The sequence below is a fragment of the Salarias fasciatus genome, chromosome 1 (assembly GCF_902148845.1).
Source record: "Salarias fasciatus chromosome 1, fSalaFa1.1, whole genome shotgun sequence".
NCBI lineage: Eukaryota > Metazoa > Chordata > Actinopteri > Blenniiformes > Blenniidae > Salarias > Salarias fasciatus.
In genome coordinates this window covers 10,358,672-10,421,353 of record NC_043745.1, presented here as the reverse complement: position 1 = coordinate 10,421,353, position 62,682 = coordinate 10,358,672, and the positions used below count along the sequence as shown (strand labels likewise).

General features: G+C 42.1%; 1 protein-coding gene and 1 pseudogene across 1 annotated transcript; both read right to left on the bottom strand.

The window, feature by feature from the left end:
* Nucleotides 1-2,936: 2,936 nt before the first annotated feature.
* Nucleotides 2,937-26,236, bottom strand: LOC115392089 (enhancer of mRNA-decapping protein 3-like; annotated as a pseudogene).
* A 515-nt stretch (nucleotides 26,237-26,751) lies between these two features.
* Nucleotides 26,752-30,365, bottom strand: cyp1a (cytochrome P450, family 1, subfamily A). Its single transcript, XM_030090783.1, has 7 exons — nucleotides 30,217-30,365; nucleotides 28,971-29,843; nucleotides 28,748-28,874; nucleotides 28,560-28,649; nucleotides 28,343-28,466; nucleotides 28,105-28,191; nucleotides 26,752-27,917 (listed from the first exon to the last, which is right to left on the bottom strand). Exons 2-7 carry the CDS (start codon nucleotides 29,808-29,810, stop codon nucleotides 27,620-27,622), a joined length of 1,566 nt encoding a protein of 521 aa, XP_029946643.1. The 5' UTR covers nucleotides 29,811-29,843; nucleotides 30,217-30,365; the 3' UTR covers nucleotides 26,752-27,619.
* Between the last annotated feature and the right edge of the window lie 32,317 nt (nucleotides 30,366-62,682).

Sequence of the window (62,682 nt, the reverse complement as noted above, 5' to 3'; positions counted from 1 at the left end):
GCCATTCTCCAAAAATGTTCAAGATGCATGAAAATCAGCATCAAATTAGTGATATTTTCATTGTATCTTCTTTGAAGTGAGTACCATACTTCCAGCAAGTCTGATTACTTTTGCCTCTTCTATTAATGGCTAATGATCTTCATTCTTATCCATATCAGTTTACACCTCAATTTGGCCAACGTGGTTATTTTTTTATGGCATTTTGTGTCCACTTTTTGATATTATTGGTATCTGATTATCATGTTAGATTATATTTGTTTTTATTACATTGCAGAACTTTGTATTTCTTTGTTGTATTTATGAGTCAGTTTGTGTCCTCTCGCAACCCTGCTCTCTTTTTATGTGTCTTAGTTTTCTCACCTCTTGATCGTCATCTCGCACTCCATTGTGGTCATTTGTTTTGTCTTTGAAGGTCAGTGTTTCAGCAGATTTTTGTCTCTGTGACATTCAGCATTTGCTCATATCTGTGTCTCTTTGAGCTCATTCTGACTGTCTTTCTTCTTGGTCTGTTGGCACGATGTGATTTTATTGGAGCTCTAGTTTATCATTTTTTTTCCTGTCTTTTTGGTAACTGTGTGTCCATTTGCAGCCTCTTTGGGTTTTGTTCTTTCATCGTGACATTTTACTTTGGTGTGCCTCTTTCTGGTGATTTTCACTATCTTTGCTCACACTGCGTGTCTCTGGTCATTTTGTTACTTTTGCTCATCATACTGTAGAATTTGTAGCTCATTTGTACCATATTGTGTTACTATTGTGGGTCTCTTTTAAAGAAGTTATTTGCACCTTCTGTGGTATTTTTACAACCTTATGGCCCTGTGTGTCTGTGTTGTGTTGTTTGAGGCCCTAAAACTAATGTGTCTGGTAGTCCCTGTTTGATAATTGGTGTTAGTAGTACTTAGCATGGAAAGCAGTAACGACGGTGTTAATTCCGCTCCAGGTATTTTTGAATAATAACTACAGATCAAGGAAAAATGAAGGTGAAAAAGATCCATGAGGCACTATTTATCTTCTCATGGCATGAACACCTGTTCTGAATATAAATAGTGTTGCTGTGACACATTAACTGCGCTGTCACACTGTGTGAGCCTGTCTAAATCTGGACAGTTAAGTTTCTATATAATGAGGTTCTCTTCCTCATGAAAAAAGAGGGGGAAATCAAAGCAAAAGCTAATAATATTTCCAAGGAGAAGGACAGAAAAATGGCCTTTTACCCAAATAAAAGTAACAAGTACTGGGCTCCAACAAATTACAGTAATTGTAATTATGTTATTATTTCACAGTGATATTGTCAAGCTTCATTCTCATCTCATTTGATTCCGGACATTTGATCATTTCCTCCAGACACAGCAGCAGCAGGTGAGCGAGCTGCACTCTGACCTTGCAGACATTGGCCAAACAGAAGAGTAAATCACATGAAGTGGGGCTGGGAGAGTTCTAAGAGAAAGGTGTTGTAATGGATCTTTACTTTAATAATTGAATTCACTACACTGACTGCTTAGGCAAAGTTTTTAACTCCGGCAGCTCATGAAGATTCCCTCTATAAAACAATTTGCTTTTATTAGCACTGTGAGGATCCTAATGATGGTGTACAAGTACAAAAACATCACAGCCATCCTCCATCGACTTCACTGACTCCTCAAGAAGTCATTACCAGTTGAAGGAGCGACCCACTTACACACTCTGCTGCCCCATCTTTTGGAAAACAAAATCCTGCACGGTATGGGATTGGGATTTCTGATATGCAGCCTCTGGAATATGACACACTCTCCCTGACCACCTAAGAACACCTTGAGAAACTAAATCTTTTTTGAAATGGACAATTCTTTCCTATGTTTGCGTTCATGTCTTTCTATTACGCTCTCATGCATCATTAACCACTAGCCGATGTAAGGAGCTCAGCGTATTGACGATGAAGATGAACTTAATGTTTAAACTGAACACTAGAATGGTGAGGAGATGCAACTTTAATGACCGTGATTGTGGCCTGGTATGAGTGTTTCACAAACTACAGGGGAGGTTCTACAGGAGATTCAAGAGGTCCAGTGCCTCCTCTGTGGACCAAGCTATGGGATTTTTTTTTTTTTTTTTTGGGGGGGGGGGGGGGTGAATATTTATGTGACCAGAGATGTACAACTAAAGTTTGACTCAGTCTTACAGCATATTTTCCAGTGATGCATCACACATTACTGAAGTGAAGGAAGAGGAACCGCCTGAAATGGAGAGAGGAAAGACGTAAGCAAACTACTGAGGGAACTTTTCTGTAATGTGACTAAGAGTAACAGAGTTCGGACATGACTTAAGAGGTAAACAACATGCATGCAGAGATCCGCAGTTTCGTTGAATTATTGCAGAAAGCAATTAAAACCTCATGCAACTTGTTAACTAGCACATCAGACTTGAAGCTGATGGTCTGGAGCAGAAGAATGTACAGTATCTACACTCCAGGCTGCCAGACGTATGATGGCATTTGAGAGATTTTGTTGCCACACTTTGGTCCCCTTAGGCTCAATAGAGTATTTTTTTAGACACCACAGCCTATCAGAGTATCATTTCTGACCATGTCCATCAACTTATAACAAAAGTACGACATCTTCTGTTAAAACATCCTACTCAAAAAACCTCCATACTCAGCAGAATTCATTTCACCTCAATTCAACACATTCCACAGCAGAAGAAGAAGAAGAAGAGACTCACATCATGGAAATTCAACCAGCAAGCCTGCAGAGAACGTGTGATGCTGAACATCCATATGGAATAAATGTGTTTGTAAATGTCACTGTTCTCCTTTCTGTATCTTAACCAGAGGGTCCAGTCGTAATGTTCAACTGTGAAAAATACACATCTTTCTACCAGAATTCAAAGTTAAAAACTGTTTTTTTAGTAAAATGTTTTTATGTTCATGTCGTCTTTGTAAGAAATGACCAGAGGAAGCAAACTATCAATTCATCTTTATTATCCAATGACACATTTTCCATGTTTCCTGCTGACACCAGGCGATCAGAGGACAGTTGTCACAATCATTGTGATTTCAACACATCTGAAATGTTTTCGTCTTCTTTTTTTCTTCTGCAAAAGAGAAGACAGCCAAAAAAAGCTCCGAGAGATGCACAGGGAGACATTGTGATTGCTTTCACCTGTGTGAAGGAGTTCAAAATATTTAACATTTTCAAATCTCAAAGCCCTGGCTTATTAAATTGAATCTGTCTGCTTCAGTCTGCCAGCTTCTGCCAACGGGTTAACAACAGTTTCTGGTTTGGCTGAAATCTTTTCTAACATTTCCAAGAGTCTGACAATTGAAAATATCTCCTCTTTTCCCACCACAAACTCTCTGATTCTGTCTTCCTTTTGTTGGCAAAATAGCCACTGAATGAAACCTCACTGTTCTGTCAGACGCGAGCAAAAAAGGAAAGCAAATCCAGGAAAAAATATCCAATAGAAACAGAAACAAGGGAGGTCTCATCGTTTTCCTGTGGCTATCTTGAAACAAAATGAAGGTCATGACAAAAACTCAGGTGCTCTCATAGGCATGTCTTGTACAATACCAAAGGTTCACAGCTTTTGGCCTAAAAATGAAGCTTATATAAAGACATTTTAGTGGCTGTAACTGATTCAGGCATCGCAACATCCAACTGTAACTGTAATGCCTGAAGATGAAGCTTGAATGTCTGTTATATACACACACACAGAGATACTAATCCACCGATATCAGTGTCAGTGGTGAGAAACCCCTCTAAATAAATGCAAAAATAGAGATTTTTTAGTTATTCCTGAGATAATCCCAAAAAAATAAATACAAATATAGATTTTGTCTCATGACAACATGAAAAAATACTGACTTTAACAACATGTGTTTGGGGAATGGAGGGTCTTAGATTGGCTGTAGTCTGAGTGGCGACGTCCTGAGGGGGTCACAGCGTTCAGGAGCGGACACGACATGTGACTCACAAAAGGAAACAGGAAGTGTCTCTCTGCTGCTGTGACTGATCACTGGGTCAGAGGTCAAAGGTACACTCACAGCGGTCAGCATTTTGTAAACATGTTCACAATGTCGTGGCGCCCTTATCAAAACATGACAAAGCACAGGAAGCCTTTCCCTTTCAAAAAAAAAAAAAGACACAAGGTGTCGCACGCAACGGTCGCTAATGACTGCAGGCGACGCGCTGCTCCGGCGTTTCCGACGAGGCTCCTGAGAGTGATAAAAAGGTGTGTGTGCACTCCAGCTCAGTTTGCTTTGGCCATAAGGCTGCTACTCCACAGGCATGCGCTGCCGGATTCTGGGAAAAACCCAGCGGCTCACGTCACGCCGAGTGCAGAGGGATGACAAATTTGCACCCAAAGGGCGACTGGTAGCCGATGCCGACCTCTTGGTAGACCTGCTTCGGGATCCCGAGGTCACACAGGTACACTCGGCTGTCCCTCTCTGCCAGAGGCAGCGGGAGTCCTAGAGAGAGCGTCCACTTTGCCTCCACAGTCTGCTGCTCCTGGCCCGCCGGAGGATCGATGCTGAGGACTGGGGCCCGGTTCTGGTTGGCCCACTCGGCGGCCGACTGGTGCCAGGACTGATCCCGCAGCAGTGGGCTCTCGTGGCAGTCCAGACAGTTGATGACCAGGTCGACGGGGCTGGTGGGCAGGTCTGCAACACAAGTACAAATGAATCAAATTTACTGGTTCCCCTGATGAAGAAAAAGCTTCTGATGTATTGTTCTGTGGGGTTATTGTTATTGGATGTTGGTCATTTTTAGGCTAAACGCTAATAAAAGAGCTTAGGCGGCATCACTCCCATTAAAAAGCAGTCAGTCTCAGATGAAGCTCCACAGTGTGATACAGTGGCTCCTTCCTCCTGAACCCTCTCCGATCCTCATCACAGGACAAAGCAGCCTAATGTCTGTATACTTTTTCATCATGGGTGGAGGGGGTGGTGGGGGTCTGTTAGAGGGAAGGCTAGCCCACCTATTCTTCTAATGGATGTGCTGAAGTTTAGAAGTTTCCTTCCTTTGTTTACTGATTTCTTTCACACGGGTTTTGTTTCTGACAAGAAAGTGTTTCGTGTTGTTATAGAAAAGACAGTCCATCCACTGTCGGGTCATGGAGGGAGGGGGGAGGAGATGGAAGCTGACTCTGGGTGAAGGCGAGCTACACCTCGGACTAACATTGTCTTTATTTGACACAATATCTAAATTCAAAGTACATTTTGAAATGATCATAAAACACATGAAAATTGCACTACGGAATATTTAAGAAAGTTACTGTTCCAAAAATGCAGCTTTTTATTTGAACATTACTTTACATTGTGGATATATTCATTCGCGACTGACAAGTCTACCTTATCTGATTACAACACTGAAAAGACATTCTTTCCCATGTTTAATTTAAAAAGCTAAACCTACATACATTACACATTCAATACATGTTTTTCTTCAAACTTTTAGCATGATATAATGGTGACATTAGACATGAAATGTAAAGCATCTCAACATTAGTGTAAACTGGCAATCATGCAGTTTCTGACAATATTCATTATTTTTAAAGATGCACCTGCAGATGACATGGAAATACTCGTAACTGACTGAATAAAGCTACATTTTTAAAAGTAATCAAACAATACCTCAACATCAGCATTATAGTAATCATAGTATTTATAATTGTAACAACTTATCATTAAAACTAAAGCTAAAGACTTAAGAGCTCAAAAAGGAACAAGTACTTAATAAAAGTAAGTGTGTGTATTTCCAAGGCAGAAAACGGGGTGTACAAAGAGGGATAGACAATTTTGATATATGCAGCTTCTCTCATGTTTAATAAGATTTCAGCATTTTACAGTGATCAAACTGTGAGGAGGGCTTTAAACGATAATCTTCCACTAGAGGGCAGCATCTGCCTGTTTTGATCCATCTCAGATGGAGACCATGAGCTCATATTTGCACAGATCCTCAGTCTCACTCAGATATTCCTCTCAGTTTAAACTCCTCATAACTCTGCAGCTCGGGATTTCGCCTGAGTGTGTCGGTGTGTTTTACCTTTGACCCCGGCCGCCTGCTTGCCGCCCGTCCTGCAGTAGAGGCCGACCTCGCTGCTGACAGACGGGTGCATCCTGACGAAGTTGGGCAGGTAGAGGATGACCTCCACCTCGTGGTTGGCCAGGTGCCGGCCGCAGCTGATGCCCTGGGCTCCCTGGAGGTGAGGCCCACACAGGAGCACCACCGTGGGCCTCTGGTGCACGTTTTTCGGGGTGAGCCTGAGCACAGTGGAGACATTTCACATGTTCTAAAAGCAATACATGAGGACTGATCCTCACATGCAACAGACCGGGTTCAATCCCAATCTGAGTTAGCAGCCTCTTCAGTGGCGACTGTTCATGCAAAACTCTCCACATAGTACAGTCATTTGGATTTAAAGACTGGATGCATTTAGCAACTAAAGGAAAAAAAATCAAACAGCTAAAATCTGCTCAAAAAGATTGATCATTATCAAAAGCACAATTCTGACTTTAAAAAAAACAGGTTTGATGCCTTCTGTGATAAAATTTAATTCATCTATTGTGGCTTAATGTCGAATTAATTTGTATGGCCTAATATCTATTTATACCAACCTCAGCTGACCATAACGTAACAAATTCCCAGACTCTCCTGTCGTACACACATTGTGTTACACCAAGCGGTCTTTGTTGATTAAATGTCAGACTTCCTCATGTTGTTCACATTATGAGATATCAATGTTCACAGCTGTTGAATCCATTTGAAGTGAAAAGCATAACTATTTTGTGGCAAGTGGAAAAAAAAATGTACTTTATTAAAATAGTATTTTTTTCTCACCGCCTTTTTTGTCAATATAATTATTTGGTAACACTTTACTGGAAGCACCCGGTATAACACATTATAAGCAGTTATAAACACTCATAAATGATCACAATGCTTTATAACCCACTATACAGCATAGGGTTAGGGTTAGGGTTAGGTCGTGATGTTATAAAGCATTGTGATAATTTATGAGTGTTTATAACTACAGTTATACAGTGCTATAATGTACTTATAATGTGTTATACAGGGGGGGTTCAAATAAAGTGTTACCAATTATTTCTTCTTGAGAATTAAAATGACCACCTCCACTGATCTCGAGCGACTCAATAGCCTAGTGATATTATGTAGTCAATGTACGACCCCAAATCCAAAAAACCTGCTGAAAGAATAAAAAAATGGGTTAGATTTAATAGTGACATAAACAGCATTTAGCTAGTTTGTGCAAAAACCTAACTGATATCTGTGTTGAATCTTGTTAAGTCAGCGGTTTGTCCCTCGATTTTACCTGTGATTTCCAACATATTGATTACAATTAATGCACGAAACCTCAATATAACTGCTTGAATTTTGTTGTTATGATAAAAGGAAGAGTGTTGATTCATATGAAACCTGCAGCGTGATGAATTCCTTTATGTTGGATGTCATATGATGATTTATTGTGTAAATTGTGTCTTCTACATGCTTTAATGTGACCCGACTGACTGAAGGCTGACTGAGTGTTACTGTCAGTTGTTCGCTGTTTCAAGCGTCTGACATCCTGGCACTACAATAAGAAACTGAACCTGACCTGAGCTCACAGTGGTTCCAGTGTAAATCTGAGCCGCGCAAGAATTACTCTGCTAAATTGATAAAAGGACCGGAGACAATAAACTTGGCTGTTATATGAGCCGCCGGAACGCTTGTGCGTCTTTGATCTGGAGTGAGACTCTGCCGCTCGTGAAGAAGCGGGTACCCCAACGGCGCTGCCACCGCTCAATGTAACGCTGTCCTGAGAAAGAAAAACCCTGAGGTGGGAGTCAAGTTTAACGCCATCTCTCTCATGCAGAAGCACGGTAGTAAAGATGATCGCCAAGGAAACCGCAAAACACAACATGACAACAATAAGTTGGACGGACCAGCTCTAATGACTGCAGCTACTCAGACGGAGATGTTTGGCACACGGTTGAACATTCTTCCTATTATCATACCAATGACTAACTTCATTCCTGGTGCATGCTCACCGCCAGCAAGGCTGCTAATGCTGTCAGGGGCTCCGACTGCTCTGGAGGCGGCAATCCTCACCTGTTCGGCCCCCCCCAGGAGCGTGAGAGCCATCTGGCTGGCACAAACGCCGACGGTCTCCAGCCTGCGCTCCAGGGACAGGCCCCAGCGCTCCGCGGCCGCCAGCAGGCGCTGATGAAGCTCGTAAGGCACGCTGGGAACCACCAGGCCCGAGTCTGCAGAGGGGAAACACACATGGCAATTTCAAGAAAGTACCGATTCTTAATTCAGCTTAACATCAGCTTGTGTGCAGATGTGCTCAGTTGGATGAGAGGCCACTCTGCGAGCATGCTCCGAAGAGAGTCAACCACAATCTAAAGACCTAGAATACTAGAACTGCTGTGGCGGGCTGAGCCGTACGTTCAACTCGATTCTGCTGAAAATGAATATATAAAAGCAGTGTGTCTGTTTCTGACTCTGTCCTGCATGAGTAGCCTTCCTGTATTCCTCTGCGTGGTACCACAGGTCTGATAAGGGTGATTCAGATTAGAATCCCTGAACATTGTGATCTCATGTCCACAAACGCAACTTCTGGTAATTTTGATAAGATTCTGCTTTAATCTTCGTCTGATTACCGTGCAATGAAAATGGGGAGGGATTTCTGACGGGCCTGTCAGGGACAATCTGAGAGCTGCATGTGGCCGGCGGACAACACAGCCAACTACAGCTGATCGATATATCAGCTTTAAAAAGGCACATTTTGCTGTGGAGAAGTTTTCTCAGACCGCACAAGCAGACCAAATGAGATGGCTAGTGAGAGGACTCCTGCAATATTGAGGGTTTAATTTTTTTTTTTTTTTGTTTAGGAAAGACAGATAAAGGATTTTTATAGAGTAAAGATCTATTAAAGAATAATACAGGACCTATGTAAGTGTCCTTTGCTATTCTTGTTTTGAATTAATGCTGAAAAGCCAAAACAAATTCCTCGCCTGCTGAACATGCCTCCAAATAAAAATCTTTCTGGACTCATGACAGTCGTAATTTAGACCTTCAGACACCTTGAGCAAGGATTCGGCTTCCTGTAGGACTGAAGGCGACAAGATCAAGCCTGAACTCTGTAGAGGATCCTCCATAATTCAGTCAGACTGACTGCACATTCTTTTCTGTAAAAACAGGAGGAATATTTTGGGCGTTGAGTGTTCATTGTGATATAACATGAAAAACACATCGTGTTCCATCTTACTGCGCATTAATATTTTGCAAAAACTGAAAAGATATAAAAGATATTGTAAATTGGTCTGCTATTCAACTACTACACCTCCAGAAAAAGATAGGAAATAAAATAAATTGCAATTATACAAGTCTTAAAAAATAACGTATTTTATTTTATCAGTTTAACGAAGAAACTGATTAAAATTACACTTAAAACTCTCAGAGCAGAACTGATAGCATGACACCGCTATTCCCCCTCAGGCGTGTTCTTCAGTTTGACATATTGCACCTTCAGACTGGACCTGACGCACCAGACACCTCCATGTTTGTAAATTCAACCGGAACAGCAACTCATCTGTATCACCTTTCCATCATCTTGTAATTCATCTTCATCAGCGAACACTAGAAACCCCTGGAGTTCCAGTGTATGTCAACGCCAGAAACCTGACCTCAAATTTAAAGATAAATATTGGCCTAGAGATAAACATGCGGCCCGGCTCCCCGGAGACGCGAGGCATGTGCGAGCAACACAGATCCTTCATGTGAGTAAATCCCATTCCTGTGGGAAAAGCCCTTCCTCCTCCTGACCTGATCCTGTTCCCATCACCGATTCTCCATTTCCTCTCCTGTTTGTCACCGCTGTCTCGGCCAACAAAGGCGAGATTGACGGCCTTTCACAAAACATGACAAACACGGGGCAGGCCGAGTGAGACGCCCATTCCCCAAAGGCTCCCGGTTCGCACGCACCTCCGGGCGGCTCCTGACCGGGCCCCGGCGTCGGAGGGGTTTGAGCCGGGCCGGACCCCCCGCGTCGGCAGCCGCCTCAGTCAAAACATGCAGCGGGTTGGCGTGACACAGCGGGGACAAACATCGTATGAACATGAACACCTGCACCGCCATTCCGACAGCTCACTGTGAGACCGAGGAGGGTGAAACGGTGCGGAGGCATGCTGGTGACGGGGAGCACGGAGAGCTACCGCAGCTCGCAACAGATGGTTCACGAGCTGAACTACTTTACCAAGCTCCTACTTTCAGTGATAGTCTGTATGGACACGTGGATGATTAACATTGATACTTCATATTGAATAAAAGAATTTATAATGGCAGAACTAGCTGCTCTTGCACATTCGGTTGAATGAAACTTGCCAAGTCTAACTCAGTTAAAAGACATGAAGGTGAGGAAAGACCTGCTACAGGTGTTCTTTTTCTTTTCTTCTTCTTTTGTTGAACTCATACCGGCTCTTTACATCCACGGTGGCTTGCATCCAGAAGTGTGCAGTCATTCAAGAAAGAGTGCTCAGCCACTTCAAACTGACTGCATGTTTTGAACAAGAGTGTGTGTATGTGTGTGTTTGTCTGGTATTCTGCTCGCCCACAGTTAGTTGGAATTCCCAAATAAAATTTGAGCAAACATAAGAGAAATCAGTATCTTTATATTGTATTGTTTTATTGTCTTTATGCCAGCTTTATGTCGATAGCTTGAAGGGACTGTGAAGGCAGGTTCTTAAAAGACTTGAGTGTTACTGTGCTCCAACTGTACTGGGAACTTGGATTCCTTCTACTTTTTCAGAGGCTCAGACTGGAGGTTTCAAAAGGCTGCCCACCCAAGCTCAGATTTCTCAGTGTGAGCTTTGAAGACGCCAAGTTGAGATTGAGCTCCATGCAGTGTGACATGTTTGTACAAACAGTGTTTTAATGTTTTAAAAGCCTCGTACTTACAGCTCTGCCTGAGAGTCGCCTGTGGGTACAAAGTCAGTAAAGTTTTCCAGGATTCACTCATGCTGTTTCCTGAGGTAGTGCTGTCATTCCGAGTTCAAAAAAATTCCAAATCCTGATACAAGCGAAACCACAAGCCCAGATCCTGGGTGGATCTATTCCGGCTCCAAGCCTACTGTATCTTCGTGTGATCACAGACTGCTTGATGATGTTCAGATCAAGGCTCTGAGGGCGCGATACCATCGTGTCCATGTCTAATGTGTTCTTTACACTGAAGATGGTTTCTAATGAGAATGTGACTGTATGAGTATGTTGGCAGCTCATATTCAGTGTGAATACAGTGATCAAGCCCAGTGATACTGCTCCACGTACAAAAAATACTTAAATCTCAATATTCTTCTTCATCCTTCATGCCAAGTCTCCAATGTCAGTCAAAATTGTTCTCACCGGGGCTTTTCTTGAATGACTGTATTACACGATTACAGTTTGACCTTTTATCAGCGTAGAGACTGAAGTGTGTGGAAACTCTTTAAAGAGCCAGAGCTAATCCTTCGCTGTCTATTTGCCTGTGACACATTAGAAGGGTAATGAAAGTCAAGCTGGGGGAACTGCGCCGCTCTGGATCCCTTTGATAAATAAAGCAGTTAAGTCCTTAATGGCCTCCTACAGATCTCCGGCCTGGCAGCTGAGAATGGGGTGGCCTCACTGGCGTGCACCCACATACACACACATGCAAACAGACTCCAATGCATGCACAGAAACACAGACACACACACCCTCCCTGAGAAACAAATTCACACACAACTTCTCACCCAGGCACAGGCGGTGACACACACACTCTGCCATGCACTGCACCGCACACACACCTACATGCACAAGATAATTACACATAAACACAGCGGTTCACGCCATGCCCTGCTGAGAGTCTTGCTTATCTTGAGGTCCTGGCTGCTCCCTCCCAATATTCTTTTATTGGTATGGCACAAAAGGCCGCTGATGTTTGGGTGGACAACAGAAACGCGCCGGTCCTCACGCGAGCGATAAGTGCAGGGAAGTCAACTGCTTCTTGTCATGCGAAGTGCAGCGTCGAGGAAGCGGGAGCAGCGCCAGCATGCACTAACTGCTTCTCAGTCATCCCACCAGGCGCATGCTGTAATGACTCTACTGCTGAAGTTACCACTACTCAAATACCACCGCCACCCTCCTCCTCCTCTTCCTCACCTTCCCCGGACGCTCTCACACGCTCGCAGCGTTTCGCGCACACACCCACTTTCGTTTCGGTGTGAACTAAATAGTCAACTAGCTAAACCGGGGCAGTCAAGAGCATGCATCAGTGCTAAAATAAACTGAGCTGGAAGCAATCCTTCAAGCATGATGAGGAAACTGACGGGACTGAAAGTAATACACGCCGGCTGGAAGCGGGCCATGTGTGACTCAGGCTTCGCACTGGGACAGCGAGGGTCAGACGAGGCCGGCAGCGTCCCGCCGCGCTCCTCCACGGAGGCTGCAGGGGTGGAGAGAGGGGTCAGACAACAGGCTGGACGCTGGAATCCGAAAGATCAGCCCGGCACCAGCTTCCATTATTGAGAGACTGTCAACTTTAATGTTCCTAACCTGTTGCTGCAGACAGGATTCGGCGTGGATATTTCTCAAAAGTGTAGCATGCTTGTAACATGAGCTTCTCAATACCATTAAAAAAACGACTAACATTAAAGAAGTGACAGTTATCTTGGGTAAAAAGGCAGAAGCAATCACTCAATTCTACATATAAAACGTGAACATACTCACAGTTGCAAGAGCATTTATATGAATTGCGGGTGTTTTTTTTTTTTTTTATTGATAAGTAGGATCATTAAAATTTAGCAATGAACAGGATTAAAATGACAGATATGAAAACAGAACACCTGTGGAAACTTTGGGATTCAGGAACTTTCTGGAGATGACTGATCAAATCTGCATGTATATATATTTGAAAAAAATATGCAAATTCATAATCAATCCAACTTTTTAACTACATCACCGTTTGCCCTGCCCCCTTTGGACTGACCTTCTGATTACATTACAGCATGAAAGTTTAAAGCTAGTGAAGATCTGGCAGGTTTAAACATGTTTTATGTGTCAGGGAATGCACAAGTACATAAAACTGGTAAACCAGCTGCCATTAGCTTTATCTGCAGTGTGTTGCATTCTGTCGGTTTTCACTCCTTGAAAGCAGGTAAATAAAAGGGACTAATCTTTGACAATCCGCAACTTCTCACCATAAACAATAGCCTATAGAAACAGGCCTGTTATATCACAATATCCGAGCATTATCTCAACCAAACTTCCAGTCTGGGGACTTTGTTTTGCATTCTGTATTCTGCCATTGTTGATTTATCTCTTTACTGGCAAAGATTCCAGGTCAAGAGCGCCGCGGTTTGTTCCTGCTTCGGAGGTGCTGTTTATGTAAGGCCGTGCGGCGGCGCGCTAATTACAGAGTGCAGAGGATGGGGATTATGATGACAGCCCTGGGAAGTAGATCTGCCTGCACGGTAAGGAAAGGCGAGGCTCTGCTGCACAGCTGTCTGCTACACGGCTCACAGCTGCTCCAGTCTGTCACCACAGCCAGGCAGACGGGAGCAAGAAATCACAAAAGTACCATCAAAACCGTCTCCTACTGAATCAGGAGCTAAATGCTAAGTTACTGTCGTTAGTTTCTCTCAGTAGTCCCACCGGAGTCAGGTCTCCAAATACAATCTTTCTTCCATCTATCAGAACAAAACACCAAAAGCCATCTTGGAGCAAATTAATCAAATCAAACATAATCTTTTATACTCTCTCATCACTACACATGCAGTGTTTTTACACGATTTCATGTAATATTTGACAAGAAGCCCGGTGACAAAGACTGAGCCACAAGAGAGGAAAATCCATGTTGTTATGAATAGCACTGGTTATTAGTTTGTGAAAACACTTTGTCTAAAAGTTACAGAAATACTTTGTTCTGATCAGTGACAGGTTTTGGGGATTCAGAGTTCAGATTGAACTAGATAATAATGCATTTTATTAAATAAATAAATAAAAGAAATGCATTAAATGTGAATCTTTTTTAATTTTGGAGTTGTTGGCTATTTTACCTTGTTTTTACTTTACTGGTGACATTAAAGTCCAGGACCAATTGAGAGTGAAGTATAGCATGAGGCTAATAACTTACACTGAGCTTGACATCCCTGGTCTACAACATTAAATACATGATCAATTGCAGTGAAACAGCTGTTATTAGAAAAAATAATCTCAAACACAGTGATACTAAGGTTAAATGACTGTGGTGTAGCATGATATATTCTTTATATTAGCTGTTACCTTAGCTTTTTATTTTTAACGATTATAGTGAGGCTTAGAAAAGAGCCCATCTTATGTTTAAAGTGAGAGTAACATACATGAAGAAAGCATTTTCTACATTTATAGTTTGGAATTCTGTTTTATGAAATATTTTGAAATCCCTGGGGGGAAAAACATTGGATTTTAATCTAAGGAATTTGATGAAGTTTCACTGTTGACCAACAAAAGTAAGTCCTGCAGGCCTTTTTTACCCTAATATCCTAGGGCTTTATGAGTGTTGAGTGTAATTTAACACCTGCCTCATCCTATTATTAGGGAATCGGTTAAAATCTGTAGAGCACAGAAAATAGAAGTTTGATTTTCCTTTGGCTCTGGTCCCTCAGCTTTGTCTTTTGAACACAGAAAGGGGGTCTTTGATGGAGCGGCTCTGGTGAAACACCCACACAGAGTGATCCTCCTGCACCAGTCAGTCACACCGTGGACTCCGAGACCTGCATTCGTCTACTGTTTGCTTATCTTGTGTCTTTATTAACCAGTTATGTCATGCTCTGAAAGTGAGCTGGCGTGAGAAAGAGCGGAGTCATCATTTCTGCACGGTTATATCAGAGGGGGGGCAAGTCAAAGGTTTCACCCATGATAAACAGTAACCAGGGCTATGTGCTGCCAATCGGACCGCCCCGGGCAGAACTCACTCCCACCGCTGGGAGAAATAACTACCACGTTTTCTGTGAGGCCCCCTTTTTTTTAACACAAAGTTGATTTGAGAGACAAACAGAGACACTGCAGAACTTTTTTCTTTTTTTAATATTGCAAAAAACTAACAGTTCTGAGTAACCGGCAGCATTACATAACCTACTCTTGGGCAAAGTTGAATCACAGTGGGGGGGTGGGGAAATGACGTTCCAAAACAAACTGGGCTCAAAGCCGACATGTTCACTGATAAAAAGTCCTGAAAGGCACACTTTGTACGCTTATCTTCCCTATCTTCTCTCAGATGAAATTAATAAGGCTGTAGGCAAAACTCCTGGAAAGCATTGATACCGTCCATGTGAGAGGAGGCTCTCGCAGCTTTAATCACGCTGTAGGTCTATTCCATAACACAACCATTACACAAAGCCTCATATCACCATGCATTATCTGCAATCTAACACTGTGTAAAACCATCTATCAATATTTAATAAATAGTAATATAATAAAGGCCAAATACTTTGTAATACCGCGATATAAACAGGTCAGCAGTGTTCAAATGTAACTGCTTAACTTTAGAAATGGCTCATGACGCTAAGATTTTGCTTCAACGCAATCCCACCAGAAACCTGGAGTGAGAAGGGTCCGTGTAACAAAAAGCTTAGAAATCGAGGGAGGAACTAAATTTTAAACATCCACGTACCTGAATAACCTTACAAACCTTCAGTATTTCCATTTCTTTGGTGGAACGGACTGCCATGGAGCTGAGACAGTTCAAACACAGGCTACCTGGTACTCAGGTTTTCTCTCACAGTTCAAAAACAAGCATGTGAGGTTAACAGGTGACCCTAAATGACCTCCAGGTGTGAATGTGTGTGTGTGTGTGTGTGTGTGTGTGAGTGTGTGTGTGTGTTTGCTCTGTGAGGGCCCGTCGACCGGTTCAGTGTGTGGTCTCCTTACCTGTGCAGAACTCTCTGCCCCCGCTCTGTGGCACGGTGATCTGTCTGTAAGTGACCGGCTTCCCTTCCAGGATGTTCTCGTCGTGTCGGTAGGAGAGGGTCTTCTGCTCGGCCTGTGCGTTGGGACGCTGAGCCCTGTTGCCATGGTTTCCACTGATCTGGGAGAACACGGCGGCCTTGTCGAAAAGGGCCAGGTTTCCCTCGAAGTCGAAGTCCGTGTCGAGGTCGTCGTCGGTCCCGTCACCAAAGCACTCGGTATCTTTGGACCTTGCCGACCCTGCGCCACCTCCGTTCTTCACGGCGCTCTTTCTCTGCGAGGCCTGTGTCGCCCCTCTGTTATTAGAAGAACCTGCAGGAGCTGGAAAACACAGAGAATGCAAGATGTAGGTGAGTTTAGCAGAATAAAATAATAAACAGTTCAATTCCACGGGGAAATTCTGGTCAATGTTGCTAAGAGGTACAGCACTCGAAATATTATTAGTTTTTATAGTGTTTCCTAAATATGAGGACAGCAATGTGTTGACTGCAGGCTTCTGAAAACCATTTTCCCTGATTTTACAGGTAAAAATACCAAATATATCTCTAATTGTTAACACAATAAAAAAAAATATGCCAGCGTGAAACCATAACAGAGTGTTTCCAGCAGGATGTAATCTGTTTCCAAAGTCAAAAAGCTGAAGAAATCCTGGCTTAAGTTTAGAGACTGTGGGCTAAACCACCTCAAAGGCAGAGAAAGAATCAGGTGTATAAACAATAAGCTAGTAACACCAAACTTTTCAGAAAAAGTTTCCAAACCCTATATTAAATTCAGTGTACTGACAGATGAATGCGGTTGGTGAGAGGCTCTGCTCTGAGCTGCCACATGGATCCACTTTGGTTTTAAAACATACATTAGTGTCAGAGCCTCACGCCTGAAAGAAGCTACAAGCTGTCACACTATACAGTAAGTCATTGTGTTGTAAATGGTATAATCCAGCCACAATATGTTCCTGCACGCAGCAGTCTCACATTCTGACTTGCTGCTTCCAGCTCCTTTCATCTGGCGCGGCTCCGGCTCCAAACTCTTCTTAAACGCTCTCACGGTTAGTTGCGATTACCGACCGAGAACAAAACACTGGCTGACACACAAAACATACAATGGCCGACTGAACGGTGTTCAATAAAGTTTACATACATGTAAGCACGCAAAAAAAACAAAAAAACAAAATGAACCAAGAACAAAAAAGAAAAAAAAAAAAAGCAAAACTGGAAAAACCTGGCCTTCAACCCCAACCACGCACAGCTCTCACGCTAACCAGGAGACGGAGAGGCACAGTCGCACGCTACTGTCAGTGTGACAGCTAAGGTACTTTGGCCTCTCTCACGCAAGACACTGGGAGGCTCACTCATAGTTGTGTTACTGGTGTCATTACAGTACTGCCGACAAACTCCAAGTTAATTCAATCGATACAAAGATGTGGACTTATTCCGCAGTGAAGCAGTGTTTCAGCGTGTTACCAGAGCTTAGGCGGGGAAAATCATAAATATCAAACAGCTTCATTCAGCCTGGGCACACGTGCCGACCCTACATGCCCTCTTCGCTCTTTATCACCAGTTAGAAGAGTGTGAGGGAGCTCTAGTGCGTTGGGGTGAATGTGGCGGCTGAGCGTCTTCACCTGTGTGAACGGAGATGAAAGCGAGCGTCCTTATTACGACAAGCCAACAATGTCTTTATTTACAAGGAAGTGTTCTGTCATGCTATGAATCAAAGCTCTCAATGAACCGGGCAAAGCTCCAAGTCAAACAGGATAATGAATAACAAGCAGACACACAGTCAACCTCAGTGATTGAGTTTAAACAGAAGTATCACCTCAGCGACAGAGGACCAGCATTTCTATTGAAAGGCATTTATTGGTTTTCTCCTCATTGATGCTACTAATGAAGTAAAACTGAAAGAGATGCTGTGGAGTTGCATCACTGTATGCCTTAAATCGAGATGCACCAGTAGCAATACCAGTATCAGGTATCGGTCCAGCACTGCATGGAGAACTCGTAAAAGATCTCCAATATAATACAACAAAACATGTTATGCTAAAACATCAAGAGGAGGAGTTAAATCCAATCCATAAAACACCAGCAACTTCTTCACTGATGGTATTTGGGCCATGAAGCCACTCATCTGGACTTCTGAGTGTCAAGACAAGATATGGTTAGTAGATAAATATCTTTAAAGACTGCAAGTAAATAAACTGAGTCAGAACTTTTAAAAAAACGTTTCCCTCAGTGAAAAATCGAAATGAAGATCATCATCTCTGTTTATTCAGGACCTGTGGTTTCCAGTTCAGAAGAAGGAAGCTTGAAATAACTGGAGCAAAGTTTAGACTGATGCCATGCAACTGCAAAGAGAATCGGCTTTTGTCTGATGCTCTGTGTCTTTATGAGAAGAAAGCTCAAACTGTGACCCAGAACACATTGGTTTATGGCAGGGGTGGGGAATCCTGGTCCTGGAGGGCCGCAGACCTGCATGTTTTCCATGTCTCCCTGCTTCAACACACCTGAATCGAATCAAGATTCATGGCCAAGTCCAGCAGAAAGCCAGATAACGAGCCTCATTGCAATCAGCTGTGTTGAAGCAGGGAGACATGGAAAACATGCAGGTCTGCGGCCCTCCAGGACCAGGATTCCCCACCCCTGGTTTATGGTTACAATTTGGGGAACACATTTGTGTGTATTTATGGGAACATCTTCAACTACACAGTATGTATGTGATCTGCCTCTTCACAAAGGACATTGCAATATCTACTTAAAGCGATACTTCAACATTTTGGCAAATTGGTCCATTTAGCGCAATTCCTTAGTCATTTCGAACAGCATACCTACTTTTCTTTGTGAGGGCGAGCTGTTGTTTATTCAGAGGTGAGTCGGGGAAGGTTTTCGGGACAGACACAATGGAAGTGAATGGTATTTTTGGTTCCCCCTCGTCAAACTCATGAAATACACAATCCATCAACCCCAAAACACTTTGGTGGACACGTTATAATCCGCACATGCTGTGGAACACCAACAAATAATATTGTAGCATTACGACACTGAAGCAAATACTGGGAACTACTTTTTCTTTTGAAATCACTACGCCCAGACGCCATGTTCAGTAAGTAGCTCCGTCTTAGCAATCTTCGCATAAACAACTAATCTCGTAATTTTGCATTAATATTTCACAGCGTAGTGAATGTGCGGATTATAACGTGTCCACCAAAGTGTTTTGGGGTTGTTGGATTGTATCCCTTTAACATATGGTCAAGGTGGTGAACCCAGCAATAACTGTTGCTTAGAGAAAGTAGAGCACAAACTAACGCACCGGCTTGAGAGTGAACACACCGAATAGAACTTTAGAAGGATTTTCTATGTAAGTCTGCAACAGACCTGGCTACATTTTACAAAGGATGCCAAGGTCCCCCATACCTGGGCGTGAAGGCCTAGCCTCAACTGTCACACTGAGCACATTTGCAATTGAACATATAAACTGGACAGAAAAAAAATGAAACTGCATTGGTGTCCAACTGGCAGAGATTCTACAAAACACTAACACTGCACTGAAAAACAAAGGTGTTTTTGTGTGCTTAATGGTCTGGGAGTCTCTTCAAATTTATACACTTTAATTTTAGGTAAACAAGCCTTGAGACGTTTCCATAAAGCAGCAATGTATGGGAAAGTACTGGCCTGTGAATGATTTTAATCCACAGATATACAGCAGATAGTATGTAGGCAGACAAATTCTTGTTACAGGAATGGCGTGTGTAGTTCTGAACAAGCTCCTCCAAAAATAATCTGTTTTGGCCCAAAAGACTTTAACCGTGCTTGTTGTGGGCAACACATACTTCACATAACAAACTCTCTGACTAAACTCCCATTCTATTCTCCCAGAAAGATCAGTGGCAGATAGTTTGAAAACAGTTCCTGGGATTCGCAATCTTGTACAAGGAAAAAGCCCACCCTGCTGTCCCCGCCGAGGCCGAGGGCCGGGGGTGGGGTGGGGGGGGGGTCTTTGGGAGCATGGCATTGCGTGTGAAAGGAGCAGCCCTGCCCAAGCCACTCAGCACGCCGACCCTTTGCAATTTGGGCACGAGGTCCCTGGCCACCAGCCTGTGAGCGAGAGATTAAAATAAAAACTCAGAAGGTAAACACTGCTTCCACAATTGATATCGCTCTGGCCTTCCGAGCACACTGGGATAACATGGCTTCCTGTCGGGGGGGGGTGTCGGTTTCCTGTCCCGGGCGGGAGCGAGAGAGGGTAAAGGAGACGTGGAGAGGGAGGACAGGAGGGCATGAAAGCCGGGCTGGGCGTTACGTAACCTCCTCTTTAGGAGCAGACACAAAGAGGGAGGGGGGATGTTTATTGATTTTGGTCACACACATATTGTAAAGAGGAACTTTGGTACAAGCGTTTAGCACGCTATGAGAATCTCTGCTTGGGTCAATGGAGAGCAGAGTAATGGCAGGACACGGTTCAGGCTGGAGTTCAAATTTCTTCAATAACTGGTAGGAACAAAATCACGTTAACAAGAAAGACACATTAAATCAAATTAAAAAGAAAGAGTTGAAACTTTTAAAAAATGCGCCTCCTATTGTACAGCTTTCATATTTCCCTGCACAACAGGCCAGTCCTACAGACAGGCCGAGGAATACTACGCAGGGTCCCTCAGCCAATTCTTTGACCTCTGACCTCCCCATTGTTTGGCCGTCCCGAGTGTGAAAGTGAGCCGACTTTAACTGATTGCGGCCGAGGCCACCGAGCTGTCCCTGCAGACTTCCTGCTGACTGGATGGTAATGAGAGGAAATGCTGTTTGTACCCTTTATCTAATCAGGAAGACGCGTTCAGAGTTTTCTCGGGCCAGGAGAAAGCCCCCAGTGCGCTTCAGTGTCATCGCGTGAGGAACTGTGCGTGTTTTACTTCCATCGAAGCGCATTTCAAATAGGAAGCGATTCATCGGAGTCAAAGACTTGATGCAGTTGCTGGAGCAGTCGCACAAAACAGAGACATTTACACAACAAATGCATGAATGTTGTGTTTTTCTCTGACGTCTGGAAAACAACATCTGGCATTCCTGGACACTGAGGTGTGAACTGACTTTAACAATGAGCTGTGAAATGCTGGATTCTGCTTACTAACAAGATAAAGATATCACAAACAGCTGCCGAACTCAAGCACAGAGCTGGACCGACACCTTTTCTACACACTCTCAGCTGCAACATAAACAATCAGAAAAAGTTTCACAATGGTGGAATATTTTACATGAGGCCTCTATGTTGGACAGCATTCCTATTAGTTTGCAATCCATTTCATTACATTTAGTTAGGAAGAGGAAAGTGCAAACAGCATTGCAAAACTTGCATTCTCCTGAAAGGTATTACACTACTTAATTACAAATTATCCCTTCAAAACTATTTCACACCACACCCAAACAGCCAGCAGAACATATTCAGCTCCAGTCAGAAACATGGCTACAATGGATACGACTGTAGTTTCCGAATAAGATCATTATGAAAATAAACCTGCACTTCACACCTGTTCCAAAAATACAGTGAGCAAAAGCTCACAGCTTTTCAAAGCGTATCTCTTTCTCAGGGATTTATTGATAATAAAGCAAAAATGTTACAAATCTTGAAGAAAAATGTCCATAATGCAAAGACAAAGATAGACATTCACATTTCAGGTTACTTAAGCTGAAACTGTCCATAGTGTGCACGTGTGTGTGTGTGTGTGTGTGTGTGTGTGTGTGTGTGTGTGTGTGTGTGTGTGTGTGTGTGTGTGTCTCTCTCATCTGGACTGGCGACCTGTCCAGAGTGTAACCTGTCTTCATTTACAGGCAGCTCGGTGGATTGATCCTGGAACACTGCAAGTTTGATTAAGAGGTACAGAAGATAAATGAAAGCAAAAAAAAAATATTCACAAACTTAGTTTCTGTCTGTTGTCAAGTTGTGTGTTTCTCTGATGCTATCCTATGTCAGACCGGTACAGGCAGCAGGCTGCCACCTCCGAGCCTCGGCTCTGTTGAAATCGGTGTTATATAAATAAAACTGAACATGTCTTCATTCAAAAATCTGTAACAGGTGCTTTTTTTTTTTTAATTCAAAACATATATAAGTCTATGCTTAGTGTCTCTGAAAGGACTGTTTAGATGGAGGTAATTTGAAAATAACTTCAATGTCTGAACTACGGCTACCTGTTTCAAACTCAAGGTTCAAAAACACTGAGTGAGGGACACTGATGTGAAGGACGACATTAAAGAAAAACCTTTTGTTCCACTGGACAGCCTGATTCGGCACATGTTCATGTTCCTAACGACATCTATTGTGGAGGAGCCTGTTGATTGTCCAGAAAGTTGTTTAGCCACCTGTAACTGTGGCTAAACGGGATGTAGCAGGATGTAGCATCTGCTGAGCTTCATTTGTTCTGCATCGTTTCCCCACCGTTCCCTGAACAGAGAGTCTTGAAGACAGGAGCAGGTACGAGTAGGGCAGGTTACCGCTCCATCACAGGTAAGCACAGAGAAACGGACAATCATTTACATAGGGCAATTTAGAGCCAAAAAATTAAAAATAATAAGAAAAATCATCCAGCTGTTTGCCATATATGGAATCCCACATTGTTTATCTTGGCCTAACAACTGTCGACTTTTTACCGACTGAATCGATGGTTGCCTTAAGGTTCGACCAGGGGAAGAAAAAGCCAAGAACTGAACAATTAACCATCTGACGTCTGACATTATTTCGTTACACAAGCGTCTTTTGATCTGCCGTGAAGACGCACTTCCTTTTAATTGTGGCCTGAAAACATTTCTATTGTAAATCCAAAAGCGGGGGATGTTGAGTGACTCTTAGCTCATCTTCACTGCTGACATCTCCAATAGAAACACAGCAGTGATTGAGCAACACACGTGTGTCACATTTCACTCAAGTCGCCAAACAATATCCATCCTCTCTCGCTTAACAGAGGAGCACTGTGCCGCCATTGCTGCGGTGAATTCCTGTCATGTAGCACATCCCTCGACGTGCGCTTGGCAACAACAGTCGCCTTCTGTGACTGAGGAAATCAGAAATGCAACCTCACGGTGAATAAGCAAAGGCCTCAAATAAACCGGGATTTCCGAACGTATGCAAGCTCCTGTCACAGAACTGTGACCACTTAGAACATCGTACACCAACTCGTCACTCCACCTGAGTTATCGTACACTGCCGCGCTATTTTTAGGCACTGCCACATTGTTTTAGGAATTAATTAGCTCATACTTTGTTGTGTGTGGGCGAGTATGTGTGTGAAGGTTACATGTCTTTTCATGATTCTGTCAACTTGTGTCATTACACGACTAAATTCCTTCCTGGAGAGCGTTGTTTAGTCAGTGATGCTCTGATGATCAATGCAACAGCTCCACAGTTTATTTAAGCAACATGACATTCAGAATTTATGAGACTGTCGAGTATGACAATGGACCATGTTCGTTGATCCACAGGCTGAAGAACGATGGAAAACCCTTTAATTTGTATCAGTGCATAAAATAAAATATATTCCACAAGTGTAACTCACTGTTAACTAGCAGCATGTTTTTACCTTGGAGAATTCAGGGCATACAAAAAGGCCCAATTTCAAACAACTTAAGCTTCAGTACCTTCAAAAAATTCCCTCTGGGTAAAGAACGGGTGGAAACAGGGATGAAACTGTAGTTTAGAATCTTTTTTCTTTTTGACCAGTTCTCCTCTGAAACGGTTCGAACCCCTTCACTCATCTCTCATTGTCAAAACATTACAGTGAAACCACACACTGACTATAAAAATCATCCAATAAAAGAGCTTCTCAATAAAAGCAGAAGGTGGTTCCTCAGTTCAGTACTAGATATCTATTATCCTGTCAAGTCTTCCCAGTGATCTACTCCAGTGTTTACTTGCTGCAGTCTCCACATGAGGCCTGAGGCCTGCGTCATATCAGCACCTACCCCTGCGCAGGATGGTGATGGGAGCGCTGCTGGCCTGAGAGCTGCCACTGGCTGCATGAGAGAGAGAACTCCTCTCGCCGGGGTCGTGGCGTCCTGCTGGCGTGAGGCCGGGCTGTGTTGCTGCAGCCCCCTGCACAGAGCTGAGCTTGCTGGCGGTCTTCTGGAAATCTAAGAACTTCAGATCTTTGATATCCATGGCACTGGTAAAAGAAAGAATAAGAGAAAGTGACCTTACTCGGAGGTCAAACTGTACTTTTGGTTCCCACAGGTTCAAGATTTAATACAGGTTCATGCACACATCACATCCTGTACATGAGGCTATTTTAAACAAACTTGCACATGTGTATTGACAACGGAGCCAAAAGAATCCACCCAGGGGAAGGATTATGAAACCCTTTGCTTTTCCCTTGCATCTCACCTGAAAGTGACCTCAGGCACGGGACACCTGACCCCGTTGTGATACGGCTGTTTGAGTGAGATGGTTTGGCTGGTGCGATCAACAGACGACACCTCTCCTTGGTAAACCCCCAGCGTCTCGCCGCAGAATATGGACACAACGCTCCCCACCCAGTCAGCGGCCATCCTGCTCACTGCGGGTCAAAAACACAAACAAGGGCGAGTACGATGGGTTAAAGGAGTTTGCATGTTTTCCCTTGGCTTCCTTCCACAGTTCAAAACACAGACATGAATGCTCCACAAAAACAAATACAGATTAGTTCTACTTTAATTGTGCCCACTGTGTTCTGCATTGAGTTTACAAGAGTTACAACATCACATTGTTAAACTCGGCCAAGCAGCCGATTCTCATTAATGTTTACTGAGACTCATAAAACTGCATGATGAAAACTGTGAAGCAATGTCATAAATGGTATTTACAGCTTTACTGAGATATTACATTCACAAAAGAGCAGGTATAAAAGACAGATGGATCGATATTTACGACCTCGGAGGTTTTCAAAGCATGCATGTGTTGTTGCTAGATTATTTGAGTGGGTTAGACAGATCCTAAATATTATCATTGAAGTGCTATCATACTAAAATATGTATGTTTGAACTGAAACCTTCCAACAATAAAAACCAAACAACAGTATAGTTGTTTCTCAGGATCTCATTAAGAACCGTGTTACATAAACCTTCCTATAAACACTTGTTCCATAAATTTTGTTTACAAGAAAATGTTGTCAATGTAAATATAAAATGTTTTACAATATTTATTTCAATCATCAAAATCCATCAAGATGAAGGAACCGACACTCTGGACAAGTTATCCTTAACCCCCCCTTTAGTGGGAGAAAACCGGGCAAGAGTAAAAACACTGCTATTCAACACAGAAATCAGCTTGACACCAGACTCAGTCCTTAGATATTCTGATATTCAGATATGAAGTGAAACAAACAAAGTGAAGACAAAACAAGCCACAACACAGTAGTCTGAGGCAGAGGAAGGACACCAATCTAATGCAGTGCCTGTATTGGTGCTCCAATATTAACAAGGAAGAAAATTATTAAGAGAACATTGATCACGGATCAGCAAACTGGACTGATCGTATAGAGGATGGATGGATGGATGGATGGATGTTCAGTGGTGGTGCTCGCCTTTCCATTTTTGTTTCTATGCCACAGAGATGCAATTTAAAGTCCATTACATTTTGTTGTAATTATTAGCATTTGAAAGTGTTTACTTGGTTACTTTAACTGGGCTACAGAGGCTGAACCAGTATTTTTGATTTGTGATAAACGTCTCTGTTGATTTTCGAATCTTCTATATTTACTGACTTTGGTTTCAGACTTGACACATTAAAGCCCAAATGCTGCAAAAGATGCAAAATAATCAATGATTTTTCCACAATAACTGTATTTAGGACAGCTTGCTAGGGACTGTGGGCAAGAATAATGACTCCAGAGGAAATTAGTGACATTTGGGACATTTTTTGCTGAGCACTCCTAATCTCAGTGTTGTTTCTAAGATCTCCATCTGTCAATCTGTTCACGGGGCTGTGTTGACACAGCATGTTGCTCTGGTTTGGTGTTAATGTTTTACATCTATGAAACAGTCCGCGATAGAAAAACAGTATAGTCTTTCAGTGAAACAAAATTATGATTGCGCTTATAAGAAGATTGTATTTAAAACGAATCGTGACATTTATTAACGTACACCGCAGAGCTGCATCAGTTAGCTAGCATTCCAGCTAACGCTGTTAGCTTCGCTCCGACACGGTGTTTTAACAAAACGGAGACATGCAACAGATAGGTTTCTCCGAAATCACAACCGAGAGTAAAGAGCAGAGAAGTGATTTATTTACCCAGAGGAGAAATCTGAAGCCTGAAGTGAGATGTCAAAGCAGACCGAAGCCAGGGCTGTTGTTCGTGCTGGTTTCCGGGATGATATGCGACGTCACTTCCTGTATCCCCCACGTGGGTTTGTTATTGTTTTGATGCCTACAGAGTGGGTGTGTCGTTTAAATCTGCAGAGAGTCAAGTTGTTTCATGATACTCTAATCAAAATCTGTGTGTGCGCGTGTGAGCGTGCACGCGTCTGTTTGTCATAGGGGTGAAGAAAGTTCTCACTGTTATTGTTACTCCTCTTCAACTTGTTACTGCAAATATGTTCTCCTTCAACAACAGGGCAGCCTCCAAACTTACTGAGACTAGCACACATGTTCATAACAACTTGGCATTACACAAACAGAGCATCAGAATGGGAAATAACATTGATTCAAGTCACTTTAAATAAGGCTTCGTAGTGCTATCACCCTTAATCAGGTCAGCACTTCTGAATAAACACCTTAATTATTCCATGAAAACAAGAATGAACTCAATTCTGCAGGTAAAACGGTGTTCAGCCATGCGTGTTATGATTTCAAGACAAGTAAATGATCACATCTCATTGTAATAGTTCATGTTTTTATTTATTTTGTTTCAGCTTAAAGGATGCTCTCTCATGGCATTACAATGCATACATACACCCATTGAGACAATAGTAAACTTAATACAATTTGGACAGCAATATATCACACACACGCAATAATAATAATAATTATTCCAACTCTTTTGGTGTTCTGATCGATCAATGCAAAAAAAAAAAAAAAAAAAAGAAAAGAAAAGAAATCTATTTCACCTCTAATAGATCCTTACAAATGCTATGATCATAAAAAGGCTTTTATAAAATACAAAAATGTCCATATTCACAACAAAATCACATTTGGGGATACAAATATAGCTTCAGTGTCTTACAGCATAGTAGAATACAAATAATTAGCTTGCAAATGGTATCATAACGTATTAACCGATTACTTCAGTGTCCCGTGTCAGAGAAAAACAAAAGATAGGCAGCAGGGTCCCACGTAGTAATGTCCTTCCTGTACGACAAGTTGTACGTCCCAAAACGGAACAAGGCAAAGTCTTTCTGTGTTTTAGAATATCTGAAAGGGAGGAGTCTGAATGAATGCACAACACAGCAGTATAAAGTAACTGTCTCCCTGTGCTCTACTGAGAAGCACCAACCATGTGCAGGAGCATCTCTTGGAACTCCAAAACAGAAATAGACACAAGCCCAGACATCTCTGACAATCTGCGACGAGCAGACTTCATCAATTGGCTTCAGCGTCATTGGTGCTAAAGATCCAATCTGACATCCAGTGCCTTTACATTCTGAGAAAGATGTTTCTCTCACTGACTCTAAACATTACTGTGAATTTTACAGTGAATAGGTCAACTGATACACTCTCAGGGTGATAGATTGCACATTACAAATAGCTTCACAGCTTCTCCCTCTGTCGCATTGAGGCTTTCAGGTGCTGGCGCTTGAACTTCATGGTGAGACCGTACTTGGGGGTGAAGTCGAGCGGCTCTCCAGGCAAGGCGTGGAAGTGTAGCCTTTGGATGAGGGTTGCTAAAAAGAGGAAGACCTCATTTCGTGCAATGACCTCCCCAATGCAGCGCCGCTTCCCAATGCTGAACGCCATCACCTTCTCTCCCTCCACCTTATTGACCTCTTTGCCATCAGCACTGAGGAAACGCTCCGGGATGAAGGCTGAAGGGTCTTTCCACAGTTCACTGAAAAGTGCATAGAAAAAAGACATAAAACGGACTGTACAAATATCCTGAAAACAGTGAATTAAGGATAAAAATCTAAATTCAAGTGTAACAAAAAGAGGGATTACAACTGAATAGCTTGCTTTGAAACAGAGAATGATGTGCCTTGATGTTACTATTAAATGTGAAAAACAAAATCATAACTTACGGGTCATGGTTGACTTGCCACTGATTGATGAACACACACGTGTCTTTGGGAATAAAGTAGCCGTTTAGAGACGTGTCTTTTGATGTGCTGAAGAGAGAAAAAAAATGTACAGGTTTTTAAATGCTGAGAAACATTCTCATGCTAATAACATCGAAGTTTCTGTATCCATCTCTGTGTTTTTGAGATTCTTATATTCAGAATAATGCACTCATGATTCTGTGCAAGACATGAACCTCACCAGTGAGGGATTGTGAAGGGGACGAATGAAGAATGGCGGAACATCTCCAGTATGAAGGACTCCATATAGGGTAAATTTCCTCTGTCAGCGAGAAGTGGGCTGCGATCCAGACCCACGTTGTCCTCTGCAAGCGAAAAATTACAACTAATCAATCTGGCAAAGCTTTACATCTGGAGAAGGAGAAATTAAGTATGTGAGGTGGTGAAAGATTGCTTACTCAGTTCTTTAAAGAGCTTCTTCTCAATCTCAGGGTAAGCCACCAAATACATCAAAGACCAGGACAGGGCGGTGGTGACGGTGTCAAAACCTTGAAGAGGAACACGAGAACTGTCAGGAACCTTGTCTTTTTCCGGGTTAGAGTAACTCAAAGATACATCATTTAACTTGAAGAGGAATTAAACCTACCGGCTCCAAACAGGTCATTGACAATTCCAACGATCTTCTCATCTGACATCTGTACGTTGGCGTTCTCATCGAGCTTCCTGTCCTCACAGTGATCAATCAGCGAGTCTGTGATGTCACGGATGTTATCCTGAAAGAAGATTGTGATACAATTTTAATGAATCTCATTGATTCGTCTGAGGAAAATAACCTAAATGGCTGAAGAACGATCTGCCGAGTACTGTACCTTGTTGTAGGTGGCGTAGTGCTCGCTGACAATCTTCGACACAAACTCGTTGAAGCGAATAGTGATGGCAACAAACGTCTTCATAGTTTTATCAGGAAGGTATCGGAGGAAAGGGATGAAGTCTGCCAGGTTGCCACTTCCCGTCACCTTGGTGAACTCGTCGCTGAGGTTCACCAAATTCAGCAGCTCCTCGTCATCGTGGTTGTAACGCCGGCCGAAGCACATGCCACAGATCACGTTGGCGACAGAGACGACGATGTAGCGGAAGGGGTCGAAGCTGCCCTCTGTCTTCATGACTGTGTTGATCTCACTGATCAGCGTCTCGGCCTCTTTGCAGATGTGCTCCTCCAACATGCAGGAGTACTCTGGGGTCGTGCCTTTCAGGTTGGAGAAAGAGCGAAGGGCACTGTAGGCCAGCTTTCTTCTGGCACGCCAGACACCAACCTGGTCCGTACTGAAGGCCAGACTCTTGCCGTCAGTAATGTAGCTGAAGCTGTGCAGATCAGGTCGACTGGAAAACTCATCACCTTGTTTGAGGAGTGCCTGTCGGATGGTTTCAGACCCACTCAGAATGACCACGGGACGCATGCCAATCCGGATTTGGAAGACATCCCCATAGCGCTTGCCCATAGAGGTGAGACTTAGGTGGGGATCGTTGCCCAACTCCAGCGCATTCCCAATGACAGGCAGGGGGTTTGGACCAGGGAGTCGCTGCAGACCCTCAGGAATCTTCTTGGAGAAACGCTTGAGGATCATGTAGCCCAGACACAACACCAGCAAAACCAAAATGCCCTCAGATACTGACAGTGATCCAATCAACGGCAGAATCATTAGCGCCATGATGACACCTTTTCTTTCTAGCCTCTGCACAACCTGTGAATTGAATAGGAGGGGCATTAGAGTAGTGAAGGCAGTGAGAGGGAGAGGTGTTGTGCAACATGTTGACTACATGCACCGTAAAAGTTTGCAGTAGCAGGGAGCTGGGAAAGTGGCATGCAATGTTCAGACTTTGTACAATAAAGGACTGCAAACTATCTTTACAAGCAATAGTTTCTGCAACTTTGCCAAAAAGCGTCTCCGTTCATGAAAAAGTTGATCATAGCAGAGATTTAAAACTGCAGCAACTTAACACCAGTTTCAAACTTGTAATAATTGTTCAGTTGAAGCAGTCACCACTTTGCATTTAGTTTAAAAATCAGTTACAAATCAGTGCGCCTTCTCATGCATATGCAAAAATTAGGCTTACCTGAGAATAATGGAGGATCAGGGAGCCGAGGAGCTGCGCTGTTTATAATAGAGCTGCTTTCTAAAATAGTTCAAGTCTTGTTGGGTACAGGTATTGTCCCAGTTTGCTCTCTTGATGTCCTAAAACAGAGAATGGACTCTTGCTTTATAGTGCGCTCCACAGCTTCATTGGCTGCTGTTCATGACGTAACAGCCCCCTCTCTCTCTCTCTATCCCTCCCTTTCTCTCTCACACACACACACACTCACTGCCATGAATGAACAGAGAAAAGGTGTGCGTGTGTATGTGTTGGAGGAGTGTTGGAGGAGGGTGTGTGTGCGTGTGTATGTAACAGAATAAAACAGATGGATGTTTTATTAACTTGCTATGATTTATCATCTGAACGCCTTTCATGTCTCACAGTTTATGGACGATTTTATTAAGCATCATTTAGCCATAAAGTGGCATTTTGTGATCATGCTTCACCTTATCATCATTTGCTCTTATATGAATTTATACAAACCTCTATCTAATCTCAGGTATCACACAACTTAATATAACATAGTCAAATATGGTCTGATTAGAAAAAAATGGGTGAGAATTTGTATTCGAATCGTTCTGATCTATTGATTACTTTACCATGTAATCAATGTTGACAACAAAGAAATCTTCATTCAGTGTGATAACAGCCTGGCATATTTTGATTAAATTAGGAAATTCAATTTGACTGTTGTTCGGTGTGTGCCTAAGCTGATAAGAGTGATACTTGAAGGAGTGTGAAGGTGAGCTCTGTGTGGCTGAAAAACGTTGTTTCTGTGGTCATTGTATGTACTTGTGTGTGTGTGTGTGTGTGTGTGTGATCATTAAATTCCAAGTTAAAACAAATATGGAGTGTGAGGAGTGTGTGTGTGTGTGTGTGTGTGTGTGTGTGTGTGTGTGTGTGTATGTGTGTGTGTGTGTGTGTGTGTGTGGGGGGGGGGGGGGGTTAATGCTTGGCTTGGGGTGCGGGGCTGAGAACAGGACTGTGTGACAACCTCCCCGGCAGGTTTAAGTCCCGATAAAACACTCAGATGCCGTTGCGTGCTTGTACCTGTGAGTTTTCTCCGCTGGGGTTAAAGATTGACCAGTTGCGTGAGAGCGCAGTGATCAAACCTCCACCTCCCCTTTGAAGAGGATGCTGGGGAGGGAGGAGGCAGGGGGGCTGCGCTACTGGGGTGCGATGCCTCCGCTCCCTCTTTGTCCTCTTTTCAACCTTTCAGTTTTTTTCTTTTCTTTTTTTTTTTTTTTTTTTGTGTAACTGAGCTTTACTCCAGATTCAGAGCGAACCCTGCGCCGTTTGCGCGCCGCACTGCGCGAGTTTTAATCATTTCACGAGAGGACTCCTTATGAATCCTTGTTCCTGAATAACAGAATACACTTTATGCTGAAATTTTTGTTTGATATCACTTAATTTATCTCATGTGATCATTAGAGTCACGATGAGCTGTGAAAAAGTAGATTCCATCCAATAAACATCCCAATTTTGAGATCTTAGTTTTATCCATGTTCACTTAACACACCACACAGTACTTTTTTTAACGCAAGCTGCTCAAAAGCACACGTGTTTTATAACATTCGCCACATTTCTGAATGTTGTTGTAACTCTTTGTCATAAGAAATGCGTTTATTTTAACCAGTCAGATCATAAATTTTAAGTTTTCATCTGTCAGGCATGAAACAAGTTTTGGGTTCATTGTTACATCAAGATGAGAGTACATTTATACAGGTGGACAACGTGCTCTGTGTGAAGAATTGTACACGTAGCAAACGAATTGATTAAATCAAATTATAAACATGTTGTGAAAAGTAAAATAATATAACTGAAGCATCAACAAAACACCAATATCCAGTCAGTTGTGAGCTGCATTGCCTCAGAACTGGCTCAAATCAAGGGTTTTTTTTTTTCCCTTGACCATTTATTGCAAACACTTTTTTGTATATATTATTTGTCTTCTCAAAAGCTTTGTGTTCTGAACAAACATTCATGATCTTGTTCTTCTCTGCACTTTTCTTTATTTAGTTTTAATGCCGAACATTAAAATTGCACCTAAGTGAAAAAAATAAATAAAGTATATTCTAAGATGTGGATCAGACAAGCAGTCAGGTGAAGGTGCTTAGTTGTTCTAACTTCAGTTTCTTGGAGGATTGGACTTCTTATTTTCAACAAATTACGTCTTTCAAGTTTAGTGAGTCACACAAGGACTCTACAAAAAAGAGCGTAAAACAGAGGAGAGTAGTGATTAATATCATTTCTGTCATGTGTCTTCTATATCTAAAATGTTTTTATGAAGGTAAAATAATTGTAATGGTGTGAGACTGGCTAACCCAAAGCAAGTTACTGTAAGGAAAGTAGTGTTCTTAAGTAAAATATTTGTTTTTTGGCTTTTACGTGAGCCTAGATTACGTTTCTCATGGCTGTTGGCACATTATGGGTTACTAATAATGTTTTTGGGCTCAAACTAAACCGCTTGGGCGCTGTGATCCAGTCACATAAGAAGCTATAAAGTCATAAGGAAATGTTCCAGTTCTAAAACAGGCCGGGCAGGTCCAGAACTTCTGGAGTGTCTCGTGTCTGGGGTGTGATCGGCGGTGATCGGCGCGGTCCGGAGCCTCCGGGGGATGCAGGCTGCCTCTCCGGGGACTCTCGCCGCGCGCCTCGGCGCTGCGCCTCTGGTGCTGCAGGTTGCGTGAGAAGCGGAGCTGCCGTCCAGAGGGGAGGGTCTCGGTCTTCTGGACAATCCTAAATCTGCTTGGTCAAGTCACGCGAAGGCAGCAGCCTCTGGAAAAGACACAAGAGGTTTTAAACTTGCAGAACAAAGAGCGCAGGACGCGAGACTCTCTACTTTCCCCCCTCCCCTCCGCTTTGGGCACGAAAGGCGCGCATATTTGCGCGCTATAGCTTCTGTAAATGCGAGGATCTTGGGGCTTTGGAGTCATGCAATCTGCCACTCAGGCTTCATTCATTGCAGTCATGCAACACGGTGGGGCCGGACTGAGCAGCCACACAGGCGAGGAGCCACCAGACGGCCAAACAAGTTAGAAAAACTGCAACTGAGAGAAGGTGTTCGTGTCACCCTGCATGTCACGCAGCGGGGAACAAAGTAAGATCACTGGAGGCTGTGCGAGCCGAGCACGGGGCGAAACGTTGATTAAAACCTACACTGAGACACGGGGAAAAGAGGATTTATCCGGGGTAAACTGTCTTTTTCTAAACAGTTATTCATCTGAATGAAATATAACAGAAGTACTGATATTAATTTGAGATGATTTTCTCATTTAAAATGCCAAAATTCACATTATTTTCCACTATGCTCAACATTTACCTCAGCATTTCACACTAAATGTCACCATGCCATTATTATATAAATGCAATGTAATCATATGAAAAGCAGTGGCCGTGCTTTGTTTGTTTGTTTTGCCTTTTTTTAGCAGTTCACTGAAATAAATCAAAACTTTCAACCCAATTATACTAAGAGTTTTTTTTTTGTTTAATATAAAAAGCTTTGTGACTTGTTAAAGGCAGTAAAAATAAACGTTGTACTGTATGTCATAGGCTGTAGTATCAGGGACAAATGTCCAAGCTCACACATCATTCAGCATTTCTAGCTTCAAGAATCATTTTAATATCTCTCCAGATTTCAGAAAAATGCCTACACTCCTTCCATCAAAAACAATGTGATACCACAAAAAAGCACTGTGTCACTGTGAATGGCAAGATGACATGAACTTCAGAAAAAAAAACACGAATGTGTCACATGTACACCGATAATGTTTCCAGTGTGAAGGATCAGGCACGGGGTCAGAGTTCGTTCTGTTCACAGATCAGGTACAGGGTCGGTTTATTAAACTGAGGGCCAAGGCAGATGTGTTTTTTTTGCATTATGAACAGTTTGATGTAGAATTTAGTGCTTTTTTTCTGATTTGATCAGTTATCCAGAGTCAGGTTTGCAGAGAGAACAGGAAAAGTTACCAAACGTAGATCTTGTCACGTTATATAAATGCAACAGTGAAACTTAATGGGTCAGAAAGTCAACGGCAAACAGCATCTTTACACATATACAGTGTAACACTCATGGACTGAATGACTGGACTGAACTCCAGTCAGTTAAGCTGAATACAGATGAAATACGAAATGACAAAATAAACTCCTGTTACTGCTTCTGATTGCTCAGAGCTGTTGCGTTTCCAGCCTGTGTGCGTGTGTGTCGTGTGAGCACTCCCTGGAGATGAAACTGAACCTGATTAAAGATGAATGTGAGTGTGATTGTGCACACACCCCCTGGGGTGAGAGCTGGATTCATTGCTCAGCGAGTGTGTGTGTGTGTGTGTGTGTGTGTGTGTGTCAGATCGCAACAGGTGAGCAGCCAGTGGAAATGTCTGGGGCAAAAAATGCCTTTCTACTGTAAGATTGATGAAAAAAATAATCAGTTTTCTGTATACGACATGTCAGGTGGAAGAGGAGAAAGCAGGCTGAAGGTGTTTGTGGGAGATCTTTGTTTTTCTGGGAAGGGGTAGCGCAAGACCGAGGATGTGGAAGTCAGATATGGAGATTTCATGTTGAGAGAGTTTCACTAATTCTTAAAAAGATTAAAGGGATTAGAGTCTCCCAGAGGAAGTGATCAGCAGTGCTACCGTATAGATCCAACAGGGCCATGTTTGGGGAAAAGCCGTGTCGGAGCGCAGAGGTGGACGGCGGCCTGAGGCCTGATGGCTGTTAGTTAACGCCTCTGTCCATTTCACAAGGAAAAGAAGAAAAAAAGCAAGAAAAGAATGTTTTGCCCACAGCCACAGAGCTCCTCAGAAATTCTTGGACATAAAAGCAGGTGTAATGACTGTGAAGGTTGTTAGTTTCTACTCACGCAAAGCCTGTCACGCACACACACCTTCAGAGCAGGTGTGTTCATCCGCGCCGCGGTGTGTGTGTGTGTGTGTGTGTGTGTGTCTTTCTTTGCATACCAGCCCTGTCAGGAGGTTGCTTTTTCTTTGTGCTGGTTTTTATGATTTAGCATCAGTGGAGGAATGGCTGCACCTCTATGGCGGCAATAAAAGTATAAAACACTTTCAAAGAGGCCTGTAAACACGGCGGTGTCAGTGCGGACAAACCGAAAAGAGTCCAGTTTCAGAAGATGTGACAGAAAAGAAAGTCTTTTTTTAATTTTGCTTTTGATTTTGAAATGATAAAATCAGAGCTTATTGGATAAAGATGTGTACTATACTTTCTCCTGGATTAAATAAAGACATTGTTTCATCCCTCTGGGAGATGGGCTTTTCAAACAGTGCTCTCCAACACCAGCATTAACCCTCTCAAACAGGCCATGGCGTTCATATCTGATCCAGGATGCCAGTACTGATGCACTTCAAGGAAGTGGAAGAAAACAGGAATTTCCCTTCAATTATCTGTTAAATGCCAAATTCTCACGTCACCTCTCCACTGCTGGAGTGTCTCCTCCAACAATCCTTCACTTTTTTTCTCCTGCTCTATCTCTAATCTAAGACTGTTTTTAAGTGTGTATTAAAAAACATGACCTAGATAACATTTCACACGTTCAAGCTGTTTTCTACCCCCCAGAATGCAACAGTTTATTACTGTGTCCCCTGCCTTCTTTCCAGAACTTTTTCCACAATATTGCAGTGAAGCCAGCTGCAGTCTGGAAGCAGCTCAATGACTACACACAAAGGCAGGAACTTCTAATAGGGCACTGGTTCCTAGAGTCCAGAAAGTGTTTTATTAGGGTTTTCTTCAACATCTGCAAATGCAATCTGGCCATTCAGAAAAAAAAAATTGCTCAGCAGTTTGTTCATTCATCACCAAAATATTAATACAGAACAATGTTAAACTGATAAATAGTTCATTTAAAGTTCAGACATTTGTGGAATATGCAAGAGCTTGTGAAAGATTTAAAAAGAAAAATTGCAAAATTTATTGAGATAATATATTTTTTTATAATCTCTAGTCTCATTAAGAAATGTTTTGTTTAAAGGCATTTATGAAAATCAAAAAACTGCAATATTTACAACAACAAAAAGGTCAGGACTCACTGTCAGATCAAGTAAATGATTCATTATTAGTTCTAATATCACTGTTCTGCTTTTAGCAGAAAAGGTTAAAGACAGCCAGAGGATGAGATTATAATTTGTGGCAGGATAATCACATAATTCCATTACATCATTTATACTTTTAATGGGGCACTAACAGCAGTTTTTTGCATGACGGTCTTTTGTTTTTGTTCCCTGTCTTTCTTCATCATTTGTTTTTGTTCATTCATTCATTCTTTGTTTATTTTGTTCATTCAGATTAATTTCATTATTTATTCAAGGTGCATTCTCTCCCTTTTTCCAGTGGAATCATATCGTTTTGGTGGCAAAAATCTAAAATTATTTGAAGCATCCAAGATGTCCCAGTTCAGGCAGAATGTGACACACTGAACCCGATGGCCTCAGTAACGAAGATACAACCCTAATCGGAACTGTTGTTGGCAGAAAATGCGCCTCTCTCACGGGACCTTTGGGACTTTATAGTTCTGTATAGTTCACTTTATAGTTCACTGAAGTTAACCAGTCACAAGGTTCTTTAAACCAGAGTGTAATGGTTACCCACTAGTGCAGCAACACTTTCTTTTACAGACCTGCAACTGAAAATAAAAACAAAAAACTCTAATTCCTCTTTGCACTGTTCTCTGCTTTTATCACATTAAAACAGATCTTTGTGACGGTTTCTACACTGAAGACACAAGCACTTATTTCCATCAACTTTTCTCATTGAAAGCAAACTAAGAAATACTTTATTAATCTTTTAACAAATTCCAAAGTTCAGCCTTGGGCAGCTGAGTGTAATAATACAGTGGGTCTTCTGTAACTCAGGAGAACAATAGGTTGGCCAGTAGGGCATCAGTGAACCGGCTCCTGCCTGCACCCCATTCAGGCAATATTAATAGGATTATTTTGGGCTGCAGGTCATGACAGTTCACATGAATATTGCCTGTGACCCAACACAAGGCTACGGCGTGGAGGAATTACACGGTGAGACGGACAGAGGCAAAAGTGACTTCATTAGGAAATATCTGTCAGTTAAAATGCAGCCTCTTTGCTTCTTTAACAAAATGTGAATTTAATGAGTGTTTTTTTTTTTTTACAAACTGCATGTAGTTTGTTCACTATGATATTTTGAATGATCAAAACTGGAGTCAGTTTAATATTAACGCACAGCTCCTCTGTGGTACTGTGGAAAGTTTTGAAGATGTTGAGGACTTGGTGGTGGAGAAATATGTAAAGGTAACATTATGGTGGTATTTTAATGCTATTTCTCCATATATGACTCTAATAGTAATGGATGGCAGCAGCTGGTTTTTCATAACAGATACCAGGAAATAAACTCTGCATGCAGCTCAAAGTGATAAAAGCTGACATGTAAACTTCTCACATTTTCATTTCCAAATTGCAGTCATAACATACACCACAGAGTTGAAGCGCAGAGCAATGCTGGCCTCCTTACTATCTAAACTTAAGCCAGCATGACTGGAAAATGGTCCACGGCGGCCCTCGCTGACCTTAAATTTATCAAAGAGGAAAGTTTTGTAGCCTGATCGTAAATGACTGGCTCTGTTTACCTAACTGGTGATAAATTCACACAAGAGGAGCCTGATCGCCGAACGCTCTGCCTCCTACTCTGCTGGATCAGTTGAAGAGAGTGATGGCAGGGCTCAGAAGCCACTGTATCGATTCATGTGACTGGAGCGGCAGTCAACATGATCTTTCAGGTCAGAGGAGTCGACACAATCGGCTCCCCGATCAGCTGAGCAGCAGCTCAATACAAGCTGAGAAGAAGCAAGCAGCACTTTTCACTCACGTAGGCTGCGTGTGTCATGTTCGCATGGAGGAGAGACAAAGATTCCGTGTGTGTGTGTGTGTGTGTGTGAGTGTGTGTGTGTCTGTGTGTGTGGGTGGGTGGGGGCAGGGGGGTTACTGGATCACCTTCCCTTCCTCGCCAGGCGTGAATACCAGATTAGTAACTGAGCTAATGGTTTCCCCTCCCTCCCATCCCCTCAGCCCTCCGCTGTCCTTATACAAGCCGGTGTGTTTGCACTCGGCAGCAGCAACAATAGTTGCGTGCGGAAATATCTCGGTCATCCATCTTTCTGTCACCTCTCCCTCTCTAGCGGAGCACGGAGGTGTCATAACTGAGCGTAAATAGGCAAGGCCAAGGAGGCAGAGACCATAAAGGAAAACTCCCTGAGATAGCGTGTCTAAGCAGAGTCATGACCCTCGCTGCACAAAAAGCAGAAGAGGAAAAATCCTGGCCAGACACGCAGTGTTTATGAGTGTGTGTCTGAGTGTCAGTGTGTGTGTGTGTGTGTGTCATTGTTTTATTCAGTTTGTGGGGTCCAGGTCGAAAAGTATACACACTTACTCCCAAAGCTAAACCTCGCTTTGTTAAACAAGTTTTTTGGGTTGAATATGTTAGTGTTCGGCGCTGGTGACGGCTCTGACTGGCCTTGTGTGTGATGACGGAGGATGTACTCAAACGTTTTTCAAGTGACCATATTTAGTAACTTCTTCATTTTTTTTTCCCAGCAAACCAGCAACCTTCTGACTGAGAGACGACCACTCTATCTACCAAGGCCCAGCTGCTGGAACGACATAGTCAACCCTCTTCTGGTCCGAGCTTGTTTATGACAAAGAAGGAACTTCCCCAACAGAGCAAATTCCTTTCAAAACTTCAGTAAGATGAGGAAGTTACCGCTCGTTGATGGAAACCCGACCAGTCTCATTTGTAGCAAGCGATCAATTTTGAGTGGGTATTGGACTCGCAATGTAAATAAGTCGAGTTATTGGAACAGGAGAAAGGCGTGTGGTTAAATGGGTGTTTTTAATTCGAAATTGGTTTATTCTGAGTGAAGTAATTCAGAATTATATTCGTATGCTTGGTTTTTACATGGGAAAAATTAAGAATCAAATCCTCTCTCACACTGGGGGCTGCGAAGCGTTCTGATTGGGCAGGGGGTGGCCATGACATACTGACGACTCCCGGAAGTAATCAGAGCATATCGGCAGAAATGTTTCTCTCCTATCTTTCTGGATTAACTTTGATGACACAGCTTTAAAAATGTCCGGATTCTTATGACCCCCGTCCATCCACTTTTTTGATTATATCCATTTCTTCCAAGGCTCCTGTTAAATAAGACTTCTCCATACTAGTCAAGGGCCGTATGCCGCCAACTTGGAATGTCGTGACAGACGAGCATGAGCAGAAGGACAGGAATAAAGCCGCACCCAATTTACACATAACCCCGCTCCTGAAGGAGAATGAGCCGGACGGTTTATTGGAATTTAATCTTAATTCTGAACAAAGTTTTTAGGTGTTTACATGCTCATTTTAGAATGAATCTTTATTTGGATTCAATCAGGAATAAAAAGTCCAACGTAAACACACTGATTAATGAGCACTGGAGGAACTTTGCTGGAGGCTTAAACTTAAAAGTCAGCAATATTTATGTTATAAAACACAAGCATCAGAGATAACAGCCTCATGGTGGGTTTTTTTTACAATTGGGAAAACCTTCAATTCATTTATGTTACAAAAAGCTCTGAAATGTTTTTTGATCATAAAAATATCAGATCCAAGCTCAACTTCTGTTGATTTTCATCTTGATTCAGTTTCAGAAATTACATAAACATAAGACTGTTGGGAAATGCGCTGCTTTAATTTAAACCTCCTGGTTTCAGTGAAACACAGTGTTTGTGTGTGTGTGTGTGTGTGTGTGTGTGTGTGTGTGTGTGTGTGTGTGTGTGTGTGTGTGTGTTTTTTCTTGTTCAACCTGAGTACACTGAGAACTGAAGCTCAGGCCCTCATCAGACACATTGCTGAATGTTTTAGGTGATAAAATACTTTAATGATAGATTAAATGTAAGTTTAGATCGAGTAGTAGTTATGGATAAGTTTAGAATAAACCTGCCTCAGATAAATATAGTCATTGTGTGTGTGTGTGTGTGTGTGTGTGTGGAGAAGGGGGTGATTTGAGCCTAATACAGAAGAATGTTTAAAGCTTGAAAATACCACCTCAGCTGATGTAAATACATAGTATTAATCCAAAAGAGGATTCTCTTGAGCAGAAATCACAACATGGCTCAGACTAAGAGCTCAGCTGCCTCCACTGAAGCGCTGAACCCAGTGCTGTTTCAACCAACATTACACTGGAGAAACATTTGTTTTTATCATTTGAAAAAGATTGCAATGTGTCTGATATCAGTGTCAGTAACACCAAGTCAAATTGGTTTTGGTTTTTAGAATGGAAATTTTCATATTAACACAATAATACTTTATTAATAATATGATCATGAAAGAAAAATATTGAATTCTTTGAAGCTGTAAATAAACTTAGAATGATTGGGGTGTTCCTGCTGTGTCAAACCACCTCAGAATTTGTGGAAATAAAGCTGATAACACAAAGGAAATATCTAAAAATAGAGATATCTATTCAAACAAACACACTCCCATTTGGAAAAGACAAATACTAGACAAAACAGGGCTGCCGTGGCAGGCATGGGGCTGCTTAAAAAAAACGCATCGTCCCTGAATGACTGAGTAACCTGTAGATAGCTGGTATGAAGCTGAAAAGTATAGTTCAAACAAAACTTTATCAATGTGTGTAAATATCAGAGCTTATGTACATTTCACCCTGAGAAAAGGGTTTTCTTTATTGTCTTTTCTACATAAACTGTACTTTAACCCATGATATGAGCGTATCTTCTCCTCCTCCGGCCTTTTCTTTTTGGATCTCAGAGTTGTGTTTCTCTAGTTTTGTGACGGACATGAACAATGCTTGTTTGCGACGGTGGTTTGCTGGAGAAGAGGCCTCTGCTGCTGACAGCAGACGTCACCCATCTGATGCTGCAAGTCACTCAATGAGTGAATAGGGGTCATGACCCTAATTAACTGTCTGGCTATGACCACTTGCTGGCGCCATCCAACAAAAAGGTTCTCCCATCATGAAAGGGAAACGTCTAAAGCGCCATCAATCAACAGCTTATTTCCATATTAACGCTGAATTCTGCTCATTTTGGAAAAGGCTGCATGCACCGCGCTAATAGAAACAGCTCTCTTTGTACAACTCACATCCAAACACTTGGCAAACTTGACCGGTGAATAAAAGTAAATTAACATGCAAACAAGCCATTTCTCCAGAAATGGAGGAAATCGAGACAAAAATAAACACTGCGATATTATAACTCGGGTAACAAAAACATGGGAGTACAATGCACAAACCCGCCCATTATGCAGTGGTGCAAGATACTGGCTATAATCCAAATTCAAACGTGAATTCTGTTACCTTCTGTAGTATGTAATGTCCTCATAGAATTTTATTTATTTGTTGTTTTTGTTTTTTTTTTTTTTTTTGGGGGGGGGGGGGGGGGTTGCTACCCTAAAATATTGAGTAATATATGATCTCTACCTAAAACAGCAAATATTCTTCAAATTGAGCATCCATGTCCATGGTAGTTGACCATTGAATTATTGTACCATTAATTCTTCACTGTATGAATTTTGTCTGCTTTTGTTCCAGCCACCAATCTTTTTTTTTTTTTTTTTTTTTTTTTTTTTCAATGGGGAAATAAGATATGGATACGCTTGGCACGCAAAACAAGTCATGCATGACACAAATTAACCTTTCCTGGCCTTACACACACGCACACTCATGCACACACACATTGCCCCCTGCGCAACCTCCACTCTGTGCAGTTCGAGCCGACGGCCCGCGAGCCAGCCCGTGATCCAGGGGTTAATCCACAGAGCGTGAATCCGGACAGGACCTCTCACTCCGCACTGTTTTCTGGAAACCACAAGAGGTAAATCAAGGCCAACCACGATTTCAGTGATATTATGAGAATCAGTACTTTCAGGGTTTTTTATTTTCTCGCATAACAATAATTCATGAAAAGTTTTAACAGAGACAATACGTAGAGCTTCAGCAAAAACAAACACAGGACAGTGAAAATGTCTGTTTACGAGTCCAAACTACAGTGTAGGAAGCTTCAACAGTTTATTGCAGGAAAAATTAGGAGACAATCATTATTCGTGTATCTGTTTCTTTCATTTTCAAAAAGAAACTTGAACACAGATCCCTATAAATGACTGTAAAGCAACATGCTAGTTCAGTTTTAGACAGAGGCACAGCTCTGTCCAGTTCAGTCGCATCACAAAGGCAACATTCCAGCTACTGCCAGAAGAACAAAAAGATAATGTGACTCGATTCCGCTCGGCACCATAACAAAAAAAAACAAATCAAAGATTAAATGTAAAGGTTTAAAGCGACTATTTCACAGGTCTGACACACTCATGATAAAACTGAACTGTATATGGTCCCTGAACCAAAATGTATCAAACATCCCTTATTTAGAAGAATGAGCATTCTTCCTCAAATCGCAGAACAAAACAACAACAATGAAGTGGCCAGTATGTGGAAGAAAGATCTGGGGATGGTGAAGTGAGCGGGATCAGTACTGCTGCGGGCAGCAGTAAACTTGGCCCCTGTTTTTGCCTGCGGAGGCATTCTCCCCACAATAGACGATCTACGGGTTAATCATTGTGCATTGCGTGCAGACTGTGTTTGCTCGGACAGAGCCAAGGGTCGGGAGGTTGTGTACAGAAAGAGCTGAGGGAGGTATCAGCCACCCTTTTCTATCAAAACAATCATCGGCCGTTTTTTTAGACAGCACGCAAAGTCGTGTGGAAAGAAAAAAAAAACGGAGTAAAGGGGAAAAGTTTGATGGATTTATGCAATGTGCATTTCTGCAATACTTTAAAGTTTGAATGAAGATAAAAAAGTTTCTTTTCCAGGCTTGTGTGTGAAAAGATATCAGCAATCAATATGTTTTGGAATTGATCCATATCAATATGTGATCAATATGTTATTTCGATATAACTCATGCTAAAAGAAAAAAAGTTACAGAAAGTTGCACACTGTCTTTCTGGGGAAAAAAAAACCATCATTCACTCAACAGGTTGTTAAAAAGGCATCGAGTGGTTGATGCTGTGGGTTTTTGTTAAGATGGAACTATTTTCATAAAAAAAGAAATGTAATGCTGTAACAGGAAATTCATTTTGTTACTTTCCTGTAAAAGCACTTAATGAAAGGTTGACACTCACACATTTGCCAAAACTAACACTAAAAAAGCATAACGAGGGGTTGAGTTCAGTCTCAGCCACTGAGGTATAAAAGCACATGACCAGTACAGAAAACTAGAACTTGGAATTCTTTATACTTATCAGAAGCATTACTTTAATTAATCATGAATTGATATGATTGTTTTGAGCTGTGTTTCCTGACCTGAGGGCTGAGGGCCCACAGTTTGGCTTCACTGTAACATTTCAGCACATCAGAGCTCAGAAGAAGGTTCACAGTCTTTACCATTAATCCACCATCTGCATACGGTTTCACCTCTGGGTCTGAATTCTGCAAGAATGTGTTTTTCGTGTTCGTGATCTGTCTTTATAGTGCCTAAAGACAAAAAAAAAGAAAAGAAAAATCTTTATCCACAAGCAGTGATCTGTCAGATCTGTTCATGAAATATTATCTTATTCAAAACAACAAAACAAAGAGAATGGCAGGAGTGACAGGGGGAAGTAAAATGTAGTTTAGAGAAACATAATGTCTGATATATATGTTTATCTTTAGCAGAAAGATCCTTCATTCTTAAAGCAAAACAGAAATCCCACCCAAAACTAAAGTTTTCTTGCTTCAATACAGGTTTTAATACTGTTTCACATGAAAAAAAAGCCACAAAGGAGATTTGACTGAACAACATCACATTCTATTTTAAAGTATCAGATGTGTCAGTTTGCAAGCCTGTAGCTTTTAGGGTAGATTTTTTATTCAGCATTTTGATAATACAATTAGAATGCATTTGCTAATTCAGAGATTGGGACATTAGGAATGAGAAATTCCTTTCAATACATTTCGAAGCAGAGTGTGATAGTAGTACAGCTGGAGACATAACAGATGGAGGACTTTCAGTATGATTCCTCTGGTGCATATTCCGCTTTGTGTTTCACAGCATTTAGTTGACAGTCTGAAGACGGGTTCACGCTGTATGACTTCAAACAGTCGCCGATGAAAAATAACCCAAGCGGAATTATAGAGGTTCATGCAAAGAGAGCCTGAGATCATCTTCAGTTTTAGGAAATAACGATCAAAGCAACAGCAAAACAACAGTTATCACATTAGCCAACTTTGTGTGCAACGAAAGTTCTCCACTGAAATTACATGAACTGTTAAGAAGTGTTTTCAATGTGACTGCATAAACAAATAATAAGTTCTCCCCTGAACTCCATTTTCACGTCAACATCAATCATCAAGTTCAGTTCTTTGGAGGAAGATGCTCTAAAATATTTAATCTTACCAGTTGTGTTATAGACTCTGTTTTATAGATTAATGTTAATTGCTGTCAGATTTATTTTTGGTTTTTCATGATGCTATCAGGAGTTAGTTTAGCTGAAATGAGACTCTCTTACATTAGCCAACAACAGTTTAGTGAAAATAGTTAAAGATCCACTCGTTGCATTAAATTTCAGGACCAGAGCGGAGAGAGACAGCAGCTCTTCTGAAGTTTTCATATCATACAAGTAATGTAACAAGCAAGACAAAGCTAATTATGTTTATGCTGGTAATTATGAGAGCATTACTTATTTCATGGCCATGACAAACACACTGTTTACACTGTAGTACTATTATTATTACAAATATGTATTTCATTGAAAAAAAGTGAAGATTTTAATCTTTTCTCAATGATTCTGCATGTTTACTAAAGTAATTTCTGTACATTTCGATTGAAATTGTGTTTTGATATTCACGTCTTGTGTGGGAAGAGTGTTTTGTTCTTTTGCGTGTCCTGTTGCTGCGGGCTGAATGAGGACAGGCAGAGAAAACAGGCCTGCATAGCAATCTTTCAATTTATCCACTTCAATCCAGTTTTATTTATAAAGCTCCAAATCACAGCATGAGTCCCAGTTGGACGCTTTACATCACAAGGCCGAGACCGTAGTGTGAAGAGAAAGAACCCGGCAATCCCACAATTCCTCCCAAAGCAAGCGTGGAGAGTAAAAACTCGCTTTTCCAGCGGGGGAAACGTCACGCAGAGCCAGACTCAGGGGGTTGTGGTTGCCTGCGTCGGCCAGCTGGGCTGTGAAGGGTCACCATGTAGACTGGACAAGTCTGGGTCAAGAAAAACACTCAAGATCCGTCTGGAACTGTTCGAGCTCTGAAAGAAAAATCAAAAATACTCATTTATTATTGCTATTATGATCATTTTTGAGTGTCGAAGTGTTGAACTGAAGTTCAGCACTAAGACTGCAACAATTAAGACAGATTATACATGGAAGGTGTTTCAAATACCAGTAGATAACCAGGAGGAGAAATTGCAAACCAAAATTACAACCTGGAATGAGACAAAGCATTAACGGGGTTACACGTCATACCACCTGCCAAAAAAATCCTCTAACAAACATTAATTTTCAAGAAGTATAAGCTTTTGATTTTATGTTTCTGAGCTCTGCAGGGCCCAGGTGGATGTGCAGGCACTTCATTTAATGGCTTTTATCAATAAGGTGCAACTGTGCACAGTAAATCCACTATGATTACCTTGATTAAAACTGGCTCAACCGCCACCACGCTCCTCTAGCACGCCATCATGTTTGGGCTGCTGCGTACGTGCAGCTCGGCACTGTAGCAATGAAGGAGAAGCCGGTCCGGACTCTCCGCTTTGTTGCAGGCTTCCACTGCTTAATAAGTCCATGTGGACGGTGGCGATTGTTACCAGGGGCGCAGACACAATTGAGATATTTTCTGACAATGTGTGATCATGACTTTTAGCGAAGCCCACCTTGTTCCCATGTGGCCCATGAGAGCGTTACGTAAAATACCAAAAGTGTGCATTCATGCCAGGCGTAAGGTGTGTGCTTTGTCTATTCGACTGTGGCTGATCCTTGAATAAGCAAAATCTACTTTTGCAGGGTGTGTAGCGCATAACAGCGCCTATTTTGTATTATCGAGCACTTTTATTTTTTTATTGTTTCGCTCTCTTCTTGCCAGTCAGTCATATAAAACTTTCTGCATCTACTTGTCACGCATCAAAACACCTCCATAATGTGATTTGGCACGAAAGCAACAGTCACACCAAGAGGCTCAACACGCAAAGTTAATTTTACGAGCAACATATGCACCTATTTCTGTCTGAAGAGGTCATAAGAGTCCAAACAGAATGATCTGCAGAGATAAATAATTCCCTTGCATGAGGAACTTCTGGTTATTCAGGTACACGTGTAGCACTCAGGCTATTGTGTGCCAAGCTTTATCTCCTTAATCAGTTCTCTTTGCCACCAGTTAATCATTTGTGCATGCCAGGGCTCAGACACATTGGATTCATTACACGCAGTGGGAAAACGGAGGCAGGATGACGACACCGTGGCTGATAGTGCTGACATGGCTGCTGGACAGTGGTGTAAATTACATCTGCCTTCTTCCTTTTTTTAAATACCGCTGGGACCGTATCCTATTGTGCACGTTCACAGCATGCCAACATCTGATCCGTCTGTGTCCAAACATGTATTTTCTTAGCAAATCGGTGAATGACGAGGAGGCACATATCAAGAAAAGCGTGACACATTTGGCCACTCGCCCTCTGTCTTCATGTTTGCACTTCTGTGTGTGCGTGCAGCGATGACATGCGAGGTTTATTGGCCCAGTGATGAATTGTGAAGGAAAACTGAGCACACAGAAATAAAGAAAAAAAAAAAAATCCCACACATACCCACACACTCTTCTGGAAGAGGCTGGAAAATAAAGTAAACAAGCGCTGCTGTGTTGCCGTGCTGGCATGTGTGGTAAGGCTGTAATCCAGCAGCGTGTTAGCTCGCAGGCCTCACACAGCAGGAGATTAAAGATGGTGATCATGATTGGGGAATGTTAAGGAGACACGACAGAAACTGCTGCCGGAGCCGGCACACCTGCCTGACCTGCAGTATGTGTCACAATGCTTGGCGAGCCTTCGTGCTGAGCCCGGGACGCATGTGAGCGGCAGACATGAGAGTGTGTGAGAACGACAGAGCGAGCAGCCGAGCTGCTAGCTGCCAGTGGGTGTAACCCGGCTTAAATAAATTTCAATTCCTGCAGGGCAGCACGGCTTGTCTTCCACCCACCTGTGGGATGTGAGCATCTCATAAACAGCTCAGTCTCCAATATTTGTCATTGGCTCAATTTTTTTTCTTCCTTAATTGAAAGAAAAAAATATGAAAAAAAAAAGCATATTTGGGTTAATCTGACATCTTACCTTGGTCTGCTGAAGTAAAGTCTGAATCATACATTCATCCTCTACAATGAGAGGTGTTGCAGCAGGAAGGCAAGAACCCGAAATTGGAAGGGGGTTAGCGACATTATCCCCACAGTGGGGCCCTTTGCTTGATGTCAGTGCTGTGATGACCAAGGTAAAGATGAGAAGTGAGGATCAGGTCTCTAATGTTGTTTTTTTGGAAATGTAATGTAATAAAAAGGAATAAAAGAAGCAGGCATCAATGCTGGTAAACCATTAAAAGGAGGAAAAGAGCTGAAGGTCTTTGAAAATAGGAACGTCTCTCCCCTTTAAAGCTGTGAGCGTGAGGATCTCTGCGTTCAGGGAGGTTACCCATAGGGGAGGAGCCGTGAACGGTGAACCAGAAAGCCTGATCTCACATGGGGCAGATTGAGTTCTGAAGGGGTGGAGAAGGATGGAGCTGTTGAAGTGTGGAAAGCGTGTGACAGGTGTGAAGGGTGAGCTGCTCTATCAGGTGGGAGGCGGCGTTTCCATACGCTGATAAATGAGGAGGGAGCCATGGAGCATCTGGAGGATGGGTGCTGGTGGTTGTATTGCTCCACCCTCAGTAGAATCACTGTTTTGGATGGACTGGAGTTTTTGAAGTGTAAAAAGAACATTCATAAAAAATAAAAGCAATTATTCAACTTTTTTGGAAAAAAATAAAAAAATAAATAAAAAGAAGGTCTTGGGTTCAAATACCTGGCCCTGGGGCCTTTCTATGTGGAATTTGCAAGTTCTCTCTATGGGTTTCTCCTGGCACTCCGGCTTCCTCCCACGGTCCAAAGACATGCATGTGAGGTTAACTGGTGACCCTAAATTGCCATACGAGTGGATGTGAGTGTGTGCGGTTGTTTGTCTCTATCTATGTGATGGACTGGTGAATTGTCCAGGGTGGACCCTGTCCTCGCCCATAACAAGCTGACATGGACTCCAGCACCCCGCGACCCTTTAAAGGATAGGCGGTTCAGAAAATGAATGAATGAAAAATGAAAAAGCAAAAGCTCTGAAAAATTAAAAATTCAGAAAAAGAAATTTACCATACTTTCAGGTTCCAAGCTATTCTGGTACAAACCATCAGGGACCACTAGATATCACTCTATGAATGTTGTCATAGTCCCACCAGAAAACCTCCCTGATTACTGTATTTGACTGGCAACTAGGGCTGTCAATTGATTCAAATACTTAATCCTGATTATTAGCATGATTGTCTATAGTTAACTCTCAATTAATCGCAAATTGATCACACATTTTTATGTACTTGAAAATGTTTAATTTTTAAGTTTTTAATACTCTTATCAACATGGGAGTGGACAAATACGTGTGCTTTATGTGAACACATGCTTATTGTTATTGCCAAAATCCAGAACAATATCAAATATTGTCCAGAATAATTTCCACATAGCTTCACAAAATAGGCTGGAAAGGCATTTTGACCTGAATGAACCATCATTTAGTAATAATCTGACCATGTAGTGTCCAACCAACTACATTTCCAGTTTTCCAAACATTTTTCAACACAAACTGATTGAGCTCATGAGTCAATAACAAACTCTTGAACCAACAAGTCCTTCTGGTCAGCATTCGAAGAGAATTACCTGGAGGCTTTGTAAAAGAAAAGAATGGCACAGCCTCCTTATTCCCCTCTGCTCCTCATCCAACAGGATGTCACCACAAACATGATCTATGAAGACGCTCCTTGCTGTTGGAGCTGACGTACCTGCGTGGCGGCCATCTTGTGGAGGTGCCACTTGCTGCCATGCAATGCCTGATTTTTCTAGCCTGGCACGCCAGACTGTCTCTCCGTGGTCAGGGATACATGGGGAAATCTTTGGGATGTCTTTATATGTGTGTAATACATAAACAAACTCAGTCTGGCATGCCAGGCTATGATTTTTCCAAACTGTTTCTCCTTCTTTTTTTGTTTTGGTGGATCACAAACAGCTTTAAGGTGCATACTGCCACCTACTGTACAAGAGTGTGCAATATCACACAGTTCAACTGACAGACATTTGGAAAACTGAAGAAATCCATTATACGCCATGCTGTTGATTATAGAGGACGTATAGTTTCTTCAGGATGGACTGAGTGTTTCTCACACTGACTGAACTTGTTCTCTCTCTCTGCTCACTGACAGAACCAGGTCTCAGGGAAGGAAGGTTCCTCGACAGCACCTCCTCTTCTTATCAGGTCATGCAGCTCATCGGTGAAGGCTGCTATGGAAAGGCCGTAAAAGGCCGGAAACTTGGTGAGAGAAAGACTGTGGCACTGAAAATGATGAAGATGGAAAATACAGAGGATACTAAGAAGGAGGTAGGTGTTTGGACTTGCGGAGATGTTTCCATGCTGAATTTTTTTTGTCCCCCAACAGAATATGAACCACAGTTTGTTGTTATTTGTTGGAATCATTGAAACATTTTCCTCTTTTCTCCGCAGCTGACTGCGTTATCCACTGTCAGTATCCTTGACCCTGCCAGGACAACATTTACAAATTTTATGAGAATTTCAGTTACATGGAGCACACTTGCTTGCCGTTTGAAATGTTGGACATATTTCACATTTATGAGGAGATGATGGTTTGAATGTAATGAAATCCATCCCATTGTGTAACAGGTATGTAAAAATCTCTTGTTCTGCGCGTCTATCAATGATCAGTAGAGAAGCCTGGGTCCTCATTCTTCACTACATCACTAACTTGACCTCTCGTGCTTTTTCTGTGCAGCTTCTGAGGGCATTCAGTGCGCTCAAAGACTCCAGGCTCCTTCATTCTGACATTGAACCAGATAACATCATGTTTGTGAGTACAGAGAAGGAGCCACTCTGAGTGGAGCTAATTGATTTCGGTCTTGCTGTCGCAGCCTGGATGGTGGAACAGTGATCGATACTTCAGCCTGATGGGTACAGGTGGGTTCTCCCTGCATACATCCTTGTTGAATCCATGCTGTGTCTTCCTCTGAACCTAAACATTAATTGGCTCCTCACACTTTACCAGAAGATTTCTCTGATTATTCTCCTGTCTGTGCTCCTCAGGGCCCCATAAGTCTATCTTGGCCTCCCCTTCTCTGAGGCAGCTGACATGTGGGGGCTGGCCTGCACGATCGGCTACTTGTACCTCGGCACTCACCGGTTTCCGATCGATTCTGACTATGCGATGGTAGGTCTGCTTCCTCCAGCATGTATCCAGAACTGGTGAAAACCTTGTAAAGAGCCTCAGCTGATGTGTGTATGTGTGGTTTATGACTGCAGATGAGGTGTATGGGGAAGATTCTGGGTCAGCCCCAGAACCAGAAGCTGAGGATGGAATGTACACCAGGTGTTACTTCTTCATAGAGCAGTTTGCTGATTGCACACGATGGAGGCTGCAGGTACAGTAACCTGTACTTCTTCATTGAATCTGGTTCAATCGTTTTCCTTGAAGATTCCTAAAACAGTTGTTGTGTCGGTTTTGTTTGATTAGACACCAGAAGAATATCAATCCAGGACTAAAGTCCAGTAGAACAGTGCTATTCCTCCTTCAAGCTGCCAGACTGTATGGAAGACCTGGTTCATGTTTCTCTTCTCTGCTGTGTTGTTCGAGTCAATCAGTGCTCTTATCATCTTGAGTTTCTCAGTTAGTCACATTAACAAACTGCCCCAGTCATGAAAACCTGACGTTGCTCAGAAATGTTAAAATGTACCCACTCGCTGCTCAGAACAGTTCATGGTTGCTGTTTTCAGTCCTCAGTGTTTCTGTTCTATTACATGTTGGATTCTGTTACATTCACTTACCTGCTGACTGTTTTTCCAAATGCAGGTCCATCCACACAAAAACACTGCAGAACTGGTGGACAAGATGGCCTTTCTGGACCTTTTGAAATGGACATTACACGTGGAAGGGCATCTCCGAGTAACCCCCCGTGGTGCTCTGCACCCCTTTATCACAATGCACCTAAACCAGAACCTGGATTGCAGAGACTGTTTATCTTCTCACGTTTGAAGGCTGCTGTGTTGTTTCTGATACAATCACTAACTGTCCTTCTTCCTCGAGCCTGGACACCTCCCACGCAAAAATGCAACTGCGTCCAATGCAGGATGCTGTCGGGGCAGAGATGAGCGCTACAGGCAGCGAAATGTACACCATTAGACCCTGCAAAAATTCTTGGTTATGTGTACTTAAATCCCAGATTATGTGAGCTAAAATGCTTGATTATGCAAATAAATATGCAGGGTTTTATGCCATTTTATGCGGTAAAATTGCGGACAGTTGTGACGTAAGCTAATAGTTGTGAAATATGCGAAAAGATGCCAGATATGTAGGTTACCCACACACACACACACACACACACACACACACACACACACACTCTCTCTCTCTCTCTCTCTCTCTCTCTCTCTCTCTCTTGAAATGCTTGTAAGACCTACATTGAACCACTCTTCCTTTACAGAAACGAGCGATTCGTGTGGTGAATGGAAGTGGTTACGGAGACCACACTAATCCAATATTTATAAAATTAAAATCCTTAAAACTCAAGGAATTGGTAGAACTCAACCTTCTTAAAACAATGTATAAAGCTCACCGGAAAAAATTACCACATAATTTACAGAATAGATTTGCAAAGCGAGACAGTCAATATAGATTGAGAAGAACTGAAGTTTTCAAACTACCGGAATCAAGAACCAAATTGAAGGAAAGATGCATCACAACAAAAGGAATCAATTTATGGAATAAACTTGACAGTGAAATTAAGAGGTCTCAGTTCATTTACATCTTCAGGAAATGTTTAAAAGCACAGTTATAGGGAGGGTACGATTCTGCTTTAAAGTATGGTCAGAAATTAGAGTGATTGTGTCTTTTTTTAAATATTTCGTGATTTTTTTTTTTTTTTTGTATTTTGATTTTGTGAAATGGTTGTATTTGATTTTGTAAATATTTTTGTGAAATGGTCGTATTTTGTATTATGATTTTGTGAAATAGTTGTATTTGATTTTGTAAATGTTTTTGATATCTGTTAACAAATCTTGACAAATTGTCATTTATTTTATGTTGATAGGGGCAGACATCATAAGTCTCACTTCTTTCTGTTCCTTTTAATTTCCTTTAAAAGAATGAAACAAATAAAATCAATCAATCAATCTCTCTCTCTCTCTCTCTCTCTCTCTCTCTCTCTCTGACACACACACACACACACACACACACACACCTCCGTCACATTCATTTTTATATTAGTTCGTTATTTATCTTAAATTGTTACCTCATTTCTCACTGCCCTCGACAGGGTTTTGGACGTTGCTGCCTCAGCTACGGTGAGTTGTTTAGAGCTTTTTATCCCTTTAGCAAGCCTCTTGGTATGCTTTGCGGTGGCGAAGTGTTGTAACACGCTGGACTTCCTGTTGTGCTCCAAAACTAAATTGCACAGGGTTTCATGTAGTATACCAGTGTACTGGTTAGCCTGGTCTTTGGCTGAAATATTCAGTGTCACGTGATGAATTTTGTTCCTTTGTTCCAGCGCTTCAAAACAAATACGTCATGCGTTAGCTTCTCTAAGAGTTAGCTTTAGCTCTTTAGCTCTAGCTTCTCTACACGCAAAGACACGCGAAAACGTCTTTTCCTGTTAGAAACTCACCGAGCGCAGACTCTAGTTCAGACTCTTGCTCTTGCTTGATTGTTGCTTTCAGACAGTGGTTAAAGTTTATCTCCGTAATCTCCGCTATGCCAGTGACGGCGTCACCTCCGGTTTAGCCACTCAGAATTCACCAGAAAAATTTTAAAACAAAAAGCGGCAACGCTGATTGGCTCGTTTCACAGCCAGGGCCTGCAGGGGACGGGAAGAGGGGCGGGCTCAGGGGAGCGCTCTGCTCCTGACATCACTAGAGCAGACAGACCGTTCTCACTGTGCGGGAGGGGCTGCCCCTCTGAGCAGGAGGTAAACAAGGAAAGCTCAAACACCAGGCACGAAGGAAAACCCGCTTTGGGGGTGTAAATAACTATATAACAAGGTTGAAACATACAAAAAGTGAATTTTGCATGATACAGCCCCTTTAAATCTTTTTCAGAAGTAGAAGTAGAAGTTCATGTTCTGTGAAATATAGAATAGCACTGGCCCCTATGAAAGTGGCTGATCAATTGAACGTCATGTTATTTCAATAGCTCCAAATAAGCTCCTGTGCAAAGGAAACGCTCCCTTTTAACGGGAACAAACCTGCAGAACCAGACTCGGGGATGGCCGCCTCCTGCTCTTCCATTTGGGGTTTGAGGACAGAAGGAGAGACACGGATTGGACAGACAGTCAGGCTGTTGGGGAGATTCAAACCGTGCAGGTAGAGGTGCGATACAAAGACAAGTTTGTTTTTGAAACCACATTTTATCCCTGATTTCATGACCAGAGATTTGTTGACAAGTGCACACACTGTCAGGTGTGACACATAACAGCAAATATGGTAATCTCTGTTGGTACACCCTTGCTTTGTTAAGGCCTCTTCAAGCGTTTTCATACAAACACATTATATAAAACACTATGAATTACATTTTAAATTTATGAATTGTTGATTAAAACGTTTGATGGAACTTTAATAAACCACATGTATTAAGCCGTTTTGGACATGATTTGTCACTGTCTACCAGGCTTTTGCCCTTAATGAACTGAGATTGGCCTCTGTGCCCCCCTACCATAAATGGGATAAAGCGGTGGATGGATGGAAGGATGGAAGGACAACAGTTCTTTTTCTGTTTAAAACTCACATTTGCCAAGGCTTCAGTGATAGGCGATGGAAAAAAGTCATGGCTTTGTTGCAGAAGTACTTTACAGTAAATTTGCGGAGCTCTTTGTTCATTATCAACTCCGTCTGCTGATGCTTTTGGTTTTGTATGTACTTTTCAAAATGTTCTATTTAGCATCTCTATGATGCTGCCGCCACCGAGCTTCGCAGTTGGGAATGTGTTTTGTTTTGACTTGTAATCTTCAAATTACAATAACTTTCACAAATACTTTGACTTTTTGGAGACAGGATGCATCTCTTTCCCGAGTGTCATAGTCACCATGCGCTCCTGCAGTGTGTATATTTGTGTTATATGGTGTCTCCACGTGAAAATGGGACCTTGATGGATTTCAAAGTGTCTCTGAGGTGAACCCAGACTTGTTCTGAATGATAATTTATTTATTTATTTTTAAAATGTTGTTTATTTATTGACATCTTTTCAGTTGTCAAAAACCAGGAAATGTCAGAAATGCTGAGCTTGTAGTTAGGCAGCAAAATGTACCTGCAGTTGTCCAAATGACTGATTGTTATATAATATAATTGTTCCACCTGTCCAGGCGTAGTCAGCCCAGCTTATGTAATCTTTTGACCCACTGGAGTTTTGACAATGGCAATTAAAAGTGATTATATCCAACTGCAAACACTAATGAGAACATTCACCAACTTTATAACTTGATTGCAGAGTGCCCTTTTCAAGTAAAGCAGATTTAGTCTCAGTAAAGATCTCGTTTGTTCTTTAATGTGTGAGACGAATGTTTCCTTTTGTTGTACGAAGCTGAACCAGAACTGACGTCAGCAGCAAAGCTGGATACGGCAGTCGATGAAGACAATGAGAAAAGTGAAGAAGACACTGGCAATTGTCCTGCTGAATGATCAAGTCTTTCTCTGGCTCACTTCACCTGAAACCTAAAATCTTGTTTCTTTTTCAGCGCTGGCAACAGTCTGACATCAAAGATCACTGTTGTTAGTATTTATGCGCCGTACCGAGGCAGTTATATTGTCTTGACGCAATTTATATCCAGAAGTGATTTAACCTGCATGCAAAAAAACAGTTTCGTTTAACAATGCGCTGCCACTTGTAATATTCCTTTGTTGGAAATTTCTACGTCTGAGTTCATGTTGCTGTGTGCAGAACAAATAAGGAAGAAAAAAAAAGCCCCTTAATCACTACATCAACATCTATCATCACGGTGTCTGCGTGCGATTAGATAAAATGACTTCCCACACGTAGCTACCATCCATGCATGATTCAGCCTCTAAATTCGACTCTGCAGGCTCGGAGCCATTGTATAACAGGTCAGTGAGAAGAGATCCTCTGCTGTACCGGCTGGGAGCAACGAGCACCGAGTGCAGCTATGGTTCAATAACGCATAAGTTTACAGTATGAGTGTTCTTTACAGTCATTGGCGGTTTTTTAATGGTTACTGCAACAGGTGCCATTCAGGGTTTGCATAATCGTTTCCCAAAAAGTTGTATTGATCTGTTTGTTCCACAAGATCACACGGAATAGATCGGTCAGCACAATGTCGTCATTAGAGATAAAAGTGCCTAAAACTGAGAAAAAAGTATCAATGATCTTTAATCATTCAATTAATGTGGCATTTATAAAATATATCACAACTGCGCAATCAATGCACGGAAAATATCTAATGACCTGTGAAGTAGCCTCCAATAAACACTGCGTGGTTTCGGTTGGAACAGAGAGTATGTGAAAAACTGCACACAGTAAATCCATGCAGCATGCATGAACAGGGCAGTGGAGAAGAGAATAAAGAGCAGAGATGTTCGTGCATGGGTGTGGTGCAAGCTATGTCCTCGCTAAGTATATGCCTCAGTTTCATCTGCACAAAGGCGAGTGAGTAAATGTGCAGGTATGCCAGCTTGCATTCCAGTTCCCACAGCGTGACTCATCCGTTTGCTTTCGAGCAATCAGTACATATGGCCTGCGCTTGCACGTAACTCTTTCATGTTGCGGAGAATTTTCGTGCGAGGAGAAGGGGAGGAGGCGGCGGCAATAATTCAGCTAAATGATAAGCGTCCTTCAGGCTAATGGCTTGGAAAACACAGGTACACCTTGAATAATGCATTCATTGAGTTTCCCATCTTGCACAGCGGCACAGAGCCGAGCGATCCACGGTCTCGTCACCGTCGCTGACATTCTCGTTTCAGTCCAGTTCAGCATCATTCATCCTCAGCTCAGCACTGCGCACATAAACAGTGTCAGAGACACTCCCAGCCACACATGAATGAAACTGTTTTTGTGAATGACAGCAACGTCTTTAAGAGAAGTGTAACAGTGTGCGAGAGCACAGACATGCAGTCAGTCAGAACTTTGCAGCAAAACTTTGAGAACCTAGTATTTTTGGACTTATTTGTAGCAAAAAATATTCACTTTTTGTATAGACTTACATGAATTCATTATGATCATATTACAAGTACAGATAAAAACACTTTTTAACTTCAAAATTTATTATAAAATTACACTTAATTGGGTTCAAATGGTTAAAAAGTTTTGTATATTAAATGCAAATTCTTAAAACTTAAGCACCATATATACTTCTCTGCTTCATGAGTGTCAAGATACATGAGAACAACAAACAACAAAGCAGGATGAGTCAACAGCAGCTGAATGAACATGATTCACAGTTATGCAAGAAGTAAATATCCACACAGTGATGAATGCAGCCGACTTTACAATAAGTAAAGGTCGAGCGCAAAACACTGAAAGCAGCATTGGCTTTAATTACAAGCTGTTGTTTTAGGAACAAACTTTCATAACCTGACAGGTTCTGCTTAAGTATTATCAACAAAACAGGCATGCTCAGTGTGTGTGTGTGCGTGTGTGTGTGCATGCATGCTTACGTGCACGCGTCCTCGTTCTTCTTGATTTATGTAACTGTGGGGACAAAAGCGGCGGCCCACATTTGTGATATTAATCCATTTTCTGATTGCGTGCACGTGAACATGTGTGTGCATGCATGTGCACTCCCCACGTGTGTGTACCCTCCTCATTATCATAAGCAAGAAAGCATAGTTCTCAAAAAATCTTCTAATCATGAACATCTAACAGCTGTGGTTTCTTGCGATTTGCTGGGCATGTTTTCTCTGTCGCGAGTTTAATGGCGGATTCTGCTGGGGAAATGCCGCGATGCCTTTGGGTTTTATCCATCAAAGAGGCGAGATCAAACACTAGCGCGGCCTGTCGACGGTTCCTGACTTCCACCACGTATTATAAATCAAAACATCAATTTAACAGCCTGTCAAACATCTTTATAAGAGGGAAATTTTCTGCCTAGCAGGGACACGTTGTGCCCCAGCTTCAGTCTATACTCCTGCAAATGAAAGTAGATCAGCGCTCTGCGTGCTGCTGAGTGTGTTATTAAGGGAACTGGATGTGTTTTTCATTCATTAAAGAAAACAGTGCATGCCTCGCAATAATTTTTATAAGTATTATTTTCGTAGAAAAAAGAAAAAAACATTATGTTACAATACAGTATTTGGTATTCATTTCTTTTCCAACTTCACATGAGAAAGCATTTGAAACATATACAAACTCCAACACGTTTGCTCAAGTGTGATGAAGTAATGGGACAATCACAGGAACTGAAGTGACTCTGATAGGTTAGTGTGTCAAAGCAACAGGTCTGGTGGGTGTTTCTGCAGAGCAGCTGATCAGAAATCTTCCAGATCTGTATAATAAATTACATTTGTCCTAAAGGAACACTGACTGATGTGCATGAAGACTTCAGGCTGAAAAGGATGGATCAATGATAAATAATTCGTACTTTAAACACATTTTCGAGAAATTGAGTGCCATAGAAACGCGTCCCAATACACTGTCAGTTGGGACCACTGTGAGCTTCTTTTTGGCCATGTGAACCTCAGATTGGATCAAACAGCAAAACAGAGTCGCGGCAGAGTAGAAGCATGTTGATTTGACCCTGATGGCACCGTCTATATATCATCTAAAGACATTTCGAAAGACACAGTAACACGTTTTTGGTGTGGACTTGGTCTCCAAATTCGCCAAATCTGAGTCCGTTTGAGCATCTGTTTGGATGTGCGAGGACAAAGACGGCACACGCTAACAGCTTCCTGGCCACGGGCCACCTGTTTTATCAGATCACGCTGTCAAACTGTAAGCCAGGTGATTTTTATGGCTTGTGTAATCACGTAACATGCGGAACTTTTTTAACCTTGTCTGATTTGTACTGAAAACAAACACCGCTGAGATCAGCGCGAGCCCTCCTCTGCCGCTGCTCACATGTCATTGCATAAGCTTCAGTAATTGATGAAGTTCACCACCTTCACCTCCACCTCTGTGCAAACATGGTTCCTGGCATCGTCTGTGAAGGTGTTCTTTACTCTTTATCTGCTCGCACGCTGAGGAAAGGTCACGGACACCAAACCCTCGGTGCTTGGAAATATTTACAGACTGGAATTCGAGGTGTTTTTGGTGGTCATCACTCATGAGTCACAGTGAGGATGCAGTTTTCACACCTTGCTGCGTGATAACTGCATCTTCTTCCTGTGCACAAGTGGGTTTCCTATGATAGACTGGAGGTCTAACTGAAGTGTTTCATGTCTACTGAGATGTCGTGTTTCCAAAAACAGGACCAAACGTGATATTTCATTGTAACTGATCAACAAATGGGACACACTGAGGATCATCTGCCTTGGTTTAAAACTTTATCAAGCAATATTTTGTCTGTTGTAATTTAATGTCCAGCCATCTCAAAGATTTTTTTTTCTAATTTGAGAATTGTAAACTCTACACACACACACATATATATATGTGTCACCAATTCGAGTGCAGATTCACATCTGCTTATGTAAACTATCAAACTTATACATGCTGCTGCCAAACATTATCTTTAAAAAAAAAACAACATTTTATGTGGTGAGCAAAGCTAACTTTCAGATATTTGATTTCCTTTCACAGAACTTGTAATAAAAAGAGTTTAGACAAGTGCCTTGATTACGCCCATAAAAGTGGAGTAGCGGTGTTGATAGCAGTGCAGATGTGTTGGCACTCAAACGGCACACTCACTGACATGCTCAGACTTCTGTGTGGTTGCTCAGATTATAATCTGAGGAGGATTTGTTTGCTGAGTTTGTACTCTCTGTGCCTTCTTGACTGTTGAAATATTGACTTCAAACAGCATGACGGCACTGCTGCGCTCAGTTTTGGCTGCTGGGAGCTGTCAGCCTCACATGAACGCCTTTTTTAATAGAGTGTATTATAATGTGGCTTAATTATTGTGTCAGTGAGATATGGTTGATGAAAATTTATACAAGGTGAATTCGTGAAAGGAGTGGCTTGATTAAACAGATCTCAAGTCTGTGCAAGTTGATTTTCATAGAAAATATCAGTGCCTGGAAGGATGGAGGGTTAAACACCTGCTGTTGAGGGAAAAAAAAGTCTGATTTCAGTCTCCGTGTCTCTCCACAGCGAGTTCCAGGCCGCTGCTGTCGAAGCGATACCTTTGTTTTGCTGGGAGTCATTGTGTAATGTCACTGGTGTCTGCTCAACCTTTGCCAACCTCTAATTGAATTACCAGCCTGTTTTCCAAAGCAAGCCACTCGGAAACTCCACCATTACAGACGCTGCTGTCCTGCCAGAAAGCCCGGTGTGCCAGAAACAGAACTTTCTGAGTCTGTGTTGTAACGTGCATGTGCCGATACACCATCAGCCATAACAATAAGACCGCCGGCAGGGTGAAGGACATGGGTGGGATGTGTTGGAGAAAGTTGATGTTTGACACACTTCAAAACACAGTTGGTTGTCGAACCTTTACTACCTGAGTGTTTATGATTACAAGAGAGGGAGCAGGAGGCTTCGGCCTGAAACCAAGAACTCAACATTTCTTAGTGAGAGCATGACCAATTCTGCAGCTATTGTGGGGCAATAGGCAGCCTCCATCCATGAGCGTCAACAGATGAGTTGCTGCAGGTCGAACTGTGGCAGAAGTAAAAGCAGGTGATGAGGAAGGTGATGAGATCTGCAGTTTGCCGCATTGCTGCAGAGAAGCTCTGGAATATTATCCACTGAGTCTTGTCTGTCTGTGCATGGTGTCATGAAAACAGAAATCCATGATGGCTGCAGCAGAAAAGGAGTCTTCTCATGAAGCAAAAAATATCTTGCTGCGTTTTATTCGGCAGGAGGTAAAAATGTTTGGGCTGCTCAGTTTATGTGTTGTTTCTTTTTTGTGGTGTCACTAAAGAACTACTTCTGTGCAGGTGTCTGGAATAATTTTTTTTTTCCCCCAACCAATTTAATATTTTCTCAACATGCTGCTGCGAACATTCACAGTTGGCTCAAAAGTGATCATGTCCTCAACCTTCAAACAACTCGTAATTGGGAGCCAGACGAAGAAGATTAACTGCCGTCGCGAAGCTGCAGCAGCAGGAGACGTTACGACTTGCATCTGTTTGGAAGAATGCAAAGACTGCAGAGACGCACGTCATCAAAGTGTTATTATTATTTTTTTTTAATCATAAAACGAGCCAGTGTAAAACGCTGCTATTATGTCTCTGATGAGAAAGTGATTGACAGCGTGATTCTGTGCAAAGAGCGGCGGCGACGAGAAAACAGCGGAAACATCATTCAGTCGTTCACAAGTGCACAGAAACATGTCTTTTTGAACCCGAGCAGAAATACCAGTCCAGATCGACTGCTGAGTAAAATGCAAAAGAATTAAATAGAGTAAACAGTATGAAATAAATTTGTTAACCTCATTTACTGATATACTACAAATCATTCTAACTCACCAGAGGTTTCCAGTGTCCAGTGTCTGCTTAGTGATTGATTTCCCAAATTTTCCAAAAATTCCCAAAACAGTTGGAATTGTATTTTTTCATGTATTCTCTATGTTACCAGAGGTAATTGTGCCACTGATGTGGAACAACCTGAAGCACTGATGCAGCAAAACGGCTGATTACAACATGTGTATACAAATCACTGCGTGAGGCCAGCGTTTAGTCTCATTACCAAAGTACCACTTTCTGCTCAAACCTGTAATCTTAGAGAAGATCATATTATAGGCTTCCTGTTCCCATCGTGTCATAACAGCTTATACAGCCATGTGAAAATTACTTTGTTGACATCAGACAATCTGCTTTGAAACACAGCCTGCAGATGAGTGACGTACTTGAACACAACCGCAAGAATAATGAGTCTTCAATCAATGCTTTAATCAAAGGTATCAATTAAAGGCTCCTCTTTGAGGAAAAGTTACACAACTTGCGCTAGAATTTAGTTTTGACCTCCTTTACCCAGTAGTAAGATCAGCGTTGGTACCAAATTGAAAGGCTGGATTTATTTCATTATTTTTTTTAAATGTGCTGTTGTGTTCTTTTTGGACAGGAAGATGCTTTTTGTTGATGTTCCTCTGAGACAGGTCACGTTCATACAGTTTCCCTCTGATTTTAGATGGACGCATTAGTCTCAGGACAAATCTTCTGTGACAGTTGAACGCGCTTTATCGCATTGCTAAATGAATGATTACAAACAATTTGAAAGTCTTTGTGCAGCCATTGCCTGATTTGCAGTCAATCCAAAAATCTTCTGGTGGCGTCTTCCCAGGACTCTTCAGATCTTTATTAAACTTTAACGAAGGAGAGAATGGCAAATGTTAAATGCACAAGGTACCAAACATTTTTACTTAACATGAAGTATCCATCTGTCCATTGTGAAAATCATTTCACATTTCCATGTTTGATTCAAGTCTTCGATCTTTTAGGAGTAAAGGAATTTGCTAATTTTGATTTTTGAACATTTATTTTGCTATAGTGTTGAAATTGTGAGCACTGCTTTCACCTTCTTATCTAAAATATGTGTCACACTCATTAGATATCTGTCGGCTTCAGCAGCTGACATGACAAATATTCCAGTGAGAAACTGCACCTTGTGGCAAAAAACGAACGCACAGACCACACACAGTCAGCTTCACCAGAGACGAATGATCGGTGTGAGTTCAAACAGTCAACTATAGAAGGAAATATTTGACAGGCAGGGATACTGAGCTCCAGGTATCTAAAAACAAAACAAACTAAAAAACAAAACAAAAAATAAAACGATCTCTTAAGACAACTCTTACGCCAGATGTTGTAATGTCGTCCACAGCTGCTGTTCGGTCCTCATCACTGGAGGACCAGAGGCCAGTGAGATGAGTTTGAAAACTTGATTCTAGGCCTTACTTTAAATCATGATTTTAAGAAGCTGGCAGGGGCAGTGAAGAGAACTGTGAACTGTCTCCGTGCACCTCCATTTGACTGGTTAGAGGTTGAAACGTCTAGTAAGACCTCGCAGCTGACCTGAACTGAACTGCAGGAGTTGCATCAGACAAGCCGAGCATGAGAATATCAAACGTCA

Bases quoted from the DNA above. Each gene is read 5' to 3' on its own strand.
- cyp1a (XM_030090783.1), bottom strand. From the start codon at position 29,810: ATGGCGCTAATGATTCTGCCGTTGATTGGATCACTGTCAGTATCTGAG. The intron at 28,875-28,970 runs GTACAGTACTCG...ATCTTCTTTCAG, and splicing joins ACTACGCCACCTACAACAAG to GATAACATCCGTGACATCAC. The intron at 27,918-28,104 runs GTAAGTTATGAT...TGCACTTTTCAG, and splicing joins TGGCAAGTCAACCATGACCC to TGAACTGTGGAAAGACCCTT.